At 37.8% G+C, this 54,655-nt stretch overlaps 1 protein-coding gene across 1 annotated transcript; it reads right to left on the bottom strand.

The window, feature by feature from the left end:
- Nucleotides 1-8,781: 8,781 nt before the first annotated feature.
- Nucleotides 8,782-43,060, bottom strand: LOC121407411 (NFX1-type zinc finger-containing protein 1-like). Its single transcript, XM_041598474.1, has 5 exons — nt 42,802-43,060; nt 22,984-23,843; nt 17,396-22,090; nt 10,363-10,471; nt 8,782-9,925 (listed from the first exon to the last, which is right to left on the bottom strand). The coding sequence occupies exons 2-5, from the start codon at nt 23,823-23,825 to the stop codon at nt 9,038-9,040; spliced, it is 6,534 nt and encodes a 2,177-aa protein (XP_041454408.1). The 5' UTR covers nt 23,826-23,843; nt 42,802-43,060; the 3' UTR covers nt 8,782-9,037.
- Nucleotides 43,061-54,655: the final 11,595 nt, after the last annotated feature.

Below are 54,655 nucleotides of genomic sequence, written 5' to 3'. Positions count from 1 at the left end.
CTAAGGCCTGAAAACCGGACATTTTAGCCATTTTTAATATTGTTTCACGGCCTACTTGTGCGCATATGGTAATCCTCCTATGCAGAGCTAATCGGCCGTTCATGGAGTGCAGGGGACCCATGGGGAGGAGAATGTCTTTGATGGGCGCGCAGGTTAGTGCGATAGCCATAGAGTTAAATACGTAGTTTGCGTACATTCTGAACCAAGACAATGCGGTGCCACTGCGAGTAGGCCTACAGGGGCGACCGGCTGTTAAGAGGCCGTAAATTACGCATGGGTATATATAAATACCTCCAATCTAAATTTTCTTTCTGTTGTATGCGTTTCTCTCAAGTTAAAAGGGACATTTTTTTCCTGCAGGTTGCCCAAACACTAGAGGGGCCGGGGTCGACTCCCCCCCTCCCCTTTGGATCCGCGCCGGACACAGCTGAGTGCAGACAATGCAGTTGTCATTAGTTGCTCTAAACCACAAAGACGTAATTCTATTTTACACATGTTTTATGTCATAAGCTACCCCATCCCTTGATATCGAGTCGCATTTCAAACAAAACGATTTTAGTCACGGCTAAATATGGAAAAACCAGTGGGGTCGTACATTACGTGTGATTCCTTTCTTTTATTCATTTTTTTTATCATTCAATAATCCGCCAACTTTTAATTTTACCATTTTTAACGAAATTCGCCAAGATGCAAATAGGATCTGCCAATATCGACCTTTAGCATTGTTTTGTCAATTTCGATGATTGCAATCCGCTAGCTCACCCCCCCCCCATAAAAAAATCAACACATGCACAAACACACCCTAACCATTGTACGCCAAATCATCATCATATGATAGAGCAGTCATTTAGAAGCCATGTCATATACAAGTTCAAACAAACGCGTGGGCAGATACGTTTATTTTGAGTTTTTATTTTTGTTTACATAAGTATCGAAACATTGACAGACAATGATGTCTGTTTTCTGTTAATGTCAATTGAAAAAAATAATGAATAAATTCTCGGCCATTTAAATAAGTATTTGACTAGGCTTTTACTTTCTGCAAGTTACAAGCTTAGTCTATTTAAAAAAAATTAAAGGCCTAAATGTTTCAATGAGAATGCATTTTGAAAATAAGATGTTGTGTCGGTCAAAATAAATGAAGATTCTAAACTGAAAGTTAGTTGGTATGTAGGCCAACCAGTTAGATAAATCGTTTATGTCTACTGGCGCATAATACACGATTAATTAATTAGATTGTGAACGGTTATCTGCTGTTGTATATGCCTGTTATTCCTGCAAAACATTAAAATAAAATACATTAAACCGAAACTAAAATGAGTCGTTTGCTAATTCTGTCGTTGGAGATAAAAGTTTTGTAATTTTTTAATAGAAATCTACTATGGCTCAAAAGTTTGGGGATGGGTATAATTATTCAATTTATTTTCGTAGAACAGGAGGTATTCAATAGTCTATCCCCTGTGATTCATCATTGCATTCTACTCCCCCCCCCCCCCCCCCATCTCCCTTTTGACCCACTTGCAACATTTTCGGAGTACGTGCTTGAACTTCGTTAGAACAATAGAATGAAATTTGTATCATTTTCTCAAGGCTAAGCTATTATATTCATTGAGCAATATCATCAAGCGGATGCCCGTGTCCGATTTGGTCTTGCGCAATCTCCGAACTGTCGTTGTACAATCTAGTGTCTAGAATTGATTTATAAATCTTATTCCCACCATGCCGGGGGGGGGGGACAGGGGGGCAATAAGATTCAGGGGAGGATTGGTTGGCCGTTTTTTCTGATGCCAATATGACAGTAAGCATTTTAAACTCTCCAAAAATCGTAAAAAGTTGAGGAATTGAGACATTGAATTTTAAAAATATATAAGGATGATGAAACCGTCCCCGTGGCTCCATTACACTCTAAAAAATATTGGGTAAAAGTGTTCCATGCTGGTAATCATGAATCCAACCAACATTGAGCATTTCTTTTGGGCATTTCTATATCCAGTGTGATGAATATTTTGACACTTGTTCGAGCAGCTTTTTTATGTCTGAAATGGCTACCCTGATGAAATAAAACGACAAATAAATAAAATAAAGCATGAAAATCCATATTTTCCATATATATCCTGAAAGAATATCTCCTGAATATACTGAACGCTGTTAGGGAGGCAAAGGGCAAATACGGGTGGACATCACTTTCATGTTGGCTCGAAAAAAATTAAAATCGGCGTCAGCACTGCCATATTTGGTGGGGGCTGAAGGGACTGCTGCAACTTATTTCTTTTGGGGTGAAAATTATTGAATTTGGTATATTTTCAACGGATTTCCTTTATTATCTGACCGATTTTACTTCTTGCTTGCCATTTTATGACAAATTGAACATTAAGGATACAGTACTGTTTGCATGCAGAATACGTGAAGAGAAAGACAAACTAAACTGACATGTAAGTTCAGTAGGCCCAACATTTAGCAGTACAGAAAACGAAATTGATTTGCTATATTATCTGATTTATTACATTAAATCCGAGGCAAAAACCCCAACAAAAGACACAACGGTGACAATTGTATCAAAATCAGATGTAATATACCTTAAAATGTCGCTTATTTTTCACAAAATGTATATAATAACATGATATTACAAACTCACTATTCTTTTATTTTATTGTACTGTATAATACAATATCTATTTTTTATAGATTTGATAATAGGGAGGCTCTTTATTGAATTACAATAGGATACAACAATGGAAATAGAATATTTCATACTTCATATGGAATTTTGATTTTAAATAGTGAGTGGCTGATATCATCGGTTCCTTTATTTGCATATGAACCCCGATATGAACCAAGAACTACTGCGAAATTAAGGGAAAATTTTAAATTTCATAACTTTCCTCAAATAGTCAATGTGAGCAGTGTAGCTTTATGATATACATTAATTTACGGCACAATACATTCATATATACTGCAATGACTATGTTATCAAGTAGTGACACAAGTACTTTTTCCTCAAAACACTTCTCCCATTATGAAACTGTGTGGTGGGTTTACTCTGTGAATTATGAATAGTTATCGCAAGACTAACTATACAGTGCGTATCAAAAAAAGAGTTTACACTTAAGAAAAATCCGGTAAAATCATATATGTGTCATATCCTGAAGATTTTCCACATTTTAACATTGGTACAGATCCATGTAAGTAAATGACGATATAAGTGTCAAAAAATATTTCCGCTTGAGTGAGCACCACTTACTCTTGAAAAGTTAGTTAAAAATGATTTGCGCAGACCTTTGAAATAGTTATGCGAATAAAAGTAGACAATGATCATGAAGAAAACATGGAATTTAGCTATTAAGATTGATTTGAAGATATCTTTTTACCATTTTAAACTTGTTTCCTTGCCCAAAACACTTCAAAGAGTGCATTGCGCCCCACCCCACTCCCCCACACACCGAGGCCATCGTGATGATATTTGCTTTACACTGAGCTGTGATTTACATGAAATGGCTTAGGCTTGATTTTCATTTTGTTAATCATTGTCAAGCTTGGAAAGTGTGAAGAAACAATTATTAAATGAAAAATGAAATGTAAACCCACTTTAAATGATAAAAACATAGTGAAAAAATGCTGGATATGTCTGATATGAACTTGTGTTCAGATTCATTTATGTCCTCAGATCCAGCTGGCACAATAAAGAAGAAGGTTGTGCTTACTAAGTGTTGAAATTTCAATTTGGGTGGCAAAATTATTACAAAATGCTTGAATGTATCTGTTTTATTTCAGTTGACTAAAAGTGCAAGGGAAATGTATGAGAAAGGTTATGCAGGGTAAGTTTGAATTCGCCCTTTCCCCTTGACACAGCGTGAAAACGAGCATTTCTGCGCAGATTTCTGCGAGCTTTACAAAAGTGGACAGTGCTCACTCAAGTGTAACTTTCTGTCAAAACGTTTACTTTCATTGGATAGATGAGACCCAAACCCAAGATTATATGTGAAAAAAATTATCCACATGATGTATATTTTTTTAATTCCCAGGGTTTTTTCAAAGTGTAAACTTTTTTATACGCACTGTGTACAGCACACAGTCATTGAGAGACCGCACACTAACCTAGTATGCTTAATTAGGCTCACGTGTCAATGCACTACATAACATTTTTTTTAAAGCGTTCCAATCACAGGTCAAAGTTGTTTTCAAATCGATAAATGTTCACATACATTTTTTCTCACACAAATATACAATATTTTTCTCAGATAATATTATACAAGGATATAGATTTGTTTACAACAAGAATTGTCATTTTAGTTCTTTTGAAGTAAAACATAGCTGTAAGCATAATACGCATATACTACAGTGCGTATCAAAAAAAAGTTTACACTTAGAAAAAATCCTGTACAATTATATATTTGTAATATCCTGACAATTTTTCCACATTTTAGCATTGGTACAGATCCATTTAAGCAAATGACGATATAACTGTCGAAAAATATTTCCGCTTGAGTGAGCACCACTTACTTTTGAAAAGTTGGTGAAAAATGATTTGCGCAGAACTTTGAAATAGTTATGCGAATAAAATAGACCTTAATCATGAAGAACACGTGGAAATTAGCAAGTAAAATTGATATGAAGATATCTTTTACCTTTTTAAACTTGTTTCCTTGCCCAAAACACTTCAAAGAGTGCATTGCGCCCCATCCCGCTCCCCACACACCGAGTCCATCGTGACGATATTTGCTTTACACTGAGCTGTGATTTACATGAAATGGCTTAGGCTTGATTTTCATTTTGTTAATCATTGCCAAGCTTGGAAAAAGTGTGGAGAAACAAGTATTAAATGAAAATGAAATGTAAACCAACTTTAAATGATAAAACTTAGTGAAAAATGCTGGAGATGTCTGATATAAACTTTTGTTCAGATTCAGTTATGTCCTCAGATCCAGCTGGCACAAAAAGGGTAAAGGTTGTGCTTACTAAGTGTTGAAATTTCAAATTTGGGCGGCAAAATTGTTACAAAATGCTTGAATGTATCCGTTTTATTTCAATTGGCTAAAAGTGCTAGGGAAATTTATGAGAAATGCTTTGCAGGATGAGTTTGATTTCGCCCTTTCCCGTGACACAGCGTGAAAACAAGCATTTCTGCGCAAACAGATTTCTGCGAGCTTTACAAAAATGGACAGTGCTCACTCAAGTGTAACATTCTGTCAAAACTTTTACTTTCATTGGATAGATGAGACCCAAACCCATAATTATAATAATTATATGTGAAAAAATTACCCATATGTTGTATATTTTTTAATTCCCAGGGCTTTTTCAAAGTGTAAACTTTTTTTTGATACGCACTGTATAAATGAATGAATGCATACTATATGTATTTCTCTTCATGTAATATGTAGTTTTCTTCAACGGATTGAAGCCCGTTTTACTCATTTAAACACATATGTATACATTTCATTACTTTTTAATATAAGGGTACGCGGTTATGTGGAGGGGGCAACCACTCTGTGATTCTCCAAGAAAAAAAATAGAGCACGAAGAGGAAAAAGGGGAAAGAAATAAAGTGTCAAAAAGAGAGAAATCTGGGTCGCACACCCTATTATTCAAGTGAGAATAAAGCTTCAGGACGGTCTGCCCCCCCCCCCCCTTCAACAAATGTTCAAAACAATATATTACGCTACTTTCACAGAATAAGATATCATTAAATACATTATATCATCTACAGAGACAAAAAAAAGTTCAGTCGGAAATGGTCATTGTCATAGCATAATATGTACTATATACAATGATAAAACCTTCTTGAATTGTGGATGGTGGCAAGGGTGAAGGCTGGGATGCATTGGGTGCATGTGCACCTTCCCATGCTCAAAACCAGCCTACGCCCTTGAGTGGAAGATGAAGATACTTATGTATGATACAACAGCTAAAGTGTAAAACAACCAAAAGAGCAGTGGTTCTCATTTTATTTCCTTTTAAATCCTCTCTGGAAATTAAAAAGAGCAAATCCGCCACTCGTTTGTTCTAATTTATGGATTTTGCTTGTTATTCCGTCCGCACTCTCGTAGAAGTGAAAATTGACGATAACCCTTGCTAATAATGCAATATCAAGTAAGAATTGATTATATTCCCACTCATGGTTGTGTTAATATGATCCCAAACAACGCGATAGACATATAACTACAATCTTCAAAACTTTATGTACAAAATTGTTGATAATTTCCGCATCTACGAAATAACATTTCATCCGATATGACACATTCTACCGTACATGGAGAGAATATTATTTGACTGAATAATCGGTACATAATACAAATTATATAACGATAATATCACTTCAAGATCATTTGCTGGATTAATTACACAAATATTTCATAGATAAAATTATGGAATATACCTAATGTAACAAAACTCAAAGTAAAATAATAATACAACAATACATACAAAGCATGAATATTAAAAAGATCTATATGAATTAAAGTTACCACCATGAGCAAAATATCAAAATATTAAAAACAAATGGAGTTGATTTGGGAAGTATTTTTGTTGCCGCCTTAGATATAAACAGGGAGAGGTGAAAGGATATATATATATTTTGGTATAAATAATTTGTGATTTGATATTTTTTAGCAAAATAAAAGCCGTGTTCAGGTCGTATGCGACGAAACTCGAAAAAATATTTATGAACTATCATGACATTAACACATTGTTCGTTAGAGGTTGTATCAAGTTAAGCAGGCCAATTGTTAATGGTCAATACCCGCGTCATATTACTTTTTTCACAACGGAAAGCGACATTGCAACCACGGCATAACTTCGATATTGCATAACTTTGTGAAGAAAGGTGTACTAGAAGACAACTAATATGGACCAAGTAATTCATACCACTACTTCAAGTCCTCAAATAGTCAATATGAGCAGTGTAGCTTTATGATATACACTAATTTACGGATCAAGACATTCATACTGCAATGACTATGTTATCAAGTAGTGACACAAGTACATTTTTTCCTCAAAATATTTTACTTTCCCCATACATATGAAACTGTATGGGTGGATTTACTGAGAAACCACACATTGCTTGCTTTCGAACTTTGTATGCTTTAAGTTTAGGCACACGGGTCAGCATGGTCAGTGCACTATGTAACATTTTTTTTAATCAAAGTGTTCCAATCACAAGTCAGATTGTTTTCAAATCAATACCTTTTCACATACATTTTTTCTCACACAAGTATACAATATATTATACAACGATATAGATTTATTTACAACAAAAATTGTCATTTTAGTTCTTTTGAAGTAAAACATAGCTGTAAGCATAGTACGCATATACTATAAACATGATAAATGAATGAATGCATACAGTATGTATTTCTCTTCATGCAATAGGAAGTTTTCTTCAACGGATTGAAGCCTGTTTTACTCATTTAAACACATATGTACACATTTCATTACTTCTTAATATAGGGGTACGCGGTCATGTGGAGGGGGCTGCCACTCTAGGATTCTCCAAGAAAGGGGAGAGGGAAACAAAGCACGAAGAGGAAAAGGGGTAATGAAAAAAAAAATGTAAAAAAAATCTGGGTCGTATACCCTATTATTCAAGTGAGAATAAAGCTTCAGGACGATCTGCCCCCCCCCCTCCCTTGAACAAATGTCCCGGTGCCGCCCCTGTCTGAGAAGCACTGATGACCAACAACAATCACCGTTATATAATCTTATAATCTGGAAATTTATTTCAGCAGATGTGTAGTAATTAGCTTAATTGGATGAACCTGCGCCTATTAATGTCTTTAATAGAAAAATGGCACAATATAACTATATAGATGCTGTGGATCATCATCAACTTAAAACAATATATTACGCTATTTTCAAAGAATAAGATATCATTATATACATAATCATCTACAGAGACAAAAAAAAAGGTTCAGTCGGAAATGATCATTATCATAGCATAATATGTATGTACATGTATATACAATGATAAAACCTTCTTGAATTGTGGATAGTGGCAAGGGTGTAGGCTGGGATGCATTGGGTACACGTGCACCCTCCCACTGAGGCAGAGGAGTTCCGACACTGGCAAGCAAAACAAAATTTGTACCCCGTTCTTTTGCATTCAACAGCTGATTTTCCAAACTTCGTCTCCTCAAGATGTGCACCACCCATACCACTTAAGTTCCACCTTCCCATGCTCAAAACCAGCCTACGCCCTTGAGTGGGTGGAGATACTTACGTATGACGCTACAGCTAAAGTGCAAAACAACCAAAAGAGCAGTGGTTCTCATTTTATTTCCTTTAAAATCCACTCTGGAAATTAAAAAGAGCAAATCCGCCACTCGTTTGTTCGAATTTATGGATTTCGCTTGTTATTCCGCACTCTCGTAGATGTGAAAATTGACGATAACCCTTGTAATAATGCAATATCGAGTAAGAATTGATTATATTTCCACTCATGCTTGTGAACAGAGCACAACCCGCCGCGCCTGTATTTCTAAGATATAGCATAACATATAAGTTGTTGCCTATAAAATGATTATGTGATATACTTATGCACACAATCGCACATGAGTACACCCCTATAGCTTAGATCATTTTGCTTTAAAATATACATATGCTTAAAACCGATGTATTCGCTTGCATTAATGTCAAGCTAGCTTATGTGAGCTTGAGCTTTTGCATGATCAGATTTATCACTTTCTAAACAACGATATCATGATACCGTAGATGTACGAGATCAACATTAGTTGGAAAGAAAGGTTCCTTTTACATTGGCATATCTGAAAATACTAATTAGTATAAGTTATTTGATTAAAGAGAGGCTTCAATATATTACTATTGTACTTAATTCAAAATCAATATATCCATGAATTCAGCCAAATTTATACTAAAATGGACCTTAGCGTTAATTCCACTGCCGAATAAACTATCCATTGTTAGGTTTATTAGAATTCTAATTCATATATGAAGTTGTCTAGGTTTTAATATATCAAGATATCAAGATAAATTCTTAGAATATCAAAAAGTTTTAAATGAAAATTTACACCTCAATTTCAAGGGTTTCAAAGAAAGAACGGGTTGTAGTTTCTTTGATCGCGGCCTCCTCTGTGTCCACCTCTCCTTCCTCGGTAGTATGTCCTTCCTCGGCCTCTCCTTCCACGCCCCTGTCCCCTATCCCGCTGGCCCTGCTGGTCGTGAAAAGCTTGATGGCCGAAAACATTCTCTCCTGGATGACCAAGATGATCTGCATTGGAAAATGCATCTGCAAGTGTTGTTTCCTCGACCAGTTTCCTGGCGCAATCATCGCAAGATCCCTTCTTGATTTGGCGATTTGGAACGGGATGTCCATTGGCACATACGAACCACATGGATACGTCAAGAGAAAGAGGTGGGTTGGTTTTGAAAGCGGTCAGTTCAGTAAGAGTACTACTGTAACCGTTTGCCCTGCTGATATCCTTAAGTAGGAAGTGGGCCAAGTTCATATCCTTGCCCTGTTTAAGGAGAGCAATCAATATGGGTATATCATCTGTCTTTTTTGGTTTTTCCATCAATACCTTGGCTAAGTCACACGTGACTGTTATTCGATGAATCTCTTTCCACGGGTCGCCCTCGCGCTGATCTACTAGTGTATTCCGAGAAGAATCGGCAAGTTCATCTGCTGCAGCCTGTAGTAGATCTCGAAGTTCCTCTACGAATGGTTGGTCAGTCGCTGAAAAAGCACTCCACGAATATGAAGGTGACATCCAACTTGAGGTTGCAGGCCTTACTGGCAAAAACTGAATTGTTTCGTGCGCCAATGAGACAGACGAGTAAACCTTATTTTTGAGGTGTCTGCGAGCATCCTGTAGCTTTTCGATGATCCGATGCTTGATTGTTGGTGATTCCTTAAGGAGATTGGTGTAACGACGGCTTAACTGAATGTGTTTTTCACATCTTGGACATGCCTTTACCTTGAAAACGATAGAGATGATATCAGATGACAAAGACTCAGCAATTCATGCTAGGACATTTGCAAAAATGCACTCAGTACAAATGGGAATTTGATATTTTTTCCGGGAGATTGAAGAGATGGTAAAGAAAATAAATTTAAAAATGAGCTGAATATAGATATGCACGATGTTTTCTCGTGTTACCCTTATCAAGAGAAATGCAGGAATGGACAGAATTTAAAACGATACAAAGAAAAACAGGAGACAACATTGGGGACAAAAATCTTTCTCGTCGTTTCTTGATAGGTGTGAAACGTAAGCTTTTTGAAGAGATACCCATTAGTACATCTATATTTGGTCGTGTCTCCTTTTCCCTTCATGAGCATATGAATTCCTCTAAAGAAAACAGGTCAAATGGTAAATAACACGAAATGATTAATAAGTATTATCATTCTTACCGATAATTTGGTAAAGCCATCTGTTGTATCGGTCTTTGTGCCAAGTCCAAGATACCTGTCGAGCCCTTCTACCTCGAAACAATGTCCACAATCTTCTAACTGAATGTACCTATGTTTGAGAACAAAAGTTGAATTAGAATTGTATACCACGTAACATACGCCCATACACCAATCTAAATTTATTTAAAAGATATCTTAAAATGTCCCTCTTGTCTAACGGTAATAAATCGTTCTCACTATTTTTTATTATATGCTTTTGATGTGTCTAATTCAATGTTACTGTAATGATTGAGACATCCCTGTGTAATATATATATGGTATTTCTTATGATTTTCTCATTAAAATTATTATGATTTTCTCATTAAAATTATTCATGAAATTGTGATGCCCTTGACGCACGTAAACAATCTTTCTCTACAGTGTGGTATTGTCGCTAGTAAAATGAAGGTTGTTAAAGTTATACCTATCCATAAAACAAGTTCTGAGGATGAATTGGGTAACTATCGCCCTATTTCACTACTGACTACTTTCTCCCAGATTTTAGAGAAAACAGTTTATTCTCGTGCAATAAAATTTTTATTAACTCACAATTTGGTTTTCGTAAAAAGCATTCAGCAGTTCATGCAATAATGTTATTAATCGATAAAGTTACCACATTAACGGTAATGTATTGATAACTTTTCATTTGATTTATCTCGCTTCATTGCGTTAGGAGTTTTTGATCCTTATTTTCTTCTGGGAACCTATATGCCTACAAGCTTTGCTTTTTTAAAACGTTCCTCATATTTCACGTATTATTGTATTTCCTTGTAAAATACTACAGCTATGTATTTTTTGTCATGTTTTCATAATTATGTTTAAGATGCATGTTTTTGTGGAATGTGAAACAATAAATCTAATCAAATCAAATACACAAATTTAGATTTATTAAAAAGATATCTTAAAATGTCCCTCTTGTCTAACCATTAATAAATCTTTCTCAATATTTTATTATATGATTTTGATGTGTCTAATTCAAAGTTACTGTAATGATTGAGATATCCTGTGTAATTTATACAAATTTTAGCACATTTTTCACAAGGCCGCTGTGCTTTTCTCAAGTTCTCTTTCATACAATGATAATATATAATCAAGGCAATGTTTTGTTTATCTATAATACGATGGTATTTTTGTATAATTTAATGCATCTCCATTTGTTTACATTGTACATAATTAACATATTAAAATGAATAAAGAATTGAATTGAAAGAATTGATCATAATAATTGATCATGTTGTTGTTGCCTTTGTTGTTTTGATTGTAGGTTTTGGCCTTCGTTCAACGTGAATAAAAAAAAAACAGCGTATGTACTTGCGCATTGCGTTACAGTATTTTGAACTGGTTTATCAATTACTCTTACATGCAGAAATCTGTGTTCACAGATAGCTTGCGACAAGCTTGCGAATACAGAATTAAGATTGCGCTACTTGCACGCGACCATATAGCGAACTTATTGCCAGCTTGCTGGCTGCTACAAGAGACACCGTAAGCTTACCGTAAGCTCGCCGCAAGCTCACACGTTACTAACAAAGGCCCTCGCAAGCTCGCAGTCTGCAAAAGAATTACTCGCGAGCTTGCAGCAATCTCGCTGTTGGGAAACTCCGTGAGCTTGCAGCAAGCTCACGGGCTGGAACAGAAAACTTCACGAGCTTGAAGCAAGCTCGCGGGCTGAAACCGAAATCTGCGCAAGCTCGCATGCACTGAGGTCGCAGACTGCAGCAGAAAGCTCTGTGAGCTTGCATCAACTCCATACTCAGCTAATTAGCTCATACAGTGTCATATGTTGTTTCATGTTTAATTCACACAAAACTGAGACCATGGATCCTACTATCCATGCTAAACCAGTGATTTTGGCACTCCATAAGCACATTGACAACCGGACTGGCTAGACCAGAACTGATATTAATTCTCTCCACGTGTCGCTATTTCAGTTTATCTTAAAGTCAAACCACACCACAGTACATGGTGGCAGGTAATTAAAAGCCCAGTGAACAATGTAAGAAGCTTAAATCATTTTGGAACTGTTTTAGAAACGATTTCATAGCAGACTTTCATTAGATTCCACTGGTGCTTCTTCACTACGGTCCCACATACAGACTTTCCTGTTCACATTTACTTTAAAATTAGCATTATTGTTGGTGGTGATCGACTGCAGGTTTAATGAGTGAACACCCCCTATGGATTGGGACGACCCTGATAGGGCTAGCGCAATCAAGCTTTTCCATCAACAGCGTGAGCCCGGGGGGGCCACTTACATTGACGAGTGGATACTATGCGCGACCGAAAAAAACACGTAAAAAAGATGTCTTTTTCACGATAGGGCACGTTACGTACGTAACGTAATAAGGGTGTCAGTCAAAAACACTAAAATAATGTAAAAGGGTATTTTTTTCGATAGGAAAGCTACGTAAGGGTCAAATTTGCGAGGGTATAAAAAAGTTATGACTAAAATGTCTTATAAAGGATGTACTTTTTGCCCCAAGAGTTAACAGTACGTGTTTAGAGTACGATTTGCGCGAGTGGGGCTGTACTACTAAACCCACTGATGTAGGTAAAGGTAAAACTGATGACCGACGTGCGTGACATAACGATTGAAATATACTTGTTCAGGGTTCAATTCAGGGACTACTTGCCAATAGTATTGTTTTGTTTCCAATACTTGAGGGGGGTAGGGTTTCACACGCCAATACTTGTAAAGGGTGCATTTTCAGAGTATGGAAAAAATGTGTTTAGGGTGCTTTTTGAGACCTCATGGTCGCGCATGGTATCCACTCGTCAATGGAAGTGCCCCCCCCCCCCCGGAGTGTGAGCTATTCTTCTCAGTTAAGAACATTGATACGGGTAAGCAGGTAGACCATATCCTCCGTTTCACCGGTGCAACAGGCATCAATTTTACAACTCTTGGGGTTTAAGAGCGTGATGCAAGGACCCAGTATTTCTTTGGGAGAAGTCTGAGACTCAGCTGAAACCTAGAGCTGATATTCGCGTGGCTTAACTATTTGATTCTCCCCAGGATTCTCCAGAAGTACATGACAAAAAGAGAGTTCAGATGATTTTGTATGGCGTCTCAAGCTTCAGGCATATGATTGGGAGTTTCGATATGAAACTGAACTTCAGAACGAATATTGAGCAATTTTTAGCCGGTACGAGATATCCTGAGCTCCAGAAAGACCTCTTATAAAGGCAAGACCCTCAGTCTCACACAAGTTCTTGAATTAAGTAGAACATTTGAAGCTTCGCAGATGCACATGGCGCAGCTAGCCCAGGTCCAGACTGAACAGTCAGCATTAGTTGATCTACATGTAGTTCGACGACAGACTATCGCCAACAGTAATAATTTACATATTTAGAACTCCGTCAGCTTGCGACAAGCTTGCAGCTAGATGGCAGAGAGTTTGTGGGAGGTTGCGACTAACTTGCGATGAGCTTGAGACTAGCTTGCGGTGAGCTAGCGATGAGATCGCGGTGGGCTTGGGCTGAGCCTGCGGTGAGCTTGCGACTATAGCTTTCGGTGAACATGCGATCGGTATTTGTCTGCATCATGATTGGCGGAAAAAGAAAAACTGATTTGCATTTTTGGAATCGCGTAAGCATGCGATAAACTTATGGTAAGCTCGGTGAGCTTATAGTGAGCTTATGCTGCAAGCTCCCGGCGAACTTGTCAAATTTTTCATATTGGGTAGTCCCTTTCACAATTGACGTACGACCAGTTTAGGACCGCCTACAACGGTTTTTTTTCTTGGTAGTGCAAGATCGATCTCTTAGTGTCTTGCGAGCACTCGCAAGTCGTTGTAGACGATCGCACGAACTCGATGTGGTCGTGACCGGTCGCATCTGAACTTTGAAATCTTAAGCCCCTTTCACAATCGACATACGACCATTTGCGACCTTTCGGTCGCGCGACAGGCTGCAGCAGGCATCAATCGCTATTCATCTCATAAGATTGCACAGAGGATTTAATTTTAAAAAATGCAACAGCTGTCGTACAACAAAAGCAACCAGTAAACCCCCGTGCACGAGTAAGTCGCATATGCTCGTGTTGTGCTCTTGCGAGTGGTCGTGCGATCACATGCGAGTGTTGCACGAGGGATTGCGAGTGGCTTCATATCAGTCTCAATAGTTGCAAGACTGACTTAGTCTTGAGAGTCAGGCGCGCCGGAACACTTTCAGTTTTTTTTGGGGGGGGGCAAAATCCCGAAGGGGGCACAATATTTTTGACAGCGTGAGGTACCGAAGCGATCGAGCGGGAGAGGGCGTGGGACCCCCCCCCCCCCCACGGTAAGGACTTTGTGTAGAAATGGAGTTTAAAAGATACGTTTCTAAGAGAATTCAAAAATAAATTTTCTTGAAAATTAAACATAGAATTCACTACGAAAACTATACTCAGAGTTTATGAGAACCTATGAAATCTCCGCGCAAAACGATCGCTTAATTCGGAATGTGGTTTTCGTGTCTGATCAATTAAATCACGTAATACGCTTATATTGACTCATAATACCTTTTTTCATGCAATATCCTTTCAGAAATATTTATTTATGTACATTTATATACACGGACGACGCGAGAGAGCACAATTATCAAAAGTTTTAAGGAGTGTATTAGGCAGAAGAAGCGTAACAACAGAAACAAAATACATTCTAATGAATGTCTTTTTAAATTCAAAACGTCATACTGTTCTGGCGTGGCAGACGACGATAAGCCCCATTCTATTTAAATCATTTCTGACCTCAGCATTGAAGAGAGTCCCTGATTATCCATGCATAGGCAAAACGTTTCATATTTTGTAACTGGAGGAAAAAGAAATATGACCTGCTTAATTATTGTCTTACAATTTAAAACTTTTCTATAAATTTAAAACATTACTCGATTTATGTCTTTCCTTTGGCATGTTTTGTATGGCTGCATGGGAAGCATTTTTGGATGACCCCTTCAAAATCTTCTTTTTTCTTTACATATTTTCTGGGGAAAATGTGACCATAACTAGGAAATGATGAATATCAAATTCCAGGAAATATTCATTTGTAAATAATCATGAATTAACAAACTACGGCAGTTCATAATGTACATTATGTAACATTATTTAGAAGAAAACAATTACATTCCAACAGGGGATGTGGTTGACGGTACACCATGTGGAGTTTTCGAAAAAGTGGATAGAGGAAGAAGTGAAATTGACAGGAGGAAGTAGACAGTTGATAGTCGAGTAATTTTTTGTTCAAATGAGCGTAGTCCTGATACAGTAAACCAGAAAAGGTTGAAGACTTGAAGAGGCTTGATTAGTTGATAGATGACCCCTGCTCTGCACTCCATTCGCCGACTCAAGCTAGCATCTTCTCATTTATCCAATAAGCAACTACTCAATCCTCTATAACTCTTTAAACTTTTCGGTTTTACAGCTATTTTCAGATTCCATATGTTGCAGCGTTCACGCGCGTTGGTGATATCGGGTCCGGGGAGCGTTTCATGAAAGGACTTGTAGGACGTTTTATCCGACAAGTCCTGTCTTATCCGACAGTTACTATGGTAACAATGCTTCTCAACCAATCAGAATACAGGAAAGTTGTCAGATCTTACAACTTGTCGGACGAAAATATTGATGACACACCATCCCGGACTGAGAGTTTCTGGGCGACCGTGCGTTTGTTAGCCGACACAGCCAGCATGCATTGGTGAACCACTTTCAATTTGCCATTCGGTTTTAGTCTGAAATGTATTCATTAAAAGGTTAAACGTTATCACACTAAAGATGGAAAAGGGGCTTATCAAAGGTATGTTTCACAGAGGGACATGTTCGTCAAAAAACGCAAGGCTTACTATGATGTGTAATTGCCCCGTCAGTGGCGAATTTTTTTCATTTTTGACAAAAGAAATTACAATTCTTAGGCAGAAAAGTGCCTTCATCGTTTACTTTTGTCCTTAAATAACATAATTTTTTTGCTTTTAGGGGGGCACATTGGGGGGGGGGCAAAATCTCGTTTTGCCCCCCCCCAAAAAAAAAAAAAAAAATTCTTTGGGGGGCAAGTGCCACCCTGCCCCCCCCCCCCCCCCCCGGTTCCGGCGCCCTTGTTGAGAGTCTACTTGAGACAATGCGATTGATCTTACGTTTGAATGAAACCAGTGCAAGTGTTCGTGTGATTAAATTAAACTCTTCTAAGGTTGTGGTTTAATAATTATGGATAACAAATTGTTACATACATCTTTAATGGTGCAGGTTTGATTAATTAGCTCATTCAAACATAGGGATATGTACATACGCGCACTTGACTGACATCCCATTGGAAGCCCCAAGCCATGGCTGTATATCAAATTGCTCAGAGTTGGAATTAGTCAATACCTCACATCAATCACACGAACACTCACACTGTTTTCATTCAAACATACGAGCAATCGCATTGTCTCACGTCGGCTATCACGACTATGCAATTAGTCGTGCAACTATTGAGACTGATATTACACCACTCGCAATTCCTCGGGCAACACTCGCATGTGATCGCTGCAGCACAATACGAGCAAATGTGACTTACTCGTGCAAAGGTTTTACTGGTTGCATTTGTTGTACGACAGCTGTTACATTTGTGAAAGCCTCTGAGCGATCTCATGAGATAAATAGCGATTGGTGCCTGTTGCAACCTGTCGCGCGACCAAATGGTCAAAAATGGTCGTACGTCAATTGTGAAAGGGGTTTTACATACGTAAAAGGAGGTCGCAGCAATGAAGTGAATGGGAGACGTTACTACTTTCGTGGTGTTATAAACGATCTTGTTGAGTAAATAGATGCAATGCAATCTTAAAATTCAATTATAAGATTACAAAACTATTGTTCATTTAGTACTTCAAAATGATGAGTAACTATAATTGAATAACCTATACGTAAGTGTTTAATTCATTGATAATACGTCCATCGGAAGTTTATTCATATGGGTTTAAAATTTAATTTTCTTCTGTGACTTGGAGACGTTTTTATGTTTCTATAAATATATAAATTTCTGCTCACCTTGACGTTTCTATATTCTCCGTCCCAAAGAAGCGAAGCGCCGAATCATCTTTGTGGCAGATGCGACATTTGTTTGGGCAGATTTCACCACACAGACCAATACAAGGGTGACCACATTTTCTCTCCTTTGGACAGGGCTTGTTACACGGAGGTCTGTCACAAGGCTCGCAGCACAGTTTCGTACACTTGTAGTGATCACATTTCCAGTTGCATCGTTTCAAACAAATTTCACATGGCTCAATGCAAGGATGTTTGCACTGCGAGTGACGGCAGCGCCGAAGACATTTCTTCTTACACGAAAGACACGGTGCTCCACAACTGAGGACGCATTTATGCCCACATATGAGCTTTTGATTGCATGTCTCCTTGCAGGGAAGGTGGTAACGACCTTGAGAGCATTCCCCACAAGTTCCTTTGCATCTATGACCACATTTTAGCATCTCATCGCAAGGGAAGGGGCATTCATCTGGTCCATCGCAGCATCTCACGGTTACTTCATGACCACAGGGAAAGTCATGCCTGGTGACCGTCTCTTTGCAGATCTCCATGCAATTTTTTCCACACTGTTTTTTGCAACTGTGGCCACAAGGAAGCTTCTTGTTACACTTTGCTTCGCACACCACTGCATCAACTTCAGCCGAGCACTTCATCTCCAATTTGTGACCACAGGGCAATGTTTTTTCGACAGTTTCTGGACATTTTGAATTTTGAAAACATTTTTCTGTGATTTCGTGTCTACATGGAAGCATTTTTCTGGTAATCGTGTCGCACTTCGAATCTCTAATACTTGCAGAACAGAGAAGAGTGTGTGTATGTCCACATGGTAGTGTTTTCTCAACATTTACTTTACACCTGATGGTCTTTGGATCTTTATGACACTTTGCTTCGCAGGAGTGGCCGCATTCCAGAACTTTCAAGACTAATTCATGGCATTGCCCGCTTCCATTACACTTCTCTGTCTTTTTGTGCCCGCAGTCCAATTCCTTGTTGATGATTTCTTCACACTTCTTCTCAAGTCCCGCGGTTGGTGTGTGGCATGGAAGAATACGAACGTGTGAGCAAGTCAAAGTTTTTTCGATCATTTCCTTACACGTGATTGACAAAATATCCGTTTTGCATTTAGTGTTACACCAGTGATGGCAGGGTAGTTCTTTTTCCACCTTTACTGAACAGGAGGTTGGGCAAAGATCTGAGCAGCGATTTGGGCAAGTGTGGTTTCTTTCACACATTACTTTGGAGCAGGGCGCTTTACATTTGTATATCAGATGGTCTAGATCGGTAGGGTGGCACTTCATTCTGCAAACGTGCCCACAGTTCAATCTTGCATCACAGTCTCTATTACATCCACCTCGAGGTACTTTCTTGAAGTCATCATCTGTTTTCACCGACATCATCTCATCCGGATGATTGCTGCACTGCAGTGTCAAGGAATCACCAATAAATCCCCATGATTTTAGATCATTTACGATACCTTTCCATAGTTCACTTTTCTCTGCAAAGAGAGTGAAGTTTCCAATGCAGTACAATCCTTTCTTCGCTCTTGATAGGGAAACACAGACTCGGTTGGAAATCCCCACGAATCCAATATGTCCATGGTTGTTACTCCTCACAAACGAAAGTAGGATGATGTCATTTTCTTCTCCCTGGTAATTGTCTATTGAAGTTACTTTGACTCCTTCAAACTTGCTACGATCCATCATTTGCTTTATTTTCAGCAGCTGACCGGTATAGGCTGTTAAGATTGTAATCTTACGAGGATCATACCCCTGCTGCAGAAAGTAGTAGCACAAAGCTACAATGAATCTGGCTTCATGGAGATTGAAGTGACTTTGTGTATCTTCCATCTCATTTTCTGGTTCTGCATGATCTAGAAAGAAGATATTCTTTTGGACTGATTCGACACTGTCGTATTGCTTCACACTTTCATGGTCGTGAAGATTGTCATAGAAGTGCCTTTTCATTAGATCAGATAGCTCAACACGCATGCGATGTTGGAGCTCAAGCTGAGAGTAGGGGAATTCATTGTTGATAAGTCTTTCAAACAATGATACGTCCAGGTGATACTTCTTAGCTAATAGATACACATTCGGTTTTGGTCGAAGTTGCTGATGATCTCCAATAAGAATGAGTTGTTGACATGACGCATTCAATGCTGTGACAATGTGTGCCTCAAGCACCTCAGCAGCTTCCTCTACAACTACGATCTTTGGTCTGACTCTCTGTAGAACCTGTTGATGATTAGCTGCTCCAGTTGTAGTCATGCCAATTATAGTCGCCTCTCGAAGAACATGGTATTTTTCTACATCTTTTGCCTCATCGAGCTGTCCACAAAGTTGCTTGAATTTGAGTTCATAAGATGGTAACTTTCCGTTCAACATTTCTAGATAGCTTTTCATCCACACATGATACAGTGCCCATCGGTCATTTGGATGCATGGTCCAAACATCCTTAATCGATAGAACGATTCGTGGGTCGAGAACGTCTTTACCCGAGAGTTTCTTTTGGATGAACCTCTTTAAAATACGTTGATCTGGCTTGTCCAAAAGATGCAAGTCAAAGCCGAGAAATGGATACTCTTCCTCGCCGCCAGAGTCCTCTTCGTCATATTCGACATCAATCATTCTTTCAGACTCGATGGCACTGCGCTCATATTCTACATCGACTGTGGTTTTATCTTCAGCAGGATCGTGAATTGGGATCTTTTCTTCTTCTTCCTCCTCCTCCTGGCGTTTATCACTCTGCCCATGTGGGTTCCAATCCCTATCGTTGTGACATTCACATAGTAGCCACTCTACCATCCAGGAGTTTGAATGTTTCATATGAGAAAGCCGCAGGAGGCTATAGTAAAGCTTCCATGACATGAAATGACGTAGTTCGTACTCGTTGATTATCCCATGTCTTGCACCCTCTATCCTAGCTTGCGTTCTCTCCACTCGTCTCTTTGCAGCGTCAACTTCTTTCTTTACATGGCGAACCCTTCGTTGAACGTACCCTTCACCATTCCGTCCTCTCCGACCAACCAAATGACTCAGATTAAAGGCTCGTAACAGCTCACTCTTGCTTCTACTCCCAACTCTCACGATGCCATTCCGATGGAATTTTAAGATCCCTTCCAGAAATTGGTCGAGAGCATGATTTGTGTAGCAAACGAGCAAGATTTGGCCAATGCCTTCGTCACTTGACCAGATGTTTCTGTTACGTAGAAGGGTTTCCACAATCTTAAGACCAATGTAGGTCTTGCCAGTACCTGGAGGACCCTGTATGATAGACAGTTCTTTAGTGAGAGCCGCCTTTGCTGCTTCGTATTGTGAATGATCGAGCTCTACGGCGTCCAAATCGGGCCAAGCATCATCACAAAGCACGTTAACTAATGGACAACACTGTTGTCCCCGTTTAAGCAATGGCGAGATATCGATGCAACTTTGCTCTCGGATCATTTCGCCGTCTTCAGTAGTTATACATTCTTTCATGTAGTCAGGTGGCTTTATATCCCTTAACATACTCAAAGTATATCTTGAAAATGGCAAGCAATGTCCGGACATACGCTGGAGTCCTAGGAGAACTGGAAGATAGGCTCCAAAAAAGACAGATGATTCTGCCATTACAAATGTCTTTTTTTGTAGACAAGATGCATCTTCTCGGTCGACCAATGTAACGGCTACCAGTCCCTTTTCTAAATCGTCAACATCCCTTTTGGCGACTGTAGCGAAAATGTACGACTTGAAATCATCTGTTGAGAGGATAAGCAGTGATCCGTACATGAGCCGCTTTGTCGAGTTCCATCGGACTCTGGGCAACTTCTTGAAAGCCATGTAGTGGGATATTCCCGAGAAGTCGCGGACGGATTTATCAAACCGAGCTTCCTCATAGATGCGCACATCCTGAAGTTTGGCCCTCCTATCAGGATTAGCTTTCTTGAAAGTTAGGTACTCAGATATCCCATTGCGGAGAGGGTAAATGAAGTCTTCCTTTAGGAGTCTGAATTGAACGTCCAGGTAGTGGTCTACATCGGCATACACTCCTCTTGTCAGATGAGGACGAAGAAATGGTTGATATCCAGGTTGCAATTCCTTGACGGTAGGAAGAATGTTTTGCTGGCGAAAATCGTCAGGGGGTGGATTCTTTGAAATTCGGTCAATCTGTCGCTTTTTCTCTCTCTCCTTTTCAATATCCTCAATGTGACTGCTCAACATCTTTATTGACTTCATAAGCTCATTCCGTCTTTCATCTTCATCCATTTCTGATACAGCGTCGGAAATTAGTGTGACAGCGACTTTGATATCAGACGCACGGCTCGGCAAACTTTGCATCGCTGAAAAAAAGACAGTGAAAACATTCTTCAACATGGTCGATCGTCTTTCATCGATTTGATCTCCATGACGCCTTAGCCTTGTCATAAATGTGAGTAAATGTTGACGACATAGCTTCGAGTCCAGTGTCATTGTGAGGAGCATTGTCACTGTTTGATCCGCACCTAGAGCTCCACAAATGAATGCTAGAGCCTTCCAAAAGTGGTGCTGTCGTATTTCATCTATCGAGTCGTCATTCAGATCAGCTTGAAGGTTTCCTTTAAGGGACCCGAGCTCAGTAGCAGCCTCCGAAGGGTCTTTTTCGAGAATTTCCATTAGGAGTCTAGAACTAAGAGGTCTGAAGTTGCCTTGGTTCTTGGAACATGTACCCTGGGACTGTCCGTGTCTGCAACGAAAGTAATATATGATAAAGTCAACATTTTTGTTAAATGCGATTTGCATATGGCCCTCCACATTCAGTACAGTTAATGAGTTCTCGATTACATATAGTCGAATTTTATGCCTCCGCAATTGCAAGGCCAAAATTATATTCACACTCAGCTTCTAGGTCTGATCAGATCCTTTCCTTCCCCGTTTGCATAAATAAGCCAAGTTTGAAGTTGAAACCTCTTAGTATTTTTTTCGATTTATTGCGAGAACCATATATCATCGTGTTTGTAATAGCTTCCGTAATCTTTGGTCTTGATACCCCACAATTATTCAGAGCGTTTTGACTCATATATTCATACTTGGACCATGTTTGAAGTGGATCCGTCAAACGATTCTTTGGTTATCACAAAAGAGGAATGGGTGAAAGATCTAATAAGTCGAAAACACAATAAACAATGGTTACTGAAGTTTACTGAATTAATATGTACCCTGAAATATATCAAAGTTGGTTCATTGAAAGCCACACACCAGAATATAATCTGGTCATATTTGATTTGAACTATGAGTATATTATATGAAAAAATAAGTTCATTTGTATTTGTAAAAAAATGAATCAGAAACCAGTGCTTATCTTCAAATAAGGAGCAACTAGCGTACTCGGGGGAAACAGGGGGCAGTGTGCTACCCCCAAGAAAATTAGGATGATTTTTTTTTTCGCTTATCAGAAATCGTTTGTACTGTTGGTTTCGGAAATGTCGGTGACCTTTGCCTTAAAAAAAATTATTTGCGTTTTTATGATTTTTTTGGCAACGAATTACATTTTTTCCAGATACGGCAATGGAAGGAGGATATCAATATTATTATCATAATTTCTTGTACTTAGTTCCTCCCTCTAGGCTATGCACATACCTAGTATTTTCATCTGTCCGGTTACCATGACTTGTAGATCTAGATGCGTTATCCACGTGGCCCCATCTTTGACCCCAACCTCTTGCAGGAGTTCCATGTTGTCCATCCTTTTGTCTGTCACCGTGGCGCTGGTGGAATGGGCCTCTTTTGTCATCGTCGCCTCTCGCGTCGCTTTTTCTTACATCAGGCCTACCCTGCCCTCCATCTCTCCCCCTTTCTCCATCTCTTCTACCTCTTGTAAGCTGATCTCCCCTGAATCTCTTAGGATTTCCGGCGTTTCCTCTGTCTCGGGATCCATCCCTTGTGAGCGACCTTCTTCGTTTCCTTCTATTATGATTGTCCTTTCTTCTGTCCAGTCTGACATCATCTATATCGGTTAAAGCTCCCCGTCGCTGTAGTCCGAGTCCGCTTCTATGACCCCAACCTCTTGCAGGAGTTCCATGTTGTCCATTCTTTTGTCTGTCACCGTGGCGCTGGTGGAATGGGCCTCTTTTGTCATCGTCGCCTCTCGCGTCGCTTTTTCTTACATCAGGCCTACCCTGCCCTCCATCTCTCCCCCTTTCTCCATCTCTTCTACCTCTTGTAAGTTGATCTCCCCTGAATCTCTTAGGATTTCCGGCGTTTCCTCTGTCTCGGGATCCATCCCTTGTGAGCGACCTTCTTCGTTTCCTTCTATTATGACTGTCCTCTCTTCTGTCCAGTCTGACATCATCTATATCGGTTAAAGCTCCCCGTCGCTGTAGTCCGAGTCCGCTTCTATGTCTCCCACCGTCTTCCCTTCGATTAGAACGATGCTCAGAATGTCTATCGTTGCCGTAGTGGAGCTGTTCGCCGTTCCACATCTTTAGCAACCGTCAGAACTACAGAGCAAATGCAAACAGTTATAATGATATATGTATTTTATTAATATTGACCCTAGCTTAACCGTTCTCCATCAGAACCCTTACTAGAAAATGATGGTTGCTGCGACATATTTTTGTAAAGAACCAAAATGTTCAATTTACCTAATTTTGGGGTAAAATAAATTTGCAGAAATTTTGCAGAAGTGTGCAGTTATAACGCGTTGTGCCTGCACATTTTGGACAATACGCACATGTTGGTAACAACTTAAAAACCAGATTTGACGGTTAAAATGATGTAAAGAATGGTAATTACGGTAGTGGATGATAAAGACAAAGTCAGGGATAGCATTTGTTTGTGGGTGTGTGGGTGATTCGCCTATACGTCCAAAGACATTTCGTGCAATAATCATGTCGTTTAATGCCGTTTGATGCAATGTAATTTCGTTCAATAGTCATTTAGTCCGAGATCCAGTTAGTCTAAGAGCCACTTCATCCAAACCACTTCGTCTAAGAGCCATTTCGTCCAATATCCACTTCGTCTAACTTCATTGCTGGTTGGTCCAATATCCACTTGGTCCCATTGTACCACTTGGTAAGGCACATTTTGGTAAATTGCACATTTTGGTAAATTTCCAAAATGTGCCGTAACTGTGTTACGGCAGATTATGATGAATGCATATTTTGGGAAAAGAAATGTGTTACCAAAGTGTGGTGATAGTGCACCTATGCCTGACGGGATTTTTTGTACTAAAACCAATATTCGGCGGTTATTATGGAATCAAGGTTGATAGATATTGTATTGGGCTAGAGACAAACAAGACAGAATTTTCGAGTCTGTCGGGCACTGTGTTGTCATGGAAATGACGTAAAATGGAAAATGAAGTAAAATTCTAATGTCATTACATATCTTTCTTACAGAAGGCATTCGCTATACGATGTGGGTGTTTCTTGTTGGTAAGAATGAAGTCTTAATTCGTCAGGGTGCGGGTGTGTGAGTGTGTGTCTGATTGAATTGCTTGTACGTCCAATGCTATTTCGTCTAATGTCCATGTCGTCCATTGCCTTTTGGTCCAATATTATTTCGTTCAAAAGTCATGTTGTCTCATAACCAGTTAGTCTAAAAGCCACTTCGTCCAAAAACTACTTCGTCTAAAGCACCACCTCTTCCCAGGCCATTTCGTCTAAGAGCGATTTCCTCTAAATGCCATTTCGTTTAATAGACACTTCGTCAAATAGCCATTTTGCCCAATATCCATTTGGTTCAATTTCCATTTGGTCTAATAACCGTTAGTGGGGCAGGTCCAGATCCAACAGCGTTTAGTCAAGGTCCAAACTTTCAAGGCTAAGGCTTCAATACCCAAGGCCAAGGCTTGAAGACATCATGGCCAAGGCCAATGCATTTCAATTTTACGATGTACAAAGCGGGAATAACACAATTATATAGGAAATTAAAGGCAGGTACAAAATGGATAAAAGGTAAAAGATTAAATGAACCCAAAGTGATGTTCACCGAAGTTTATTTTTAAAAAGTTGCGAAAGGAGCAAGTCAAATTTCGTTCTTTAAATCACAAATGTCCTATTTAATAATAGATTTTGAAAAAACCGTTTCACTTTTGACGTTTCACCTTTTTCCCTTTGTTTATTTTTATCCCTTTTACTTAGTCATGAAACGTTTTCAGGGTCAATGTCCATCTGTACGCTAGTGTCTTTCTTTTTTTTGGGGGGGAGTCCAGAAGACAAGAGTTTTAATTACATGTTAGCTTTATTTTTTATGAAACTATACTTCGCAAGGACGAAATGAATCTGGATACGATTTTCGATTAAAGGGCTGTTTAAAAATGATTATCACCCTAATCATAGAATGCATTATTCAATATAATCATACAATGTAAATCATAAAGTAGGAATACTATTCACTTTTATTTATTCGACAAATTGTCTCTTATTTGGTAACATAATATTATGCATATATAAGATACTTTTTAATAATTCATTATCATTTCCGAATATTTTGTTATAGTTAGCAATAGATAATAATACATGCGTGTCCTCTCTATGGTTGTAATTATCCATCATATACTTTCGGAGAGACAACACTTCTGACGTTGTACGTAGAATAGAATTAATTAATTTAACTTGTCAGATTGTAATATAAATAATAATATGCATTCATAAAGCGCAAAAACTTTTTCTATATATTCTATCGCGCTGCAAGAGCTTCCTAGGTGCTGTACATTCTATTGGAATAAATAGTTTTTTTAAGGACAAGTCCACCCCAACAAAAAGTGGATTTGAATAAAAAGAGAGAAATCCAACAAGCATAACAATGAAAATTTCATCAAAATCGGATGTATAATAAGAAAGTTATGGCATTTTAAAGTCTCGCTTAATTTCGCAAAATAGTTATATGCAATCCTGGTCGGTATGCAAATGAGGAGACTGATGACATGATCCATTCACTATTTCTTTTGTATTTTATTATATGAATTGTTAAATATTCTAATTTTCCCCTCATTGTCAAGTGAAAAAACGATTAATTCCTCCCTGAACATGTGGAATTAGCTTTGTTTAATACAATATGGGGCAGTCAAGTTGGTTCTTATTGTCAAATCTATTTTAAAAAATGAAATATTGTATAATTCAAACAATAAAAAATAAACAAAATAGTGAGTGAGTGACATCATCGACCAACTCACAGAGTTGTGCATATTGCTGTGTTGTGAAAAATAAGGGAAACCTTTAAAATGCCATAACTTTCTTATTCTAAATGAAATAAGCGGATTTACAAACATTGTTGATTTGTGATTCCATGCTTAAGTGGGTATCAATGACTACACCAAGGTTTCTGGCTTTATCTGATGGAGTTATAACCGAATCGCCAACAGTTAAGCTATAGCCCCCAAATTTCGAAACCTGACGTGGGGTACCAATGACCAACAATTCAGTTTTTCTATCATTCAACATTAACTTATTTTGAAGTATTCAAGTTCTGATATATGCCACACAATCTTCTAATGATTAATCATCTCGCGATGCATTTGGGGCGAAAGATATGTATAGTAGTGTGTTGTCTGCATAGCAGTGGGAATTAATCTTTTGTAGCTTACTTAATATGCTTAAAGTGATTGGCTAACATTGATTTGACTTTTAAAAAATCTGAGCTAGAAGGTCACACTTGTCATCTGTGTCTGTGATATGTTACAAAAATGAAGCCCTGAAAAAATTGCGTTCGAAAATCATTATTTAGTGCTTCAAAAATTGAAATATAAAGTGACCGGAAACACCATCTTAATTTCATCCCATACAGTTATGTGTACTATTTACGCGTCTATAAGACGCTTATTTACAAAATCTGGGTTTCCCTTGGGTTTATTAGTTCTAATACATGCACTTGTACACATGTTTCATCTTGGTTTGAGAATTTTTTAAATCGGCTGCTCACAAAGTTAAATAATACCTTTAATATGAATTGACACCTCACGTACATCCTAATTTGATTTATATTTGTTCGTTCTTGTTATTTGAATAAATGATTCCACAAAGTATACAATTTACCTTATTTTTAATTATATACACATTGACGTGGCAAATATAGATTAATTTAAGAGAAAAATAAATAACGCTATCTCGAAACTCTACAAATGCAAGGCTGCTATAGCATCCTCTGGGAGATACATGTAGAAAGGCGTGGATACTGTGATTTTGCTCCTCTGTCAAAATGCAAGGAAAATGTGCCCAAAGGTTCCAGTCCTTCTGTTACAACTCTCACTCATATACGAGGTGCTATTAAATTAGCTGCGCTACTCGGCAATATGCAAATTAGGGCCGCTTGATACCAAAAACAGCGAACCAATGTCCTGCCCTAAAATATCATGCGATCGTTAAGAGCAAGTTGTGCAAATTCACAGACTAAATTTATGTATTTATCTAATTTAAACTGTAATTAAGTAGCGCTTCAAATTAAGAGTCGAAACATTGACCTTTTTTGTGACACCCGGGTCCTCGGTTCCGGAATTATGCAACATTTTGTGAGTGCATGTCGGACCCAAAACTGCTCAAAAGCGTGATTTCATGTACAAAGTCAATGCAAATTGTGTTTTCAACCAAAAATCATAAATTTATGATTATTTCTACTTTGCTGGTCTAAATGGATTTATTTTATACTGTTTATTTGAATTTGAATGGTATTTTATTTAAAAAACACATGGCAGCCCAAAGCTGGATTGGATGGAAATTAAATCACATAATACATTACAACAAAAATATACATATAAAAACCATAACATCTTTAAATCAAGAACAAAGTTTTATTACAATGGGAGGAGAAAGAAAGAATTAGAAGGAAAATAAGGTCTACGGTATCCTTAGAAGTTCGTGTATCTGTAGAAGTTCGTGTGTTTGTGACCAATAACTTCAGTCCAGTACCTCACGATCAAAATCGAGTGTCCGGAGAGAGAATAAGTGGACTTTGTAGTAAATGCTGGGAGATACCGATTTGGGATGTACACAGAATTCAACAGAAATCAAGTCATATATGTGGAATGTGATTATGTTAAAACAGTAGTCAAAATTCGCTTGTTTGTTATGTTAAACCCCTCACACCTGACCGAATGTAAGCGGACGAAGGGTGACGAATGGAAAAATGAACGAAATGCACGCGAATTCAACGAAAATTTCAGTCAAATCATGCGATCAGTAACTATTGTCAAATTTTATCAACGAACGGTAAGCGAAGGATAAATATGACATGCAAAGGATATCGATTTTTCGGTTCACCTCTTTGAGAAAATTGCTGCCGAAGGCGAGCGAAGGGTTGATATAACCCAATAAGACGAAAGAACAGTGAGCAGTGGTTTTATATGGCGTGCGATTAGAAACGAAGACGAGGGAATAGATCAGGCAATCTTGTTCGTTGTGTCATCGTGTTGCTTTGTTACGGGTTCTTTCGAGATCGGTCCACTTTGGCAAAGAGGGACTATGCGCGACAATAACACACAAACGACAAACGAACGAATACAGCAGACTAAATAAGAGATGCGAATTCAAACAAATGACCAACGATTTTTCAATTCGTCGAGAAATTTTAAACATGTTCAAAATTTCCGAGCGAATTTGAATAATCGCAGCTGTTAGTTCCGGAGGTTTACGAACCCAATTACGAAGGGTAAATATGATTTACTATCAGTTACCATTGAAAACGATGTTTCTTTTTTTAATGCATTTCGCCAGCCATCGCAAGGCATATTTCAGGCAATTCGGTTAGGTGTGAGGGGGGCTTTACACGAAATTCGAATTACAATTTCATTTCATTTTTTCAGCGTGTTTGTCCCATTGAAGACACTGTTAGAAAAAAAAATCGCATCGAAATCCAAAACCCGAGTGATTTCGCACGCGCACGCGACCCGATTGTTTAGTATAAGCCGATTAAGAGGGAGTAGGCTGTGGTGCTTCGATCTTCCGAGTATGTAGAGGCATGGAGGTAGAACCTCCATGGTAGAGGCGACTTTTGCTTCTGCTGGTCATAGAGTTGATATGCCCATCCCATTTCAGGTTGGACTGAATGAACACTCCGAGTAACTTGATGACATTGCAGTGCTAGATGATGTGCTGATCAAGAACAAGGGAGGTGGGAACTGGACAAACTCTCACGAAGCTAATGTCCATGGTTGCATATTACTTGGCGTTAAGTCACATGTTATTCAACTTGGCCCACTGGTGAAATTCATTCAGAGCTGATTGAAGTTGAGATGGAGTATTAAAGACTTGCGACTTTCTATTAATCCCAAGTTTTCGCCTGTGCAACCCAGACGGGCCTTACGACGGTATATTGATTTTGGAAGAGACCTTTGGGCCCGTCGTTATGGTCGTAAAACTCGGTCCTGCAATGCAAATTGTGTGACATGAGAATTTTTTTCGTTTCGCATCTGCAACGGAAACATTCAATCTGCGTTTTGTGTGCAAAATTCTGGTTGCTACTATGGTAACAGCGACATATCCGATTTAGGACGACTTTCCAGAGCCACATTTGGTTCCTCCCAGAGCTCGAAAGGCCGCCCGAGGGGCCCACTTCCATTGAAGAGTGGATACCAGGCGCGACCACGCGTAAAAAGGGAAAGAGTGGGCAAGTACGTTAAGTATAGGCCTATGTAACGTTATAGTGGTGTCAAAAACGATGTTTTAAAATACAAAAAAGGGGATATATTTCCAATACTTGTAGAGTTTCACAAGCCAAATACTTGTTAAGGGATGCATTCTCATAATCTGGAAAAGACTTGCTTCCCTTGTTTAGGGTGCTTTTCGAAACCCCATGGTCGCGCCTGGTATCCACTCGTCAATGGAAGTGGTCCCCCGGGAATTTGAATCTTATCCCCATTTCTGGGGAAAGTAAAACATACTGTACATTACATTGTCTGTTAGAGGCATATCGTTTGTGTAGGAGGAGCAAGAAAAAGAAAAAAAAAACGCAAAGTCGGATGGTGTTCAGACAGATAGGCCTATTGCATATGCTGTGTACATATCAACGCATCCGAAGTGGTTTCGGCTGAGGAGGTGATCGGACCCATGGAATCAATTGCCAGTGATCCACCAAAAATCCACGTTAGATGCAATATCAATTCGATGGACTGTAATGATCTATATCTAAGCCTTAATTCAGTAAGTTTTTCCTCACTCAATATGTACTCGATTTGTTTGAAAAACCACTTTCTGATCCATGTCATAATCTATATTGTAGGCCCAGCACTTTTAATATCTCCAGCCAGTTGTCATAGTAGAGGCTCGGCGCTGGCTCAGGGGGCATACGCTGATGACCAGTCGTACATCCATGAAAGCGGGATTTAATCTCGCAGCATTGTGCGGGTGTCATGTGAAAGAATTTTGCACACGAAAAGCAGATCTATAGGGCCTGTAACACAAAGCCTAGCAATGATTGTAGAGCAGTTTTCTACGTTTGATTCCATTGACTATAATCTTAAAAATTGAGTGTATGATTAGTCGTTAACTTTTGTGTTACCGGACCCTAATGATACGTCCCCGAGGTTTGCGAAAACTCCGTATTGTCAAGTCGTCGACGTACTTGAAACATTATTTGGGACCTTTCGCAATCTTCACCGACGCTAATATTGGGGTCCCCTTACACAAAAGTTAACGCTTAATCATACACTTGATTTTTATGATTGATTGTACATTATAGTCAATAGAATCAAACGTAGAAAACTGCTGTACGATCAATGCTAAACTTTGTGTTACAGGGGGGTTACAGGCCCTACAGATCTGCTTTTCGTGTGCAAAATCCTTTCCCGCGACACCCGCACTATACATACATGTATATTATGACTGATGGCTGGAGATATTCGAAATGCAGGACCTAAAATAGATTATGACATGGATAAGAAAGTGGTTTTTCAAACAGATCGAGTACATATTGAATGAGGAAAAACTTACTGAATGAACGCTTAGATATAGATCATTACAGTCCATCGAATCGATATTACATTTAATGTGGATTATTGGTGGATCACTGGCAATTGATTTCATGGGTCAGATCAACCTCTCTCACTAGCCAAAACCATTTCTGTACACAGCATATACATGTACAATACGTTTAAGCACGGACCCTATAGGGTCCATGGTTAGAGCTAACAGGTTTCTTTGTTCTATTGTGTACGCCTTCTACACAAACGATATGCCTCTAGCACACGATGTAATGGGCATTATGTTTTACTTTCCCCAGAAATGGGGATTAGATTCAAATTCCGGGGGGACCACTTCCATTGATAAGTGGATACCAGGCGCGACAATGGAGTTTCGAAAAGCACCCTAAACAATGGAAGTAAGTCTTTTTCATATTATGAAAATGCATCTCTTAATTAGTATTTGGATTGTGACACCCTACAAGTATTGGATATGTCAGTATCCCTTTTTCAGCATTTTAAACATCGTTTTGACACCCTTATAACGCTACATAGGTCTATACGTAATGTACTTGCCCACTCTGTCCCCTTTTACGCGTGGTTGCTCTTGGTATCCACTAATCAATGGAAGTGGGCCCCCCGGGCGGCCTCTCGAGCTCTAGGAGGAGTCAAATGTGGCTTTGGAAAGTCGTCCTCAATCGCATATATCGCTGTTACCATAATAGCAACCAGAATTTTGCACACGAAACGCATATTGAACGTTTCCGTCGCAGATGCGAAACGAAAAAAAAATCTCATGTCACACAATTTGCATTGCTGGCTAGAGTTTTACAACGGGCCCAAAAAGTCTCTTCCAAAATCAACTACCGTTGTAAAGTAGCGTCCGCGTCCTCAAACGAAAGGTCGGGATTAACAGCGTATGTTTCTACTCGCAAGTGTGTGATCGTCATGGCCCATGCTCATCGCATCATTGATCATAGCAGAGGACACCACAGGACCCAGCTTTGTCCCCTTAGGTATACCTGAGTTCGAGATAACAAGGTTCATAGAGAACACCTTTGTACCTCACTTGTTGTTGCCGATTGGAAAGAAATTAAGAAATCCATGGTACAAGTAATGGAGCGATTCCCATGTTGACCATTTTATGTTGAAATATATATTTTAAAAAAAGACGACGCCAGCCTTCTAAGCTAGGCCATTGCTTATGAAATTTATGAACGGTTGTACGTAGTAGATATTGCCTTATGTTTGTTAATTGAAGCTGTTCGTTTTTCAGCGGAATTACTTTATGACTTAATCATGGAAGATTAATCAATAATAAAGAATTAAATAAATATATAGAAATCATATTCATATTTAAAGGACAAGTATATGTTTCAATTGGACGGTGGATGGAGTAACGGCCAACAATTATACTACTTTAGCAGTAGTGAGAGTATTATTCTTTAATCTGAGCAGATTGAATAACCGATTTTCTTTGACATTTCTGTTAATTTCAAATTACATTTTATACTGATACTCTTGATATTTATCAGAACAAATGAGGATTTATATTCTTAGGTGAATGTTCTCTTGTTATTTCTCTATTGGAAAGCCGTTTGAGTAAAAAATCGGTCTAGTAGTATAGTCACTAGTAAACCATGTAAACGTTTTGCATGTTCTAGGTGGGTAGACATTCATACCACAATGCATATCATATTCTGAAATAGGATGTGCAGTATACCATCATGTGATCTTAATTGTGTCTGGATATACATGTATTAATATATATTATTTACAGAAATGTTGAAGTTTACTTGCAATATGTAAAGGAATAAATGAAACTTTCATTGTAAAGGTGAAAGTTTCGGATGCGTTTTTTTATTTTTTGACGAATCGTCAAATACTCAACTGAAATAACTCTATGGTTTATATCGTTCTTATATTTTTGTTTCATGTAGTAATGCGTAAAAGACAGCTAGATATAGTTGATGATACGACATCTTTTCGTTTCCAACCTACAGTGGGAAATCACGTTGTAATTTTTTCAAACGTATTCCCCTGAAACTTTTACGTGGATTTACTCAGGCAAACTGCATTGCTATCATTTACATTTATTGTTACATCTTGAAATAGTTAATGTTTACACGATATATGGGACCTTGGAATTCATGTTTCACTTGTATTGTATGAAAGAGAGAGATAAGAACTTATGATGGGAACTTATGATGCGAAATGATGCGAACTTTAAAGCATTGTTTTCATATTTATGTAGACATTGCCAATAAAGTATATTTTTACAGCATATTTATCTTTAGTATCTTATATTTGTTTTCTTTAAACCGTTTACACGAATTCTGTTTCTTTTGAAAATCTATTTGGAGTATATACAATTTGAGAAAGATTATAAGATACATAACCTTTTGATACTTGATATGATTGTTGCAAGAGCGGAAGAGCCAATGTTTGTTGAATAGGATTGACAAGACAACTCACTGTTTTGAATGGATTCCAAGCGAATAACAAAAGATTATATAATGTATCCAAACATTTACAGATCTAAGTAGGCAGTGCACTCCCAATTAGTAAATGCTGAGTGCTGACTACTGAGTTTACCTCAACTCTAAAGGAATTTATTCCTTGAAATGCCACCGCGCTGTAAAAGGCTGCGGGGCTAAAGCCAGGGTAATAATCTCCAAGTCCTTTGGAAGCGCATAGAGACGTTATTTATAATGTGTTATGCGCTATACAAGAACTGTCTATTATTGTTATTATTATTATATCTTTTCAAGAAAATATTACCCAAAATAAAACACTAATATTCTTTCATGCAGTATATGCAATTTAGTTATTGCACAACCAGTGTTCATACGCGGCGATACAGGGGCGTCATCCCCGTAAGATTTTTCAAGCCCTGAAACAAAAAGTAGAAAAGAAAAAAATTGGAGTACCCAGAAGAACGAAGTATGCCTATACAATGCAAGGGAGGTTTCTGTGTGAAGTAACTAGACATTACCCATTCGGCAATGGGAGTCAATATTTTGGCATTATTATTACTTGACTTGAAATTAGGGCCCCTAAGAAATCCTGGATCCACGCCTGGCTCCCGCTCAAATAATTCTTGCAGGGCCTACTCTGATTAGAAGTTAAACGAGATTGAAAGCATCAAATGGTTAAGATAGAAATCGCTCGCGCTTCGCCCTCACATTGATTATTTTTTAAAGTGATATTCATGAAAACATCATTATAAAACTATTATTCAATTGCCTCTTCTTCATGTGCCTATGAAAAAAGATAATTTAACATGCATTTAATGCACTTATGATTGCCTGGGGGAGGGAGGGGCCGCCATTTTTCCGAAAAGTACACAGGGGCGCCAAAATCAGGTCGAATTTGGGCCTCCCCCTCCCTACGAAATCCTGGATCCGCGCCTGAACTCAAGTCAGTAAGTATGACACTCCAAACATTGTATCTCACTTGAGACATAAAACTGGCTAGATATTCTGTGATAATTTTTTTTTTTTTTTTTTAAGGATGTTTTATTATATTCTCTCAAATCAACATACATAATCAGATTCTATAAACAATTTGTACAAACTATTTGAAACATAATTATAAATTATACAATAAATCCATTACAATATAATTATACAACTTATACATCAAACTTCAAAAATACTAGAAATTAATATACTAATGCGTTTCAGCAATTACAAAATGAAATATTAACAAAATATATGACATGATCAGAGAGAAAAAAAGATAAAAATGTTGTTCCACCTCCCACCCCCCCCCCCCTCCCCTCCGTCCCCAGGTTAGGAGCATTCTCCCCTTTATGTCTATACTCTACATGGAAGGGACTGCAATTCTCCGTATTGGTTTTTTCTGTGTTTTTATCTATTTTGTTTTGTGGCTTTGTCTCTCGTATATATACCTTTGCCTCACTCTCCCTATTTATTCTTTTAATTAAGATTTTCCCATTTCCTTAAATGAAGAGACATCTTGCCCCTACCTAGCGCCAGCCTTCTTTCTTCCCATTCTTCTTCTTTAAATTTCCTTTTAATTTCATCCATGGTTATATGTGCACCCTTTTCCCTCCCTTTGAAGATTAAAAATTTAACAAAGATTAAAAAGTGATTGATTAAGCGTTCTTTTCCTTCGTCCTTTAATTCTACCCCTACAAGAATTTCCTCCCAGCTTAAATTACCCGTAGAAATAAAACCAAACATCTCCTTACAATTATCCCAAACCAGACAAGCATATTCACATTCCAAAAAAAGATGGCGATATGTTTCCTCCTCTTTTTTACAATAACAACAAAGGTTATTTTGTGAGATTTTAAAACGGAACAAGTGATGATTTGTGTAAGCAATGCCGTGTAACATTTTAAACTGAAATTCTCTTAATCTACTGTTCAGAGTACATTGTCTTGGTCTCATAAAAATGTGTTCAATCTTTTCATAAGAGAAACTATATTTGTTTTTTAACCTTTCGAAAACATCAGGTATTGAGAAGTTGCATTTCATAAAATTTGCATAAACGTTTTTAGATACTAACTCCTCCATTGACAAAATTCTTTTTCCAGATATAAATGATATTTCTTCCCTAAGAGAAGCCTCTTTGCTATCTATTTTCATATTTCGTTTCCAGCTGACTGGAAAAGTTTTATAAATTGACTCTATCAGATGAAAATCATTTATGTTTAAACCCTGTCTTTGGAAGTACGAAAATGGGGTAGAATCGATTGTGAATGGAGAAAGTTTTATTTGCACATCTTTGATTTGTGTAAAGAAAATCATATTGGTCTTAATGTTTATTCGGTTACCAGGAAGGAAAACCGTTGCGCAAATTCACTACTGTATTAAGTTGCATTATTGATTTTGATAAATGGGGTGTGTCAGGTGAAATTTTCGGGGTTTGTGGACAAAGTTGGGGCCCACAATGTCGAAAGAAATGTGGACGATTTTAATTTCAAAATTAAGAAGTCCAATTATTCCTATTATATTAGTGTCCCTTAACAGCTCATGTTGATTCATGTTGACTAAGTGGTTAGTTCCTCCTATCGAATGTATAGGAACAGAAGTGATCAACATGTCAATGTTTCTTCTGGTAGGAGGCTTGGTTGTTACCTTTTGGCCCTCAGCACCCTTCTGGCCATATTTTTTTCTCTGAACACAGCGATTTTCGTTCCTTGGTTTCTGAATACTTCAAAATAGATAATCCATTTTGAAACAAAGAAATTCCAAAGCTAGTGTATGGCTACGCCTTCATGACATTTAAGAGTTTCTTTTTGGACACAAATGTTGGCATGTAATAATTATCCAATTGATGGAGGTTAATTCAAACTTCTACTCTTGGAATGCAACATAATTGTCATGATCACACGGCCACATGGCATATAGCTGCAAAGCTAGGATCCACTTAAGCTGCAGAGCAAAGAAGTGGTGATGAAAGTTGGAGAACGTGAAAATTATGTTGAAGGATATTCATTGTAAATATTGACAAGGAATCAATATGAGATTCATTCTCAAATTAGTTATATTTTGCTGGAGGGAAAGCCCATATTGAGGAAATTGGTGATAATTGGAAATATTTAAAGTCTTGACTATACAGAATTCTCGAAATAAATTGTCTTTAAGGAAGTTTCATTGTTTTTGTTGTTGTTTTCAAAGCAAAATTGAATATTGTCTCAAACGAAATGAATACCAAAGCTTACAGTCGTGTTTATGCCTTCAGGACGATTGGAAGGAATTTCGATATGAAGTTGTGATCCAATGAATACCCTACTGAAATTTTAGTTAATGTATAAAACCACCTGGTTTTAGTATAGCTGCATGTCTATAGAGCATAATAGAAGTTATGAAATTTGGAGAAGTTGATGAAAGGATTGAAATTAAATTATCACAATTTGAATATGAATATTGTATTGAAATATACTTGTATATGCATATCTTTTTCTTACTAAAAATCCAGAAATTCGCAACAGGACAGGTATGATATAACTTGAAAAAAGTTTTGACAAGTTAGAGAGCTGAAAACACTGAGTAAAATACAACAAAGCGTCGATAGCATGGAATGATTAGTGTTGATAAATAAGGTACATTCTGACTTAACTCCGCAAATCAAGAAGAAAGTAGTCGCTATCTTATTCAATTGTATAAAGAGAAGCTCCATATTCTAGGATAGAGTCGGCTTATACGACATTAAGTGGCATTTTGACTGTAATCCAAGCAATGTTAACCCATGTGATCGCAAGTTCAAATAAATTGGTTTACAAGGTTTGAAGAAAATATTAAACAAACCGATTGTTAAGAAGGAAGTTATAACTCCAGACATTTTGAAAGCAGTTGTTGAGAAGTATGGGTCTTCAACAGTCTCTCAGATATTCGATTATGTGCTATGAGATTGAATTCCTACGCAGGCTTTCTACGATTTGATGAAATGATACATATTCGTAGATGTGACTTAGACTTGTATTTTCCCATCTGAACATTTTCATAATGAAAGGTACAACTGATATTTACAGGCAAGGAGCTTGGGTTCTTATATAGGTGCTACAAATTCCCTCACCTGCCCAGTATTAGCATCGCGGAAATATTGGTTGCAGCGAGGCTTAACGATATCTCTGAAGAAGTAATTCTTTTCATGCCTGTAAATTACTGTAAATCAATTAATACACTGGATTATTTTAAGCATTATTGAGATGCTTTAACCATGTTAATTGGCGTCAGGAGGGTTGAATCCAAAGTGTTTTGGCATGCATAGTCTCCGAAGTGGCGGAGCCACAGCAGCAGCAAAATTTTGTGTTCCTGATCAAGAAGCATGGAAGGTGGAGGTCGGAAACTGCTTAGAATGGATATATTATAAGGAAAAGTTGAAGGATCGTCTTTAGTTTCTATGAAAACGGGGCTTCAGAATGAAATTTTACCGGGTAATTTAGCATCAGTATGATTATACATATAACATGTTACAGAGGGATTGCATGTGTTCAGATAAAAATTGTTCAACGAGAAATGTTGTATTATCATGTTGTATCATACATCAAACCTTGACGAAATTTGAAATGATTGTGTTCTCTAATTCTTTTTTCTTGTTTACCCGTTCTTTGATTCACTGACATGGGGAGCTGAGCTATGTTTAGCTTGTCTTGCCGTCGAAGCTTGGTGCTCCCCCTTGAAATAGGTATGTTTTTGTAAAGTATGTAAATTACACCTCGGACAACTTAAAAATAAAATTGGCGAAGCAAAATCATAAATAAGGTTGAAAACGGTAAATTATCCTATTGGGCTTTAAACAGGCCATTAGACGAAATGGCAATAGACTAAATGAAAGTAGACCATGTGGTGAAGATGGTAGACCAAATGATAGTAGACGAGTTGGCAATTGGACGAATTGGCATCAGACGAATTGGAAATTTACGCCCAAAAGGGACCCCCGAGGAAGGAGAGGGAAGGGTCTGAAAATTTGAACCCCATCATTTTTGGTCCAAAGGGATCAATTTCGGTATTAAAAAAATCCTTCGGAATTACGACACATACCGCACTATTACCCACTTAATTACTTTGTGATTAATACAGACAACACCTCTTTCTAATTCGCAGACTACATCCCTCCCAAACACACCCGTAAAACGCATACACAAGCACACACACCCTTAAACTTGCAGACATACACTTAATTCCCTGACAACGAACGTGATTCTCATGTATTCAAAATCCTCTCAATGTGAAGCATAGATGATCCTAATTTTCAGTCATCTAGATATACTTATTTAGCATGGGCGTCACTCCGACTTCGGGCCTTGTCATATTTCAAAGTCAACCTAATTACCCCTCCCGAAAAGCATTGTTTTGGCATGTCGGAAAATTATTATGCGCCTTTTGTCAGAACGTAAATCAATCAAAATACAAAATTTTCCAATTATTGGGGGCACATGTAGCCTATAGACGGTGCCCCCGCCCTTTAATATGGGGTTTTTGGGGGACGTGTTCCTGTTTGACACCCATCATGTCAAGCAGTTTTTGCACGACGGATTCAAGAACACGGTATGAATGAAAATGCCGTTCAAATGGCAATAAACAGCTGGGAGACCTTTCTTCGAAAACTAATAAACCGGAAAAGCAGTTCCGTTCTAAGTTTATGAACTGATAAATTATGTCGCTAATTATCCAGAATCCAGGACGAAATTCTTGTTTTGATTCACCAATTTTAAATTTCTTGATTGTTCATTGTCATGAAAGACATTTCATAATAGGCCTACATTTTTTTATGTATGTAGATCCGATCGTGTGTAATGGAGCAAAAACTCACTATTTATACGTTTCATCTTTTGGGATGCACTGTGTAACAAATCATTGGCATTACACTCACCACCATTACCCTGCTCAACACCTTGAGAGAAGCTGCATTAGATTCCACCTTGACATCGACAACAATAAAAAAATCTTTGGTCAAACGTCCTGCTGCATAACAGTAGACTTCATAAAAGTTTGCGACGAATAGTAAAGGAAATCAAAATACAACTCTTGATTCGTCATTAAAATGAATGTTTTCAGCTATCTGCGTGAAAATATTACGAGCGTCGAGCTATTCGAAGTCGCCAGGTGAACTAAACGGCAACGGATTAGGATAGTGTTTTGATCGAGAAATGAGATATGTAAAAGCAATGAGACACGGGGAATATCACGTGGAATTCCCCGCAAATGTATGTTGACTCACACATGGTTTGTTATAGCATACAGACCTGTTACCATGGTGTCAGCATGCACGAAGAAGAAAAGACTACACAACCAACATTCATTGTTTGAGAAAAAAAAATATCATTATTTTAATTTTTTGCTTGTCAATTTTTTTATGCGTCCCCCCCCCCTAAATTCACGTTGACCCCCCTTCAGACGTGTGTTGTCCCCCCCTAAAATTTAGGTTGAAGACCTTTTTTTTTTTTTTTTTTTTTTTTGCTTGTCAATTATTTTTATGCGTCCCCCCCCCCTAAATTCACGTTGACCTCCCTTCAGACGTGTGTTGTCCCCCCTAAAAGTTAGGTTGATGACCTTTTTTTTTCTTTTTTCTTTCTTGCTTGTCAAAAATTTTGGGTTAGCAACTACTAACATTTAGGTTGATAACCTTTTTGGGGGGCGCTTTTCAAATTTTTTTACCTGTGTCCATCCCAAAATTTCAGGTGGACATCCCCTAAATTTTTTTGGCTTCCGCCGCCAATGCCCAGAGGACTTGACAACTCCTAAAATGACAACTTTTCCGGAGAACAAGTCTCATCAGCTACCCCCTGGGAAGCAGGGGGTACTGGGGATGCTGCGTGTATTATTCTCCATAGGCATGAACTAAAATTTGTATAGAAACCTTTTCATTTTTTGTTATTTTATATTGTCAAATTTATCATGACTTAAATGACCTCCATTTTTTGGTAAAACTTTTGGGGGGAGGTGCTTGTCAAATTTACCGCACCTTCTGTAAAACTTTACCGCAGGAACACTCCCCGCATGTATGACAACTCCCTCGGAGGATAACTTACCCGGAGGACAAGTCTTACGCATGATAACTCCCCGTAGTCGGGTTAATTTTAAATACCATACAGACGGTCTTTTTTATTCAGACAATACCCTGATTACCCTCCCTTTTCAACGATATATTTGGAGGAAAAAAATGAAAGCTAGACAAATTTATTTGTATCACTTGCCAAGGACTCGTTTGGCACTTACGCACGGCCCTGGGAATGATTTTTTTTCAGTAGGAGTGCCGAAATCTCTCCTTAAAGGTGGGGGACACAATTGAGTTTTTCATTGTTTTATATGATATATATACACATATACATATACATATATATATATATATATATATATATATATATATATATTGTGACTTGTGAAAGAAATGAATAAAGAAGACAATGGGGACAAAGGCGTAGATAAGCGTAGCTTAAATCAAGGCTCTCTATAGAGCTATCTATCCTTTGGAAAAAAAGATGATTCTGAAAAATGTCTCTGCCATGAATCGAACCCGGGCCCGAGCTTGGAACGTGCTTTAACCACTAGAAGCCACAAGACCACAGAGACGGGTTACTTGCTAGGTAACCCCTTTTCTATTTAAATCACCAATTTCTCCAAAGGGTAGATAGCTCTGGGGAACCTTGATTTAAGCTACGCCTACCATTGTTCTCTTCATTCATTTCTTTCACAACTCACAACATTATATATATATATATATATTGTATAGTGATAGGCACATCTTTATTTATTCTTATAAAAGAACATACAGTGCGTCCCACAAAAAACGAAACCGCGATTTATCGATGATTTATCATAACTTAATCACAAATACAATATACAAATGGCCAACCATTTTAAAGCTGAGAATCTCTTCTTTCATTTGAAATTACTTAGATTACTTTTCATGCACGCATGAGTGAGCAAAATCAATATGAAGAGGGGATACCAAAAAGTCACTTGGGTGGCTGTATCTGGGTTTCAAAAAGAAACCTAGAATAGATTAAACAGGCCATTAGACGAAATGGCAATAGACTAAATGAAAGTAGACCATGTGGTGAAGATGGTAGACCAAATGATAGTAGACGAGTTGGCAATTGGACGAATTGGCATCAGACGAATTGGAAATTTACGCTCAAAAGGGACCCCAGAGGAAGGAGAGGGAAGGGTCTGAAAATTTGAACCCCATCATTTTTGGTCCAAAGGGATCAATTTCGGTATTAAAAAAATCCTTCGGAATTACGACACATACCGCACTATTACCCACTTAATTACTTTGTGATTAATACAGACAACACCTCTTTCTAATTCGCAGACTACATCCCTCCCAAACACACCCGTAAAACGCATACACAAGCACACACACCCTTAAACTTGCAGACATACACTTAATTCCCTGACAACGAACGTGATTCTCATGTATTCAAAATCCTCTCAATGTGAAGCATAGATGATCCTAATTTTCAGTCATCTAGATATACTTATTTAGCATGGGCGTCACTCCGACTTCGGGCCTTGTCATATTTCAAAGTCAACCTAATTACCCCTCCCGAAAAGCATTGTTTTGGCATGTCGGAAAATTATTATGCGCCTTTTGTCAGAACGTAAATCAATCAAAATACAAAATTTTCCAATTATTGGGGGCACATGTAGACTATAGACGGTGCCCCCGCCCTTTAATATGGGGTTTTTGGGGGGACGTGTTCCTGTTTGACACCCATCATGTCAAGCAGTTTTTGCACGACGGATTCAAGAACACGGTATGAATGAAAATGCCGTTCAAATGGCAATAAACAGCTGGGAGACCTTTCTTCGAAAACTAATAAACCGGAAAAGCAGTTCCGTCCTAAGTTTATGAACTGATAAATTATGTCGCTAATTATCCAGAATCCAGGACGAAATTCTTGTTTTGATTCACCAATTTTAAATTTCTTGATTGTTCATTGTCATGAAAGACATTTCATAATAGGCCTACATTTTTTTATGTATGTAGATCCGATCGTGTGTAATGGAGCAAAAACTCACTATTTATACGTTTCATCTTTTGGGATGCACTGTGTAACAAATCATTGGCATTACACTCACCACCATTACCCTGCTCAACACCTTGAGAGAAGCTGCATTAGATTCCACCTTGACATCGACAACAATAAAAAAATCTTTGGTCAAACGTCCTGCTGCATAACAGTAGACTTCATAAAAGTTTGCGACGAATAGTAAAGGAAATCAAAATACAACTCTTGATTCGTCATTAAAATGAATGTTTTCAGCTATCTGCGTGAAAATATTACGAGCGTCGAGCTATTCGAAGTCGCCAGGTGAACTAAACGGCAACGGATTAGGATAGTGTTTTGATCGAGAAATGAGATATGTAAAAGCAATGAGACACGGGGAATATCACGTGGAATTCCCCGCAAATGTATGTTGACTCACACATGGTTTGTTATAGCATACAGACCTGTTACCATGGTGTCAGCATGCACGAAGAAGAAAAGACTACACAACCAACATTCATTGTTTGAGAAAAAAAAATATCATTATTTTAATTTTTTGCTTGTCAATTTTTTTTATGCGTCCCCCCCCCCCCCTAAATTTACGTTGACCCCCCTTCAGACGTGTGTTGTCCCCCCCCTAAAATTTAGGTTGAAGACCTTTTTTTTTTTTTTTTTTTTTGCTTGTCAATTATTTTTATGCGTCCCCCCCCTAAATTCACGTTGACCTCCCTTCAGACGTGTGTTGTCCCCCCTAAAAGTTAGGTTGATGACCTTTTTTTTTCTTTTTTCTTTCTTGCTTGTCAAAAATTTTGGGTTAGCAACTACTAACATTTAGGTTGATAACCTTTTTGGGGGGCGCTTTTCAAATTTTTTTACCTGTGTCCATCCCAAAATTTCAGGTGGACATCCCCTAAATTTTTTTGGCTTCCGCCGCCAATGCCCAGAGGACTTGACAACTCCTAAAATGACAACTTTTCCGGAGAACAAGTCTCATCAGCTACCCCCTGGGAAGCAGGGGGTACTGGGGATGCTGCGTGTATTATTCTCCATAGGCATGAACTAAAATTTGTATAGAAACCTTTTCATTTTTTGTTATTTTATATTGTCAAATTTATCATGACTTAAATGACCTCCATTTTTTTGGTAAAACTTTTGGGGGGAGGTGCTTGTCAAATTTACCGCACCTTCTGTAAAACTTTACCGCAGGAACACTCCCCGCATGTATGACAACTCCCTCGGAGGATAACTTACCCGGAGGACAATAGTCCAGTCATTTTAAATTTTCACTTGGAACAAATTGCAACAGAATTTATTCCAATGCAGAACGTTTCTTTGAGGTCCATAGGAGACCATACTAAAAGTCCCAGAAAATCCGAATAGGGGAAAGTGTTCCAATTTACATAAACATAATGGTTAATTTTGGTCATATTCGCTCATTAAGTTTACGTAGCAGACGACGCCAGTGTATACTATGTACTCAGACCCGATTACAAATCATATCAATTCCGGCCTCGATATACTATAAACATTGACTTCCTCAAACTATCGCTGTTTCATAAATATCAGTAAGCAAAGATTTAAACCACAAGAACATTGTTACTATTAACATTAAATACATAAATTCGATTCTGTTTGGACTGTATTGATTGTTTAACATAAAAGGGTCTAGGCACGGAAACTATCATATGCTAGTCACGTGACATTACACCAAAATAATGACTTTTTCTGCTTGCTCGATCTCAAAGTACAAGAGAAAAATAAGATGTATAGCTATTAGACCTGCCACATCCTATTATACTACTATTTAACTGTATACCAAAGTAGCACTTTTTTCCGTATTTTGCCAATTTATGGGAAAAATCTGTCAATTTGGAGCCCCTGAAGAGGAAGGGGTCGATGCACCGTATTTTGCCAATTTATGGGAAAATCTGTCAATTTGGAGTCCCTGAAGAGGAAGGGTCGATGCGCTGATAGACTAAACCTACTCATCTTTAAGTTTCAAATAATAAAAGTGACTTAACCATATAGCAGAAATGCCTTTTGCCCGAATGGGGGGGGGGGGGTCAAAAACTGCAATTTTGAGACTTCGGGAACCCCTAAGGGAGGTATAGGCTTTGCTGAGCCAGCACTTCTTTATTGTAGTTGATGGAGGAAAATCTACTTTTTTATCTCCAAGTGGTTACGAAACAATGAAAGAAGTTTGCTATAAGCAGAAACAACGTTTTGCCTTAATAGGGGCTCCAAATTGGCAGATTTTCCCCATAAATTATAAATGAAATAAGGAGGGGAAAATAGTCAAAAAGGGTGGGGAGACTTAGGGAACCCCTGAGTGGGTAGGCTTTGCTGAGCCAGAACTTCTTATGTAGCTGATATAAAGGATATTTTTCAATCTCCAAGTGGTTACGAAACAATGAAAGTGGTTTGCTATATATATATATATATATATATATATATATATATATTATATAATATATATATATATATATATATATATATATATATATATATATATTTATAAAACATTCTTGCATCAATGAGGGCTCCGAATTGATAGATTTTTCCATAAATAGGCAAAATATGGAAAAGGGATGGTTGACTTCGGCAAACCCCTGAGAGGTAGGGTTTGCTGTATCAGCACTTCTTTGTATGTTGATGGAGGAAAATCTACTTTTTTATCTCCAAGTGGTCACGAAACAATGAAAGAAGTTTGCTATAAGCAGAAACAACGTTTTGCCTTAATAGGGGCTCCAAATTGTCAGATTTTCCCCATAAATTATAAATGAAATAAGGAGGGGAAAATAGTCAAAAAGGGTGGGGAGACTTAGGGAACCCCTGAGTGGGTAGGCTTTGCTGAGCCAGAACTTCTTATGTAGCTGATATAAAGGATATTTTTCAATCTCCAAGTGGTTACGAAACAATGAAAGTGGTTTGCTATATATATATATATATATATATATATATATATATATATATATATATATATATATATATATATATATATATAAAACATTCTTGCATCAATGAGGGCTCCGAATTGATAGATTTTTCCATAAATAGGCAAAATATGGAAAAGGGATGGTTGACTTCGGCAAACCCCTGAGAGGTAGGGTTTGCTGTATCAGCACTTCTTTGTATGTAGCTGATGGAGGAAAATCTAATTTTGTTATCTCCAAGTGGTTCCAAAGAATAAAAGTGGTCTACTGCAAAGGGGAAAACGCCTTTTACTTCATTGGGGCTCCAAAATTTTACAAGAAATGGGTAAAATACGCTTAAGGGGTGGGGTGATTTCAGCAGCTCCCTAAAGGATGTAGGCTTTGATGTGCCAGCACTTCTTTATACGTAGCACATAGACAAAAGACTACTCTTTTGTTTCCAAGTGGTTTTAAAACAATAAAGTGGCTTACACTGTAGCAGAAACATCTTTTTGCCTCAATGAGGGCTCCGGATTTATAGATTTTTCCATAAATTGGCAAAATATGGAAAAGGGGTGATTGACTTTAGCGAACCCCGCGGGGGATAGACTTTGCTGTGCCAGCACTTCTTTAAATTTAGCTGATAGAAGAAAATCTATTTTTCCATCCCCAAGTGCTTACAAAACAATTAAATCGGTTTACTGCAAAGGGAAAACGCCTATTGCCTCAATGAAGCTAAAATTTGTGCGAATTTTCCAAGAAATGAGCAAAATACAAAAAGGGGTTGGTGACTTCAGAAGACCCCTGAAAGGGTAGGCTTTGATGTGCCATCACTTCTTTATATGTAACTCAAAGAGAAAAGCCTGCTCTTTTGCCTCCAAGTGATTTCTAGACAATAAAAGTTTTTTTTCTTTGTAGCAAAACACCGCTTTGTCACATTGGGGGCTCCGAAAAGCACGATATTTTTAATAGTTGAGCTACGGATAAGGGGGTAACTTTGACAAGCTATTGCGGGACTATGCTGTGATGTTCTTGAACGTAATTGCATACAGCATGCAGATCAATTATGCATCCTCTAACTTTTTCTAAGAAATTTCATTAACATAAAAGTTACTTTCAAGTGAAGAAAAAGCCCTTTGCCCACATATCAATTTAAGTAATATACACCTTTGTATCGCTTGACGTCATTGTATTTACGCGTGTTAGTCACACCAACAAAGGCGAGGCAAGACCGATTTAGTTTATTGTACTATCTTCAAAGGCATCCAAGCGATCGCGTTGTAGTCGATATAAAAGTATGACTGGACACGGAGGTTGGTTTTTGGTGTCACTTTATCGCAATATCGCATAATACATTCGGATGTATTTGCCCTTAATCTAAGCAAGTTAAGACATTAATACTGTTATGAAGCATATCAATTTTTTCGTTGATATATCCCCTTTCTTGTCGAATGCTGATATTTTACATTAGTTGTTGATGCTAATGTTAAAACAAAGATTTCAATGCACATGCAAATTTTTGACCGAAAACATGAAAATTTTGGCATAATTTCTCTCATTCTTCGAAAAATATGAACGGGACAGTCCCGGAAACGATTGCAACCGATTTATGATATCTTAATCATAGTGAATTGCGTATTCATTTCAAGATATTTCCATTATCTGTACAAAGAATATTAAGGATAAGGCATATCAATTAATTTTGGCAGCCATCTTGGATTTATGCAAATTAGATGCTTTTCCTCTATTCGGAAAGTTTGGGACTTTTAGTATGTTGTACTAGGGACCTTACAGAAATGCATTGTGATAAAAAAAATTCTGTTGCAATTTGTTCCAAGTTTGGTCAAAATTTGGGCTAAAATGACTGGGCTACAAGTCTTACGCATGATAACTCCCCCGTAGTCGGGTTAATTTTAAATACCATACAGACGGTCTTTTTTATTCAGACAATACCCTGATTACCCTCCCTTTTCAACGATATATTTGGAGGAAAAAATGAAAGCTAGACAAATTTATTTGTATCACTTGCCAAGGACTCGTTTGGCACTTACGCACGGCCCTGGGAATGATTTTTTTTTCAGTAGGAGTGCCGAAATCTCTCCTTAAAGGTGGGGGACACAATTGAGTTTTTCATTGTTTTATATGATATATATACACATATACATATACATATATATATATATATATATATATATATATATATATGTGACTTGTGAAAGAAATGAATAAAGAAGACAATGGGGACAAAGGCGTAGATAAGCGTAGCTTAAATCAAGGCTCTCTATAGAGCTATCTATCCTTTGGAAAAAAAGATGATTCTGAAAAATGTCTCTGCCATGAATCGAACCCGGGCCCGAGCTTGGAACGTGCTTTAACCACTAGAAGCCACAAGACCACAGAGACGGGTTACTTGCTAGGTAACCCCTTTTCTATTTAAATCACCAATTTCTCCAAAGGGTAGATAGCTCTGGGGAACCTTGATTTAAGCTACGCCTACCATTGTTCTCTTCATTCATTTCTTTCACAACTCACAACATTATATATATATATATATATTGTATAGTGATAGGCACATCTTTATTTATTCTTATAAAAGAACATACAGTGCGTCCCACAAAAAACGAAACCGCGATTTATCGATGATTTATCATAACTTAATCACAAATACAATATACAAATGACCAACCATTGTAAAGCTGAGAATCTCCTCTTTCATTTGAAATTACTTAGATTACTTTTCATACACGCATGAGTGAGCAAAATCAATATGAAGAGGGGATACCAAAAAGTCACTTGGGTGGCTGTATCTGGGTTTCAAAAAGAAAACCACATCTTTAAAAAGTTCAATATCTGCTCTTTAATTTGATACCTCGATTACAGAAAATGGTCAAGAAATAAGTGCTGGTTATTTGAAATAAGGCTTAATTTTAACAATTTCATTAAATGAAGAGGTTTTACAGGCTATCGTCCAGACTCACTCGACACTCCGTTTTGTTGACGATCAGCCATGCATTAAGTCTTTTGTTAACCGTGCGATAGCTTCGGTGGGAAACCTGTGAAAACACGTTTATTTGAAGGTCAAGTCCACCTCAGAAAAATGTTGATTTGAATCAATAGAGAAAATTCAGGCAAGCACAATGCTGAAAATTTCATCAAAATCGGATATGAAATAAGAAAGTTATGACTTTTCAAATTTTCGCTTATTTTTAACGAAATAGTTATATGAACGAGCCAGTTACACCCAAATGAGAGAGTCGATGATGTCACTCACTCACTATTTCTTTTGTTTTCTATTGTTTGAATTATACAATATTTCAATTTTTACGAATTTGACGATTAGGACCTCCTTGCCTGACGCACAAAATGTTAAAATAATGGAATTCCACGTGTTCAGGGAGGAATGAAAATTCATTTCACATGACGATGACGAGAAAATTAAAATATTTCATATTTCAGATAAAAAAAATACACAAGAAATAGTGAGTGAATGATGTCACCAGTTCCTCATTTGCAGGCGCGCCGGAACACTTTCAGTTTTTTTTGGGGGGGGCAAAATCCCGAAGGGGAGGACTTTTTGTAAAAATTGAATATAAAAGTTCCGTTTCTAAGAGCATTCAAAAATAAATTTCTTGAGAATTAAACAGTCTTGGAGTTCTTTTCGCTCCTTCTGTTTCCTCCATTCTGACCCGGACTAGTGTTTCTTCATGATCAGGGTCGCAGTTCTAGCAAATTACGAGCCTTATTGCAAACGAAATTGTTTCAAACCAATGTAATATAGGCCTTTTAAAGACTTTAAGATGGCAAACATGACCGTACGCAGCCGGGGGCCGCCGATCGAGAGGGCAAAATTCACCAAAAGTGTGCACGAAATCCTTCAATTTTATTCTAGAAAATGTTTAAGCTCCCCCATCACAAACCCCCTCACTCTTAAGTTTCTTCGAAAATTTAGGTCTTGCAGCCCCACCCACTCCCGGATTTTTTTTTTTTTTGCAAACGTCCATGAATAACAAAAGCTGGGATAAACCCGAGAACATAGCTGCCATCTCGATCTGATTAGTAACAGGTAATGGGAAGAAGTTTTGGAATCTAAAATACATAAGTGCTATATCATATGAGCTGAAATAGTATCAGAGAAAACGCCGTCCAATCATGCCAATGAAAAGGAATAGAGGAAATACGGGGCTGTGAAAATATCTTAAGATTTTTTTTATAGTAGAGTAGTACTGTAGTCTGTAACGCTTATTTTTTTCTTTTATATTCTTTATTTACATTTTTATTTATATCTCGGACAATATGAGTCCGGTCAAGAAGACATTTTCACAGATGATTTTATTTTTTTCATGTCTAAACATTATCTCATGTTGCTTTCGAGTGGGATTCACCATTTTCACAAATTATAAATTATAATCCTCTACACATGATTATTCTGTGTGTAATTTTCTGATGACATGTCTATATTGAGTTGAAATGACGTTGGTATTTTCTTTAGGGCACTGACTTGTTAGCACTGTAACTCAATTTATATTTAGTTGAAAATGAAATAATTGAAACAAGTTTCTCGAGATGTTATGGTTTCTTGGCTTGACAGCTATGACAGAGATTCCATTTGTTGCTCGAGTAACTAGTGTTCACGCGCATTAGTGATATCGGGTCCGGTCTGAGCGTTTCTGGGCGACCGCGCGTTTGTTAGACGACACAGCCAGCATCATAGTTATAAACCTAATCATTGGTGGACCACTATCAATTTGCCATTCGCTTTTAGTCTGAAATGTATTCATTAAAAGGTTAAACGTTATCACACTGTAATAAGATGGAAAAGGGGCTTATCAAATGTATGTTTCACAGAAGAACTGTTCGTCAAAAGACGCGAGGCTTACTATAATAATGTATTTGCCCCAAAATTTCATTTTTGACAATGGAAATGACAATTTTCAGGCAGAAAAGTGCCTTTTGTCTTTAAATAATTTATCCTTTTTCTACTTTCAGGGGGACCAAATCTCGTTTTGCCCCCCAAAAAATTTATTTGGGGGGCAAGTGCCCCCCCCCCCTGCTTCCGGCGCCCTTGCTCATTTGCATACCGACCGAGATGTGCATATAACTGTTTTGTGAAATGAAGCAAAATTTTATAATGCCATAACTTTCTTATTTTACATCCGATTTTGATGAAATTTTCAGTGTTATGCTTGTTGAATTTTTCTCTTTTTATTCAAATCAAGTTTTGTTGGGGTGGACTTGTCCTTTAATGAAATTATGGAAATACAAGCATTGTTCGAGGGAACAAAACTATTTTTCTACTTGACCATTTTCTGTGATTAAGGTATCAAATGAAAGAGCAGATATTAAACTTTTTAGGCATGTGATTTTCTTTTGAAATTCAGATACCCCCAGCCAAACGAGTTTTGGTATCCTTTCTTCAAATTGTTTTTGCTCACTCTTGCGTGAATAAGGAATATTTTAAGTAATTTCAGATGAAAGATGAGATTCTAAGCTTTACATTGGTATGTCATTTGTCTATTGTAATTATGATTAAGTTATGATAAATTATCGCTAAATCTCGGTTTCGTTTTTTTGTGGGACGCACTGTATAATTAGACAATGTGAAGATACCCAATTACCCACCATTTTAATCCTTATCCACGCTGGCGGTTTTGTGTGCAAAGCAGAGAAGGACATGTTGAAGCTGTGGGTGAATAAGACATCAACATTTCAAAAATCATTTCAAAGGAATGCCTTGACTCTTCATTCAAAAAATTACTTTGAAAAACAATCAAGCGCACATTTTACCAAAATTACAAAAACTTGGAAAAGTGGTACGCACCTGTTGTCTTTAACATCAATCTATTTGGTCATGCATGGCGCAAATGGTACACAGGCGCGGATCCAGGAGGGGGCCGAGCCGGCCCCGGCCCCCCCTATTTTTTGACAACCTGCAGAAAAAAAGTTTACTCTTTACCTTGATAGAAACTACGAAAAACAGAAAGAAAAGTAGGAAAGAGGTATTTTACCCATGATGTGTAATTTACAGCCTCGTAACGACCGGCCCGACCCCGAAAGGAAACAAAAAAAAAGTGAGGGGAAGAATTGGAAAATAGACTTTATATAAAAAAATTTCGCTCGCGCTTCGCGCTCGCATTGCCTGTGTAATGAATCCCATTCAAGAGGGTTAAATGACACTAATATATGACCAGTATATATACAATATATCCAGTTCTGATATCAATTTGCACACTATTCTCTAGCACATCAAGCATTCATTATTTTGTTTGATTTACACAAATTGTTAATGTGTATCAAAATGTTCGGCTCGCGCTGCGCGCTCGCATTGTTTAATTTGTGACATACCTATGCTCTTTGGAAATTCTTACCAAAATTTGTCAAAATGCTCCTTTATCATGTCAGGATATCAAAAAATTAAGCTCATGCTTCGCGCTCGCATTTAATTGTTTGAGACGCACAGCTTGTTTATTTAAATAAAAACGCGCTTAGACTGTTCATTTTTTTCAGGTCGGAATATCAGAAATTTTGAGCTCGCGCTTCGCACTCTCATTATTTGTTTGGTGATACTTGTATCCTCTTCAATTATCACTAAAGACAGTCCTAATTGAGTCACTTTTCACGTTACTATATGATAAAATTTCGGCTCGCGCTTCGCGCTCGCATTGTTTAGTTGGATACTTATCTTTGTTCATGATTATAAAGACTGCTCTGAATCTTCAGTTCTAATGACATAAAATATCAAAGATTTTTAGCTCGCGCTTCGCGCTCGCATTATATATTAAGACCACATGAGATACCTAATATTGTTTATAGCAATATAAACTAACATATACTTAAAACTTCAGTCTTTAGTTAGGACTACCCCGTGAAAAACCTACAAAGAAAAGCCAGATTGTAGCGGCCAATCGAGAAAAATGTTTATCAAAATATTTTTCGGCCCCCCCCCTATTGGCGAAAGCTGGATCCGCCCCTGGTACAAATAGGGTATCAATAGAAAGCTGATGAGTTTCTCTTTCATATCCATGCAGAATAATTTCACAAAATTATATATGATTTGAATATCAGCCCTATAGCTTTGGATTACCTTTTTTCTGAAACGCACTATACATTCCCTGATAGAGGCTAAACTTACTGAAAACATAGAGTCAGTAGTGCTGATCCATGTTTTAAATGGCGAGAGGGGTAAAGACAGTGTCCAAAGTATTTCGGCGCGCTCTGCACGCCAAATTATGCAGAATTTTGCACATGAAGCTCACCAAAAAGTTTACAGTTTATATGTTTAATAGTATTTTCATGTCAAGTCTGATGGTTTTATAGCGGTTTCAGATGTTTGTCAAACACATTTTTGCAACAGTAGATTCTTAAATTTTTCAATCTGTCAAAATTATTGGGCAGGGCAAATCGATATGTTTGCCGTATCCCCAATATTTTCATGGCGAAAAATCTACATCATCTGCATCTGTAAGAACAATCAGACCCTAATGCATAATATAAACGAAAAATATCTGTATATCTATATCCCCGCGCATGCGCAGAAACTTGGTGGGGAATTCCAAGACGAAATTGAAAACACGTTCCTCGACATTTATATGGTGTGTTTAAAGAGCTACGGAGAGCGACACAGTTCCGTGAAGACAATGCAGTTGTCATTAGTTGTTATAAACACGAAAGATTTCATTCTCTTTTATGTCATCAACCACCCAATCCCTTGATAATGAGTCGCATTTCGAACAATACGATTTTTGCGATGGCTTGATAAGGATATGGGATATGGGGTCGTACATTACGTGTGATACTTTCTTTCATTCATTGTTTTCATCATTCAGAAAATTAAACGAAATTCGCCAAGATGCAAATAAGGTCTGCCAATATCGAGATTTGTTATTGTTTTGTCAATTTTGACGGTTGCAATCCGCTAGATACCCCCCCCCCAAAAAAAAAAAAAAAAAAAAAACTTGCACAAACACACCCTAACCATTGTACGCCAGATGGTGGTTTCAATAAGTTATTTATTACATCGGTGGCGTATACAAACATGTAATCATTATCACATGATATACAAGTTCAAACAAACGCGTGGGCGGATACGTTCATTTTTATTTTTTATTTTGTTTACAGAAGTATCGAAACACTGACAATGATATCTGTTATTGTCAATTGAAAAAATAGTTAATTTTAAAAAAAGTATTTGACAAGGCTTTTACTTTCTGCAAGTTACAAGCTTAGTCTATTTTAAAAGATTTTTTTCTAAAAGGCCTGAATATTTCACTAAGAATGTGTCTGTCAAAAATATATCAAGATTCTTAACTGAAAGTTAGTTGGTATGTAGGCCAACTAGTTTGATAAATCGTTCATGTTTACTGGGGTATAATACACGGTTAGATAATTAGGTTGTGAACGGGTATCTACTGTTGTATGCCTATTATTCGTGCAAAACATTAAAATAACATTAAACTGAAACTAAAATTAGCCGTTTGCTCATTCTGTCGTTGGAGTTTTGTAATTTTTTTAATAGAAATCTACTATGGCTCAAAAGTTTGGGGGATGGGTATAATTATTGAATTTATTTTCGTAGAATAGGAGGTATTCAATAGTCTATCCCCTGTCTCTGTGATTCATCATTGCATTCTACACCCCCCCCCCCCCTCCTCATCTCCCTTTTTGACCCACTTGCAACAATTTCAGAGAACACACTTGAACTTCGTTAGAACAATGGAATGTAATCTGCATCATTTTCTCAAGGCTAGGTTCTTTCATTGCGCAATATCATCAAGCGGATGTCACGTGTCCGATTTGGTCTTGCGCAATCTACTAACTCTCGTTGTACAAGCTGGTGTCTGTTTCATAAAGCTGTTCGTAAGATAAGAGCGACTTTAAGAACGACTGGTGAACCTTTCTTTTGGTAAATGGTATACACCATAGGCGATGGTTTAGTGCATAAGAAAGGATCACCAGTCGTTCTTAAAGTCGCTCTTAACTTACGAACAGCTTTATGAAACACCCACCTGGTGTCTATAACTAATTTATAATTCTTAT

Source organism: Lytechinus variegatus, chromosome 2, assembly GCF_018143015.1.
Source record: "Lytechinus variegatus isolate NC3 chromosome 2, Lvar_3.0, whole genome shotgun sequence".
NCBI lineage: Eukaryota > Metazoa > Echinodermata > Echinoidea > Temnopleuroida > Toxopneustidae > Lytechinus > Lytechinus variegatus.
This window is presented reverse-complemented; position numbering and strand designations above follow the sequence as displayed.

Bases quoted from the DNA above. Each gene is read 5' to 3' on its own strand.
- LOC121407411 (XM_041598474.1), bottom strand. From the start codon at position 23,825: ATGTGGAACGGCGAACAGCTCCACTACGGCAACGATAGACATTCTGAG. The intron at 10,472-17,395 runs GTGAGCAGAAAT...TCTCAAACATAG, and splicing joins GAGAATATAGAAACGTCAAG to GTACATTCAGTTAGAAGATT. The intron at 9,926-10,362 runs GTAAGAATGATA...ATCGTTTTCAAG, and splicing joins ATGGCTTTACCAAATTATCG to GTAAAGGCATGTCCAAGATG.